The sequence below is a fragment of the Oncorhynchus mykiss genome, chromosome 8, assembly GCF_057628025.1.
Source record: "Oncorhynchus mykiss isolate SJ-2025 chromosome 8, ASM5762802v1, whole genome shotgun sequence".
Taxonomy (NCBI): domain Eukaryota; kingdom Metazoa; phylum Chordata; class Actinopteri; order Salmoniformes; family Salmonidae; genus Oncorhynchus; species Oncorhynchus mykiss.
The window spans coordinates 77,332,113-77,395,000 of record NC_143029.1 but is presented as its reverse complement, the minus strand read 5'-3'; the positions used below and the strand labels follow the sequence as shown (position 1 = coordinate 77,395,000).

The 62,888-nt window shown below is 42.8% G+C and overlaps 3 protein-coding genes across 4 annotated transcripts in view; 1 reads left to right on the top strand and 2 right to left on the bottom strand.

Moving 5' to 3' along the window:
* tgm1l1 (transglutaminase 1 like 1) overlaps nt 1-10,582 on the bottom strand; it is a 21,997-nt gene extending 11,415 nt beyond the window's left edge. Inside the window, exons 1-4 of the mRNA XM_021613836.3 lie at nt 10,171-10,582; nt 5,092-5,369; nt 4,767-4,958; nt 988-1,239 (exon numbers count right to left, since the gene is read on the bottom strand). Of these exons, the coding sequence (XP_021469511.1) occupies nt 988-1,239; nt 4,767-4,958; nt 5,092-5,368 (721 nt within the window). The 5' untranslated portion in view covers nt 5,369; nt 10,171-10,582. The remainder of the gene's footprint in view (nt 1-987; nt 1,240-4,766; nt 4,959-5,091; nt 5,370-10,170) is intronic.
* Nucleotides 10,583-19,810: 9,228 nt separating this feature from the next.
* On the top strand, nt 19,811-24,740 carry LOC118965558 (nucleolar protein 9-like). The gene is made up of 4 exons (XM_036986264.2): nt 19,811-20,276; nt 20,403-20,639; nt 20,757-20,863; nt 21,040-24,740. The coding sequence occupies exons 1-3, from the start codon at nt 20,204-20,206 to the stop codon at nt 20,822-20,824; spliced, it is 378 nt and encodes a 125-aa protein (XP_036842159.1). The 5' UTR covers nt 19,811-20,203; the 3' UTR covers nt 20,825-20,863; nt 21,040-24,740.
* Nucleotides 24,741-31,720: 6,980 nt separating this feature from the next.
* LOC110530623 (GTP-binding protein REM 2) lies at nt 31,721-62,183 on the bottom strand. Of its 2 annotated transcripts, XM_021613835.3 has the most exons (5): nt 61,838-62,183; nt 59,955-60,270; nt 59,133-59,206; nt 49,380-49,557; nt 31,721-32,358 (listed from the first exon to the last, which is right to left on the bottom strand). In XM_021613835.3, exons 1-5 carry the CDS (start codon nt 61,847-61,849, stop codon nt 32,033-32,035), a joined length of 906 nt encoding a protein of 301 aa, XP_021469510.3. In that variant the 5' UTR covers nt 61,850-62,183; the 3' UTR covers nt 31,721-32,032. The 2 variants fall into 2 exon arrangements, with proteins under 2 accessions (XP_021469510.3, XP_090038793.1); XM_090182667.1 differs by lacking the exons at nt 31,721-32,358; nt 49,380-49,557 and adding an exon at nt 55,819-56,334 and having other exon boundaries at nt 61,838-62,107.
* Between the last annotated feature and the right edge of the window lie 705 nt (nt 62,184-62,888).

Genomic DNA, 62,888 nt, shown 5'->3' with positions numbered 1-62,888 from the left:
AGAATGAGAGAGAAAAAATGAGAGAGAGAGAAAATGAGAGAGAGAGAGAGAGAGAGAGAGAGAGAGAGAGAGAGAGAGAGAGAGAGAGAGAGAGAGAGAGAGAGAGATTGCCACCAGCTGTTGTGCTTCCATCATATGGTCCTAAGGCGGTTTGTACAGTAATTGTGGAATGTCAACTTTTATGACAGGAAAGGATGGATTGGGCTACCTGCCAAACAGTACAATTAAAGACAGATAGCGCTATTCAATCAAAACCCTTTCCAGAAGGCAGAACAAACATCTTAATCAGATGAAACAAAGCATATTTAAATCAATATAACCAGTTTCAATTTATTTTCATTTTACCAAGTATGTGCATGTACATCTTTAGTTTTAATGAATCAAAACGCACATCCTGAAAGTGTTTTAATTCCAGAGACCTCAAAATACAGGTTTTGATTGAACAGTTAGAGACAATAACGGTAAAGCAGATCAACATCAATTGGCAAAGACCAGAGTCCCAAGAAAATGGACGTGTGGTCTTGACTCACAGCCAGAGAATGAAACAAGTGTTCTCGGTCAAGCAGTGACTCTTTTTGTGATGGATAGCAACACGTTATTTGGCAGTGAGCTACGTGCCCTGCCTATGTGTACATTTACATTAGTGCTGTTCTGAGAGACCAAGAGGATAAATTGTAGTCCCAGAACCAGCCTCCTCTGTGTCTGCTCTGGGATCTGTCACACTTGGCCCTGGTGTTTGAATTTGGCTGTCCCTATTGCAATGGAATAACCACATTGAAATACTAGACCTATATACAGCATCGAAGCTGAATTGTGAGCACGGGTGGGTGTTGTTTGGACGTCAGTGGCAATGGTCCCGAAACATGCAAACCCCGCCCACCCAGTTTGCTAGGCAACCTAATCAAAGCGCAACTTTTGTCTCTCTATCTACCTCCTCTCTTCTTCTCTCTACCTTCTGCTGTCTCATAACACTCCACTCATCCTTACCTTCACACCATGGGTTGAACAGCATGACGACATCTTTGCTGGGGTCGTGTGTGACGGCCACCTCCTGCTTAGGGCACTTCACCATCACAGTGAGCTTGTACTGGCCAATCACGGCTTTGTGATGCGAGTTTACGGACAGCTTGATCCTGTTGCCGTTCTGCTTCACGATCTTAGCCTCCCAGCTGTTGTCCTCCAGTTCCTCCACCAATTTAATTATGATGTGTGTGCCCTTAGACACCATGGGGACGGGTCCTGTCAGACAAATGAATAAATTATTAGTTTACAATTATCAGGGTAGTAAAACAAAGCTTCAGGGTAATTTAAGCAGTGTCGTAACAGTGCAATATCAGTGTAATATCCATGTAATAACAGTGTAATATTATGTAATAACTCATAATATTGTTGTAATAACAGTGTACTAACAGTGAAATATTGATGTAATAGCATTGTCATAACAGTGTAATATTGGTGTAATAACAGTGTAATATTGGTGTAATAACAGTGTAATATTGGTGTAATAACAGTGTAATATTGGTGTAATAACAGTGTAATATTGGTGTAATAACAGTGTAATATTGGTGTAATAACAGTGTAATATTGGTGTAATAACAGTGTAATATTGGTGTAATAACAGTGTACTAACAGTGAAATATTGATGTAATAGCATTGTCATAACAGTGTAATATTGGTGTAATAACAGTGTAATTCAAATCTAAATCTAACTTTATTTGTCACGTGTGCCGAATTCAACAAGTGTAGACTTTACCGGGAAATGCTTATTTACAAGCCCTTAACTCTTCTTGAACTGCACTGTTGGTTAAGAAAATATTTACCAAGTAGACTAAAATAAAAAGTAATAATAAAAATGAACACAATAAGAATAACAATAACGAGGGTACATACAGGTGGCACCGATACCGAATCAGTGTGTGAGGGTACAGGTTAGTTGAGGTAATCTGTACATGTAGGTGGGGGTGACGTGACTATGCATAGATAATAAACAGAGTAGCAGCAGTGTACAAAAGGGAGGGGAGGTCAATGTAAATTGTCCGGTGGTGATTTGATTAATTGTTCAGCAGTTTTATGGCTTGGGGGTAGAAGCTGTTGAGGAGCCTTTTGGTCCTAGACTTGGCACTCTGGTACCAATTAGTGTAATGTCGGTGTAATAGCAATGTAATAACAGTGTAATATTGGTATAATAACAGTGTAGTGGTGCCTGAAACCCACCTCAACAAACTACGCAATGTACAGGGGTGCGTTTGTAAATTCACTCTGGCTATCTACTTCAATATCAGCGCACTCTCGTCTGAGTGTGCCAGAGCGCAGAATAACTGATGAATTTACGAACGTTCAACACCTGTTGAATATGGCTGGTGTTGGTAAACGTCAGCACAAAAGCATAATTAAATTGTTGCCAGCAGCACAGTTACAGTCACCAATGCTCTGGATAACATGAAAACAGCCTGACCAGCTCTGATAGGACGAGTAAAATGATCAGAGTGAGATGGTCTCTCATTTTTGTCTGGAAGTAGCTAGCAAGCTAGCCAAAGTTAGCCAGATAGCTTGGGTGCTTGACTGCCTTTATGAGGTCAGAACACTTGGATCAACCATAATCCTCGGCCAGAGCGTCCAGTGTGCGCTCTGAACGCTCAGAGAGCGAAACACTGAATTTACAAACCTACAATCTGACAAAGCTCTGAATTTATGAACGCCCAGAGCGCACTCTAGATAGATATGGATTGCTCTCTTATCTCTGATGGAAACTGAGCCAACCCACATTGCATTCCTACCTTTCCTGAACATGTCAAAGGGCTCACTCTTCAGTCACAAAAGGACCACACTAAACCAACATTTAAATGTACATAGATTCAAACACACGCACCCTTAACAGCTGCACATGACTGGCACACACATTCTATTGTAGAGGCAGGAAATCACATTCCTCTCGTAACCATGGAGATGGCCATTCCAATACCATCACACTCTACTTGGCAAATGTCAATGTTGACTATTTATACAGAGTGAATGAGTATGTACATGTGTGCTTGCTTGTCTGTACTTGCATGTGTGAAAGAGCAAGAGAAAGCTCTGCAAACCAGTGAAATGTTTTAATTGAATTTACCTTAAAAGATACGAAATAAGGTAAGATAGACCACTGTCATTCCACTATCTTTAATGGTGATGTGTAGTCTTGTATGCAGAAAAGTGAGAAAAACCACAGTATCCACATCATTGCAATTCATAGTCTGCTGTCCCAGAGAGTGACAGTGCCAAACCAAGTGTAAACCACAAATGTGTCACTGTCATACAGTTCAGTTCAGCTGAGATAAACACAGTGTAGTACTGTGAAAAGTCCACTGAGAGCATAGACACAGAACGTCCTCACAAACATATAGAACCTCATAAAGTATGTGTGCCTGTGTGCGTAGGCCTATCACATCTCTAGGCTGGTGTTTTGCTTTAAGCTAATGGGTTTCTCTCTGTCTCTCTAAGCGCTTGTTGAGAGGTAATCTATCCAAACACTGTCTCTCTACTAGCATTGTTAGTAAGGGCAGCCGCTGAATCCTTATTAGTCTCCATAGTTTGGATTCCTTATGACGGAAAAATGGCAGGTGTCAATTTGCAAATACACATAGTGTGTAGGAGATCTTTTTCTCTTTCAGACCTCCAAGGTTTTGTCAGACTCACTCAGGAAGTCATTCAAGGCAACAACTATAGAGCATCCTTCTTTCATATCATATCATTTCCTCTTCTTAGAATGAATCATAGTTGTGAAAGTGAATTAAAGATGTGTTTTTCCTGCCCATATGACTGACAGGAAACTGGGCTATATATAGAGCCTGAGTAACAAGGGATTTGACCCTTCACCTCTGCAGCAGTTGGTATGAAAGAAGAGGAGTTCTTCCTGGTCAGCTCACAAGATCAGGAAAAACTCCTGGCCACATCAAAACAGCAATATGTGGTGGAGTAAGAGTAATGGCATTATTTGTGAGCTTTAGCCATAATATACTACCAAAGTCATAAATACCAACTAGGGGCTCGGCTAGCGGATAATCCTGAATAAATCGTGAAAAATTATTAGTGAGACAGTTACAGACGCACAAATATCCTACCCCCAAGACATACTAACCGCTCACCACTAAAATAACAGGGGAGGTTAGCATTTGTTGGGGGGGATATGATATTTGTGCGTCTGTAACTCTCTCACTCATCATTATTCATGATTCATTCAGGATTATCTGTAATGGTTAGAAATGGTTAGAAACATATTATATTCTTATTTACAGTAAAGATGAAACACAACCAAAACAAACAGCAAACACATCCAACAAGTTTATAGAGTCACAAGCTTGATGTAGTCATTATGTGCTAGGAATATGGGACCAAATACTTAACTTTTTACTACATTAATACACATAAGGGAATTTGTACCAATACTTTTGGTACGCTAAAATTGGGGGGGGGGGGGCTGACATTTCTAAACGGTTCACCTGATATCACCTGATACGGTTTACCTGATAAGAAACAAATCACACTGCCCCAATACTTTTGGAGTTCACTGTATGTCTTAAGCGGTGTAAATAATGTTCACAATTCTAATTCTAATTCTAATGTAACAGCTGCCTAGCTGCCTTCCTTTCTTGTGTCTGGGGACCCAGGAAACAGCTGGACACATCCTACAACTTGATAGTATATCATGTTTCATGTAAAGGACATACTGTACTGTACCAAGGATAACAAAATAGCCTTTTTGTGAGAGCCCTCAAAGTCAAACTGACCTGTCTTGAGTTCCAGGTGGAGTTTGTCTGTGTTGGAGTTGAAAGGTCGCGACAGGTCCAGTTCCATCTGGAACGTCTGGCCACGTCGGATGATGAGCTCATTGCCATGGTAAAGGTTGGTGTGATGCTCCAGGCGGTTCTGACCCGTCTTAGAGCTCAGTAGATCCACCGAGCGCACCGACAACATCAGTTCTGAGAGAGAGATTTAAAAAAATAATGCAATGGTCAGTGCTTACTGCTTATATATAGGGCCAGGGGTTTGTCCTATGGGGTTACTATTATGAACTAATGAATTTGACTGATTCTGTTGCTTCATGTAACCTACCTTCCAGCTCGTTGTCTCCAGTGTGGGGCTGAGGAGGCTCGGGGAGCGTGGTTGGTTTCACCCCGTCATCCGTGATGACAGTGTCTGTGATGTCATACGAGCTGCTCTGGCGTCGACAGCAGCAGGGGCACATCTTCTGAAACCAACGGCGACAGCCTCCCTGCTTCTTAGAATTAGACTCCGCCTCCTTCTGGTTGGTTATCTGCACTGTGGTCGGGGCGACGCCATGGAAACGGCCCACAACAGAACCACTCACCGTCGACCGGTCTCCTGGCATTCTGAGAGGGGTGATACAGAAGTTAGAGATGAGATGAGACTGTTAGAGGGGTGATACAGAAGTTAGAGATGAGATGAGACTGTTAGAGGGGTGATACAGAAGTTATAGATGAGACTGTTAGAGGGGTGATACAGAAGTTATAGATGAGATGAGACTGTTAGAGGGGTGATACAGAAGTTAGAGATGAGACTGTTAGAGGGGTGATACAGAAGTTAGAGATGAGATGAGACTGTTAGAGGGGTCATACAGAGGTTAGAGATGAGACTGTTAAGAGGGGTGATACAGAAGTTACAGATGAGATGAGACTGTTAGAGGGGTGATACAGAAGTTAGAGACGAGATGAGACTGTTAGAGGGGCGATACAGAAGTTAGAGATGAGATGAGACTGTTAGAGGGGTGATACAGAAGTTAGAGATGAGACTGTTAAGAGGGGTGATACAGAAGTTACAGATGAGATGAGACTGTTAGAGGGGTGATACAGAAGTTATAGATGAGACTGTTAGAGGGGTGATACAGAAGTTAGAGATGAGACTGTTAGAGGGGTGATACAGAAGTTAGAGACGAGATGAGACTGTTAGAGGGGTGATACAGAAGTTAGAGATGAGACTGTTAAGAGGGGTGATACAGAAGTTACAGATGGAATGAGACTGTTAGAGGGGTGATACAGAAGTTAGAGACGTGATGAGACTGTTAGAGGGGTGATACAGAAGTTAGAGACGAGATGAGACTGTTAGAGGGGTGATACAGAAGTTACAGATGAGACTGTTAGAGGGGTGATACAGAAGTTACAGATGGAATGAGACTGTTAGAGGGGTGATACAGAAGTTAGAGACGAGATGAGACTGTTAGAGGGGTGATACAGAAGTTAGAGACGAGATGAGACTGTTAGAGGGGTGATACAGAAGTTACAGATGAGACTGTTAGAGGGGTGATACAGAAGTTACAGATGGAATGAGACTGTTAGAGGGGTGATACAGAAGTTAGAGACGAGATGAGACTGTTAGAGGGGTGATACAGAAGTTACAGATGGAATGAGACTGTTAGAGGGGTGATACAGAAGTTAGAGACGAGATGAGACTGTTAGAGGGGTGATACAGAAGTTAGAGACGAGATGAGACTGTTAGAGGGGTGATACAGAAGTTATAGATGAGACTGTTAGAGGGGTGATACAGAAGTTAGAGACGAGATGAGACTGTTAGAGGGGTGATACAGAAGTTAGAGATGAGACTGTTAAGAGGGGTGATACAGAAGTTACAGATGGAATGAGACTGTTAGAGGGGTGATACAGAAGTTAGAGACGAGATGAGACTGTTAGAGGGGTGATACAGAAGTTAGAGACGAGATGAGACTGTTAGAGGGGTGATACAGAAGTTATAGATGAGACTGTTAGAGGGGTGATACAGAAGTTAGAGACGAGATGAGACTGTTAAGAGGGGTGATACAGAAGTTAGAGACGAGATGAGACTGTTAGAGGGGTGATACAGAAGTTAGAGACGAGATGAGACTGTTAGAGGGGTGATACAGAAGTTAGAGACGAGATGAGACTGTTAGAGGGGTGATACAGAAGTTAGAGACGAGATGAGACTGTTAGAGGGGTGATACAGAAGTTACAGATGAGATGAGACTGTTAGAGTAACATTACTATTCCTATACTTGATCAACTTGTTTTTTATTCTCTCCGCTTACATTTTTTCCTCCCTCCATTCCAGAAACCAGCTGGTTTTCTTTTTAATCTTTTCTCACAATTACCACATTCCTGACTCACACTTTTTTCAACAGTCTGCCTTTCCCAATGCATGCCAGGGTAGTTAGCCGTTTGTCCCAGGTCAGACACTCCCCAAATTCCCCAAACACCCCAGCATAACTCTTGACTCACTGATTGATACCGGACCCTACAGCCCCACCTAGTCACAGATGTATGTGTGTGTAATCTCTAGAAATGATGGGAAACAATAATCATATTTTCATGACAACGCAGAGCACTTAATTAATCCCAGTTACATCTAGTTCATCTTTTTAGACCGCCATTCATCAAACTGAAAGGTTAGGGGAACCACGAGACTATGAATCTGAGTGGATCCAGGCTAGAGTTCAGGCTTCAACTCTAAACATAATGGGAGTTCAATGACAAATGTCAGAGGTCAGGTGAGTTCAAAAACAAGAGGAACATGAAGCATTTAAAGAAAACCACAAGGAGTTTCCAACCATGGTCTCCATCTGTACTTTATCTGCTGTCTAAACATAAAAGACACTTTAATGTGTGTAGAGGCTAGTGAAAAGGTTTCACAACCCTTTTGATAATTAAGACTGCTAAGAGAGCAAAACAGAAAGAACACAGGGAGAAGCTCAGAGGGAGTAGAGTGAACAGCGAGCGGGTGTAGCAGAGGGGTGTGTAGTCATGGTGGGCTTAGTAACTATAGCACTGTGTGTGTGTGTGTGTGTGTTTATAGTTGAATGCATTCATGTGTGAATGACTGATTTCTAAACTCCTCAGTCCACATGCTGGTCCAATAATGTTCCCCTCCCTTACAGTCATCCAAATGTCCTAAGAATTGTCAGAAAGAGACCGTATTGTGTTTTTGAAAAAGAGCAATACATGTCAGAAGCATTACTTATCATGTAACAATGATGACAAATGCAAATGCCAAAGTCAAAATTGCTTGCAACATACAATTGGGACCCCACCCAAAACCACCCTGTTTCTAGCACCACTCTACGATGTTTCCATGGTCCTCTCTTTCACCCGTGCCTGCCCCTGTCCCTCCACCTCTTTCCCTCCCGCACAGTGGGTTTGTTTTTGGCAGTTAGCACCTTGCTAGCATGATTGGAATGCACACGGCCCACTGAGATAAGAGCTTCTAATTCAATGCACTTTTCCAACAATAACACCCAAATACAATGAGTTGAAGCCTGCTTCCCCAACACACAAAACATCCCTCAAAGTGATGCCTGATGTTGATAACACCCACGATCAGCATTAGTTTAAAAAATGAAATGGCATGCAACATATATTCTATCGCCACTTGTTTGAGAACAAAGGTCAATAGACCACATGAGAGGTGAAATGATGGCAGAGGTCATAGGATAAAGTGTAAAAATGGCACATGATATTTCATTGGTTATCGAAGCACACCAGCTAGCACATAATGTTCTGAGAACCATATGTTTCTTAGCGCTTGGTCAGAGTGTGGTTGTCCTATGGTTATTTTGAATACAACCTTCCCACAACTTTCTGGAAATGATGCAGGATAGTTGCTTGGCTTTGGAACATTCTCAGCACATTTAAGGAACTTTCTTTTCTTGGTACTTCATTACTTTAACAGCAGGTTAAAAATTCAAACATTTACATTTTGGTAATGTTCTAGGAACGTTCTCCAACTGGTTTGACATTGGGAATGTTCTCAAATTGTTCAGAGAATGTTACGAAACAACGTTTTTCTGTGGGAATTTCAGTACTTTAGCATAACGTTTCCTATATATTTTCCCATGGTTCTATTGAAAGTAAAGTTCTCAAATTGTTCAGAGAATCTTAAGAGAAACTTTTTTTTTTAAACACAAGAAAACTTTAGTAACGTTCAGAGAATGTTTTAATAATGTTATTTAAAAACATATACAATCCGTTCTCAGCATCAACAAAACTATCTTCTATCTTGTTAAGTGTGTTCAGGTGTGTTGGCCGCACCCACAAATTGGCCACACTTGAGTGCTTGTTTCCTTTGAAATGAGGTCTACTTGAATAGATAAAATGAACAGCTGTGTACGTGTAAAAAACATGGCATGCTAGCTCCATCCTGGTGGCACAGTGGAATAATTACATGGATAGAGAAGAGAAGATTATGTTTGAATCTGATGCCGTGTCACAATAAAAAAAATAACTGCGTTTGCATGATTAATGCCTAAGGAAGTGAATTTCCATGTATCCAATCTGCGCTTGGAGTTCTAAAAAGTTAACCCAAAATAATCTAGCAGTGTTATTAAAAGTCTTATTGAAACATTCAGTGAAAGTTTTAAGGAGTCATTGTTATAAGTATTTATTTTTCTTAATTGACTTGCTTAAATAAAATAAAATAAGAAACTCAAAATAATGTTTATATTCTCAGAGCGTTAATAAAACCTCCCAGGAAAACTTTCAGGGAACCATATTAAAATGTTCTCAGAACCTCCCTGCAACCTAAAAATTAACATTCCCAAAACAGCCAAATGTTCACTTCAGTTCTCAGAACGTTATAGCTTGGTTCCCAGGAAACCTAGAGCTTGGTTCCCAGAACCAATGGGAAATGAGAAACGTAGGTTCCCACAACTTCCAAGGAACCACATGCTAGCTAGGCAACATGATGTGAGGGAACAAGAAAAATGTGTTTTAATATCAGCATGGTATCTGAAATATTTCTGTGGACTTAAGTTTGCAATTGGGAATACTTCATCATTTTATGAGCAGAAGAGCCTTGTGACACTGGAGCCAATAGGCAGAACACCCATCAACCCATGTCAAGTGAAACGTAATATTTCTCAACTGAGCTAATAACTCTGTCTCTATCTACCATTTAATTACTTGGTATTTTGCTTAGGCTACATGATCAATAGGCTACATGAGCACTTTCCTCTGCCTGCCTTTTATGAGATTATCACTCACTGCAGTGAGTGTCTAACGGTTCGCAAATCAGCAAAACGCATCCCGACTGATAAAGTTGTGGAAAACCTCATCACATGAGTATCCTACCACAGTGTAACTATTTGTCAAGAGTTGTAAGCGCATTTTATAAATAGGTCATTTAAATACGAATTAATGAAAAAATCCTTACTTTGTCTTGGGTGATTGCTTCTTGATTCACCAAAAAAAGTTTGAGTGCGTTTGAAAGTTTTCAATGGCTCTCCGTTCTTGTATGATCAGGTTTAAAAGTTTTTCTTACCAGTTCCTATGTCTCTTTCATACGCGTCTTAGATACTGGTTTATACACTCCTAAGGAATGCAAACGGCATTTGATTTGACACACCCTCTGCTTCAAACCTCCCCTCCCCCGCCCCTCCAGTCACCGTTAGCACAGTAGTAGACTATATCAAATGAACCAGTGTAGCCCAGGATGTCCCGTGTGGAGCATCGAGGCACAGCATAGCAAACCCGCAGGTTACGCAATAGCAGGCCGTTTGTTTCCAATGCAGAAAGGGAGGGGAAATACAGGGAAAGGCAGTGGAGGGAATAAAAGAAAGGCATGTGGTAAGAAAAAAACGCGACATAGGGAAGGAAGTGAGTAACAAAGGCTGGTCATCACCCTACCCTACCCTCATCTACAGTGGGTGGACTGTCATCATATCCATCACCTTTGGATACAGTGGCAGCTGAATATAAACTGTCCATTCTAAACTAAGTCAAAGGACATTTTAGCATCTCCAATGTACGAATTTAACCTCTACCTGAGTGGCTGCTTGACATAATAGTAGTAGTAGCCCTTCTCATTCCCTCTCTAAATTTGGATACAACTCATCACTATATCCTAATGCATGTAAAGACAGTGAGTGAGCTAAACAGTAGGCCTACGCGCAACACACACACACATCCCTGAAAAGGTAAGTATAGTCTCATTCCTTGTCAACTTCCCTTAATGACTTTCGGTTCTGTTTTACTTTACACCCCCGCCTCACTTTTTCATAACTCATGACCTGCTAGAATCCTGGCTGCTAGAATCCTGACTAGAACCAAAAAATTTGATCATATTACTCCAGTGCTAGCCTCTCTACACTGGCTTCCTGTCAAAGCAAGGGCTGATTTCAAGGTTTTACTGCTAACCTACAAAGCATTACATGGGCTTGCTCCTACCTATCTCTCTGATTTGGTCCTGCCGTACATACCTACACGTACGCTAAGGTCACAAGACGCAGGCCTCCTAATTGTCCCTAGAATTTCTAAGCAAACAGCTGGAGGCAGGGCTTTCTCCTATAGAGCTCCATTTTTATGGAACGGTCTGCCTACCCATGTCAGAGACGCAAACTCGGTATCAACCTTTAAGTCTCTACTGAAGACTTATCTCTTCAGTGGGTCATATGATTGAGTGTAGTCTGGCCCAGGAGTGGGAGGGTGAACGGAAAGGCTCTGGAGCAACGAACCGCCCTTGCTGTCTCTGCCTGGCCGGTTCCCCTCTTTCCACTGGGATTCTCTGCCTCTAACCCTATTACAGGGGCTGAGTCACTGGCTTACTGGGGCTCTCTCATGCCGTCCCTGGAGGGGGTGTGTCACCTGAGTGGGTTGATTCACTGATGTGGTCATCCTGTCTGGGTTGGCGCCCCCCCCCCCCCCCCCCCCCCGGGTTGTGCCGTGGCGGAGGTCTTTGTGGGCTATACTCAGTCTTGTCTCAGGATGGTAAGTTGGTGGTTGAAGATATCCCTCTAGTGGTGTGGGGGCTGTGCTTTGGCAAAGTGGGTGGGGTTATATCCTGCCTGTTTGGCCCTGCCCGGGGGTGTCCTCGGATGGGGTCACAGTGTCTCCTGACCCCTCCTGTCTCAGCCTCCAGTATTTATGCTGCAGTAGTTTATGTGTCGGGGGGCTAAGGTCAGTTTGTTATATCTGGAGTACTTCTCCTGTCCTATTCGGTGTCCTGTGTGAATCTAAGTGTGCGTTCTCTAATTCTCTCCTTCTCTCTTTCTCTCTCTCGGAGGACCTGAGCCCTAGGACCATGCCCCAGGACTACCTGACATGATGACTCCTTGCTGTCCCCAGTCCACCTGGCCGTGCTGCTGCTCCAGTTTCAACTGTTCTGCCTTATTATTATTCGACCATGCTGGTCATTTATGAACATTTGAACATCTTGGCCATGTTCTGTTATAATCTCCACCCGGCACAGCCAGAAGAGGACTGGCCATCCCACATATGCTCTCTCTAATTCTCTCTTTCTTTCTCTCTCTCGGAGGACCTGAGCCCTAGGACCATGCCCCAGGAATACCTGACATGATGACTCCTTGCTGTCTCCAGTCCACCTGACTGTGCTGCTGCTCCAGTTTCAACTGCTCTGCCTTATTATTATTCGACCATGCTGGTCATTTATGAACATTTGAACATCTTGACCATGTTCTGTTATAATCTCCACCCGGCACAGCCAGAAGAGGACTGGCCACCCCACATAGCCTGGTTCCTCTCTAGGTTTCTTCCTAGGTTTTGGCCTTTCTAGGGAGTTTTTCCTAGCCATCGTGCTTCTACACCTGCATTGCTTGCTGTTTGGGGTTTTAGGCTGGGTTTCTGTACAGCACTTTGAGATATCAGCTGATGTACGAAGGGCTATATAAATAAATTTGATTTGATTTGATTTTGATGACCTCACAAGCTGGACCCCATCTGTGGCAAGAGTTCCTCTGAGTTCCTATCGTAATCTTCTCAGAAAGTCATATCCTGGATCAATATCCTTTTTGGTCATGGGGCTGAAATGTCAAGCTGAGGCAGATCGAGAATTTGAGCAGAATAAAAATAAAAATAAAAATGAATGTTGATCTTTCAGAATTACATTCAGTCAGAAACAATGACACATGATGACATGAGAACATCTAATTTATTAGTCTATACTGTAGGTTTTTGTCAAGACCTGTGTCCAACGTGTGCTCTCAGAAAACTCTTCCCACATTCAACTCATCAGGTAAATGAAAACACCTGTCACCAACACCTGAGTTCCAAGTCTCCCGGTGATGTTCCCACCCACTAGGCATACACTGGTTGAATCAACATAGCTTCCATGTCATTTAAATTAAATTAAGTTTAACCAACGTGGAATAGACGTTGAATTGACATTTGTGCCCAGTGTGTCCTCACAGAGACCTGTCATGTAGCAGTGGAGGGGAAAGTATGACTTCTCTGTGGTTTACTATATCATCACAAACTGCCCTGCCCTGTCCTGTCTAAACTTGCCCTTGCAGAGTGATAAATAATACCTTTAACATCATGTTGACGTGATTGAATGTGATGAAGAAGGTAATAATCAGGATGCACTGAATAGATTCTCTAACAAAACCTTTATCCTACAAAATCTCACAAAACCACCCACTCTTTAAATCTCAGGTTTATACGTATATGTAAAAAAAATGTATGCTTGTCTTACTACAGTGCACCAAACACAGTCTAGAAGTAGACTTCTTGTGATTGAGGCTGAGGGTCAGGGGTCACGATTGGTATGTGCCATATTGACACTTTGTTAAATAATAACGGAGTCACCTCTCCCATTACTACTGCAGCTGACGGTGTAAGGAAAGTTTTTTTTTAATTCAGTGGCCAACGGCAGCTCAAACATCTTTGGAATCCGTTTGTGACTAAGACCTGAAAGATGAAAGCTGACTGCTACCTCAAGTCTACTGCATAGAATCTGAATAATCCCTGCAAATGTTGGCAAGTAGTGAAAGGTTTGGAGTGCAAAAAAAATGCACAACTTCCTAAACAACTGCTGGTAGACACATAAGCGGTAAGTGAGAAAACCTCTATTTTGAATCAGCATTTCCTTGACGCAGGCTAATTAATTGAAAGTGTTAAATGTCAAAATGAGCACCCTGTGTAATTACCTGATACCCCTGTCTATTCCTTCTCCAGGTTCTCCTTCTCACCCTTCTCAGTCTCAGAGGTGTCTAGAGACCTGATGGCAAATTGATGTCAAAATCATCCCCTGCCCCTGATGATCTAGACCCCCGCCTTCTACAATTGGCTGCTGACATCATTGCTATGCCTTTAACATGCATCTGCAACCTCACCTTAGAAAGTAATGAAATCCCTAAACTATGGAAATCAGCATATTTGTCCTACCTTTTTTGGAAGGAGGAGATCCCACTCAACTGAACAACTATCGGCCCATATCTAAATAGTCTGTTTTGGCAAAAGTAGTCCCTAGTCAATATACAGTTTATGGTCTACCGTCAGGAAAACAACATTCTGAGTGGCATGCAATCAGGTTTCAGGTCAAGCCACAGCACTGCGACAGCAACCTTGAATGTTTTGAATGATATCCACTGTGCCCTGGATGACAAGTTGCATTGTGTATCTTGTGTTCATAGACTTTTCGAAAGATTTTGACATTGTCGACCATACTGTCTTTGTGCAGAGTTTAAAGTGTATCGGGATTACTGGTCATGCTGTGGAGTGGTTTGTGAACTACCTGTCAAATCGAACCCAGCGTGTTAAGGCAGATGGTTGTACCATAGATCTGTGCTCAGGTGTGCCTGAAGGATGCATTTGAGGCCTCCTATTGTTTATTATCTATCCATTGTTAGTTTTTTTACCAGATAAGTTGAATAAGAACACATTCTCAACAACAACCTAGGGAATAGTTACATGGGAAAGGAATGAGCGAATTGGAAGCTGGGGATGATTGTTTGACCAATGGAAAGAGTGCCTCCTACTGGCCCTCCAGCCCCACTTACAGCAGCATCTGGTCTCCCATCCACAAAACAGCCAGACCAACACTTCTTTGCTTCAGAGGCAAGCCAGCAGTGAAATGCAGAGCGGTATGCTGCTGACATGTTGAGTCAGCTGTTGTACATTTTTAGCTGAAACCGTTATTCTCTACTCTAGTGGCAGCAGTTCGACTTTTGAAAAGGCTCAAACAGCTCCTACTCGTACATATTCTGTTGAATGGTTTTAAAAGATCTTTGAGCTTTTTAAGCAAAAGCTCAAACAGTTTTTAACACCATTTAACAGAATCTGTACGAGTTGGAGCTTGTTCTAAATTCCTCAAAATCAAAATGCATGGTATTTTTCCAATAGTAAACACTGATAACCATGTCATTACTACATTGGAAGGACATTCCATAGAGTTTGGAGAAGATGACAAATTGAGCTTCACTAACCATGTAGAACCCTGTCAGGAAACTCAAGTTGCGTATTGAGTTTTATTAACGGCACAAGGCTTTATTTGTCTTTGCCAACAAAGGGGGTTGATTCTTTGTACTTTTCTTTCTGTGTTGGACTATGGTGATAATATTTATGTGCAAGCCTCAAGCTCTACACTGAAGGCTCTTGACTGTCTATCATGCATCCTTCGTTTTGTCACTAACCAGAGATGTCTAACTCACCGTTGTAAACTTTACAATGCCGGGTGGACATCGCAAGCAACACGCAGACTCAAACACGGGTACATTCTTATTTATAATGCCATTTTAGTAAAACTGCCATTTTATCTGTCATCTCTTCTAGCTTGAAACGAAAACACATACATGTACAAGCTCAGATCCTAATCTTGTTTTATGCTGACAGTTCCAAACATGAAAAAAAAAAAAAAGTATTTTCATTACCAAGCCCCTGGGTCTTGGAATTCCCTCCAAGCCAACCTATCCTTCCTGTTTGGCCCTGTCCGGGGGTGTCCTCAGATGGGGCCACAGTGTCTCCTGACCCCTCCTGTCTCAGCCTCCAGTATTTATGCTGCAGTAGTTTATGTGTCGGGGGGCTAGGGTCAGTTTGTTATATCTGGAGTACTTCTCCTGTCCTATTCGGTGTCCTGTGTGAATTTAAGTGTGCTCTCTCTAATTCTCTCTTTCTCTCTTTCTTTCTCTCTCTCGGAGGACCTGAGCCCTAGGACCATGCCTCAGGACTACCTGATATAATGACTCCTTGCTGTCCCCAGTCCACATGGCCGTGCTGCTGCTCCAGTTTCAACTGTTCTGCCTTATTATTATTGGACCATGCTGATCTTTTATGAACATTTGAACATCTTGGCCATGTTCTGTTATAATCTCCACCCGGCACAGCCAGAAGAGGACTGGCCACCCCACATAGCCTGGTTCCTCTCTAGGTTTCTTCCTAGGTGTTGGCCTTTCTAGGGAGTTTTTCCCAGCCACCGTGCTTCTACACCTGCATTGCTTGCTGTTTGGGGTTTTAGGCTGGGTTTCTGTACAGCACTTTGAGATATCAGCTGATGTACGAAGGGCTATATAAATAAATTTGATTTGATTTGGATTTGAAAGCCACAGGACCTGGTGTCCCTAGAGGAGTTCAAAGGTCAAATAGATGAACGGGTTGGTGAGTCATGTAGCTGTTTCTAGTTGTCACCCAATATCACTAGTCAGCATTGCCTTATGTAGACTTGTGTTGTCTACATGTTCTTCACTGGCGTGTTGCTTTTTATACTGATGTATCTTCGTCTGGTTGATGTTATGTGCCTGTTTGTCTGAAACGGTTGTGTTGATGCTGCTGCCTTGGTCCAGGTCTCTATTGAAAAATAGATTTGTATCTCAATGAGACTAACCTGTTTAAATAAAGGTTAAATAAAACAAGCATTGGGGAAAGGCCAAGCCAGGGTCAGAGCAGGTCTTTCAGGTATTGATTCTATATCATCACTGGACTATAATACTATCAATGTTTCTCTAACAGGATACAGGGCTGGTATTTACAGTGCCTTGCAAAAGTTTTTCCTATTTTGTTGCATTACAACCTGTAATTTAAATTGATTTTTATTTGGATTACATGCAATGGACATACACAAAATAGTCCAAATTGGTGAAATGACATGAAAAAATTACTTATTTAAAAACATTTTTTTAAATGAATAATTGAAAAGGGGTTGGTGCATACAGTTGAAGTCGGAAGTTTACATACACCTTAGCCAAATACATTTAAACTCAGTGTTTCACAATTCCTGACTTTTAATCCTAGTAAAAATTATCTGTCTTAGGTCAGTTATGATCACCACTTTATTTTAAGAATATGAAATGTCATAATAATAGTAGAGAGAATGAATTATTTCAGCTTTTATTTCTTTCATCATATTCCCAGTGGGTCAGCAGTTTACATACACTCAATTAGTATTTGGTAGCATTGCCTTTAAATTGTTTAACTTGGGTCAAACGTTTCGGGTAGCCTTCCACAAGCTTCCCATAATAAGTTGAGTGAATTTTGGCCCATTCCTCCTGACAGAGCTGGTGTAACCGAGTCAGGTTTTGTAGGCCTCCTTGCTCGCACACGCTTTTTCAGTTCTGCCCCCAAATTTTCTAGAGGATTTTCTAGAGGTCAGGGCTTTGTGATGGCCACTCCAATACCTTAATTTTGTTGTCCTTAAGCCATTTTGCCACAACTTTGGAAGTGTGCTTGGGGTCATAGTCCATTTGGAAGACCCATTTGCAACCAAGCTTTAACTTCCTGGCTGATGTGTTGATATGTTGCTTCAATATATCCACGTTTCCTTATGCCATCTATTCTGTGAAGTGCACCAGTCCCTCCTGCAGCAAAGTACCCCCACAACATGATGCTGCCACCCCTCTGCTTCACGGTTGGGATGGTGTTCTTCGACTTGCAGGCCTCCCCCTTTTTCCTCCAAACATGGATGGTCATTATGGCCAAACAGTTCTATTTTTGTTTCATTAGACCAGAGAACATTTCTCCAAAAAGTATGATCTTTGTCCCCATGTGCAGTTGCAAACCGTAGTCTGGCTTTTTCAAGGTGCTTTTGGGGCAGTGGCTTCTTCCTTGCTGAACGGCCTTTCAGGTTATGTCGATTTAGGACTTGTTTTATCATGGATATAGATACTTTTGTACCTGTTTCCTCCAGCATCTTCACAAGGTCCTTTGCTGTTGTTCTGAGATTGATTTGCACTTTTCGCACCAAAGTGCGTTCATCTCTAGGAGACTCCTTCCTGAGTGGTATGAGGACTGCGTGGTATAGTTATGCACGCTCAAGTGTTCTATTTTTTTGTCTTATTTCTTGTTTGTTTTACAATAAAATACATTTTGCATCTTCAAAGTGGTAGGCATGTTGTGTAAATCAAATGATTACAACCCCCCCAAAATCAATTTTAATTCCAGGTTGTAAGGCAACAAAATAGGAAATATGCCAAGTGGGGTGAATACTTTTGCAAGCCACTGTACTGTAAAACATTGGCCATAGCCCATTACAGTCTTTAACGAGCTGAAATATTTGAATAGAGCATATTGAAGAGCATGGGTATTTACCTCGACTAACCTGTACCCCTGCACATTGACCCGGTACCGGTAACCCCTGTATATAGCCTCATGATTGTTATTTTATTGTGTTACCTTTTTAGCATATTTTTTCATGTTTTACTTTAGTTTATTTAGTAAATATGAACTCTACTTTCTTAAAACTGCACTGTTGGTTAAGGGCTTGAAGGGTAAAGCATTTCATGGTAAGGTATACACTTGTTGTATTCTGTACATGTGACCAATCAAATTTGATTGGATTTTGATTTGACTTTGTATCTTTGGAGCCCTGAAATTCATTAAACGGAAATAGGCAAACAATGAATTGTTTAATGTAGTGACTTATGTTTTGTTGGGCTGGGTTTTAAGAAGGCAAACCAACACAATGAAGAACATTCAACAGGTGATGGCTTTGGGGACAATTTTGACAGACAACCAAGAGGAGAGGGCCACATTGGAAATGTATGGAATATAAATATATTGTAGATTAAGGTAAACACATTTTGGACATTTAAATTAGGGAAATGTTTCATACGTTGTAGATTACACAGAGAGAGAGAGAGAGAGAGAGAGAACCTATAGATGAAGAGAACTCAGCAACATTATTAAGGTCAGGAAGGGAGTGAGGGAATTATTAAATAAATTAGTAAAACCGATGATCTATGTGCATGTTTTATCGTGCTTTATTGTGTCATGTCTTTGCTGTGTCTAAGGGTTTACGTCAGGGAGTGGAGGGATTTTGCAATCAAGAGTTCTAGCTACTACCCTGGTGACATCATACGGGTGATGTCCACACTGTGAGTCTTACATTAATGTGATGAAATGTATGCATTTGTGTGTGAGTCAAGGGATGCCGAGACAATGTGATGACGATTATTATTTTTTCTTTTTATCAACCCATTCATAAAACACACATACTGTATTTGCCAACCAGCAACCACTATTCATGATTCACTAAATTGCCCTGGGGATAAAACAATGACACAAAGCCAAGAGCACCCTGACAGTTTACTTTAAAAAACAAGACTTTTGCATATTGACGTCATCATCACGCCCCAAAAACACAGCATTGCCAGACAAGTCACAGGAGCTACAATGCTGAAGCATGCGAATTAACGTTTTCTCACCACCAAATATGGTAGCGAGAGGCAGTCGCGGGTAGTGGAAGAGTGTGGAACTAGGGCCGATTTTCTGCAAATTTTCTTATCGACGAAACATATGGTCTCAATAAATGTTTATGTTCCCAAAACTACAATCTGTTATGGACACAGTTCACAAAGTTTTATAGACTTGACGCTTTGCCAAAGTTTTAAAAAATGGCTTTGTTTAGAAACAGAGCAAAGTCGAATTGAATTTGGCCACACGCGAACTTCAGAGGAGGCGTTCCCTACCGGAAATATGCAAATACACGCTACAACGCGCCAATAGGATCTCGCTAGCTCGTGCTTGGCTTTGCCCATCTCCTTGCTTGTTCTGTCCACTATGTTTCATTTGCTCCCACTGTAAACGACACAGATGAACTATCTTGGGTTGGTTATAAATAGGTAGGTAGAGAGGGGTTGTAGCTGGCTTCCACGACCATGGTTTCTTGTTAGCTACTATAACGTTAGCTAGCTTCAACAGAAGCAGATTCAGATCATACATATTCTTCATTTGTTGACCGCTCCTTAAACGAAATTGGTCAAAATGAGATGTTTCACTTGACAAAAAATGATCTTGGCTTGTCAGTTAATTCGTAGCTTCCTAGGGAGAGATGAAGGAGGAGGAGCTAAAGAGATGTGGTGGAAGAGGAGGAGCAGAAGGAAGAAGAAGGGATGACGAGAGAAGGATAGGAGAAGCTGGTGAATGAGGAGAAGATGGAGCGAGAAAGAGAGGAGTGGGTGGAATAGGAGGTAGGGGTGGAAGAGGAGGAGTTGAAGAAGGAGGTGTCAGGAAGCGTCTGGATGCCTCTCCCACTCTGGGCTACTTCAGAGTGGGAGAGAGACTCAGTGAAGGCTTCAGAGGATGAGGAGAGAGGTGAAATGAATGACCTTGGGCAGGGGGAGGAGATTGGGTTAGAAATTGTGTGTGTGTGTAAATGGACATTTCTGTGGTCTATACAGCATGGCTTCATATCTTAATTTCTTCCTCCTTTCCTTGTAGTTCTCTTTGTGGACGAAGTGCTGACGGAGATCAAAGGGCAGGCCGCCCTGGTTGCCATGGATGTGACTGGAAGTGTCATCCGCCAGCAGCTGCTCCCGTTGACTAGCCCTGGCCTGGTGGGGGAGGTGCTGGCCGAGCTCGGCGGAGAATCCGGGTTGGAGTTCAAGACAATGTCATGTGAAAAATGTGGGGGTCACGTCGTGGAGAGGGCCCTCAGACAGATGCCCAGATGGAGAGGTGAATCTGATGGTTACCAATCTGAAAACAACATCTAGGCCCTGAAATGTCTTGTGTTAGGTAACTTCGTTAAGGTCATAACACATATAATGAATCTTACTTGTTTATTTCTCTTAGAAAAGAGCTCATCGGAGGAGAAGTCAGCCACCACAGAAGGAGATACAGCGACAGAAGGGGAGGATTAGGGAATACTGGAGGCCCAGGTTCTGTCACTGTGTCACGTGGTGAGGGAGCACTGTGCAGAGTTCATCAGACACACACGTGGCTCCCACGTAGCTCGCACGCTCATACATGTACTGGCATGCTGCCTCGGTCCAGCCCACCCAGGTACACACACACACAAAATTATCCAAACACACTCATACACACTAACTTATCTTGTCTGTGTATTTTGTTTCAGGTGTAAAGGACAGGAATGTCACCACTCAGCTGACATATGTCATTTTGGTGGGAACTGAAAACCCTATCTACCTCTTTGATGAACAATGGCAAGTATTCTGTCATCAAGCTACAATATATTGAACTAAGCTCCACATTGCACTTCATAGTACATCTTCATAGTAGATATTCATAGTACATACTATTGGAGACATTTTGTCACAGTGGCATTACATGACCTATCTCTCTGTCAGTGTGTGTGACCGATGCTGTGGCTAGTACAGTGCTCCTGCCCATGTTGACGGTGTGCAACAGAAACCGGCCCAAGCTCTGCAAACCTCTCACCAAAGGCATTGTGAAGTACCTGACATCACTCAGCTTTGCTCCTGGAGTTAGGTGATTAGAGGAAGTCTACATGCTGGACAAAGACCATTTCCCTGTTCGTTCAAAGTCTGGCAAGGACTTCACAAGAAAATATGAGCTTGTTGCACATTAAACAATATACATTGAAGACAGACCGTTTCAGTGCTGTAAATGAGAGAAAACTTTCTGTCGCATCTGACGTGATGACGAGAACTTGCCACGGAGAGAAGCCACACAAATGTACCCTATGTGAGAAGATGTTCAGCTGCCTCAATATTCTGAAAAACCACCACAGAGCTCATATAGGTGAGCAACCTTACCCTTGTGTCCAGTGTGAGAAGAGGTTAAGCTGCTCTGGCGAGCTGTCAAAACACCTCCGTATCCACACCGAGGAGAAATACAAGTGTTCCATATACGAGAAGAATTTACGACACTCGACCACTCTGAAAGGCCATCAGAAAACCCACTCCGAGGACAGATCCTTCTCTTGTGTACAGTGTAGAAAGACCTTCAGCAGGTTTGAAAGCCCCAAATGTCATGAGAAAATTCATACTAACGAGAGATTACAGCTTTGGTCACTGTAGGATGGGTGTTAAAACTCCTAGTAATATGAAATCACATCATTCACCACGAGGGACCATTTCACTGTGGTGAGTGTCGCAAGACCTTCACTAGAAATGACACTTTCAAGAAATACCTCTACTCTGGTGCTGAAGAGTACAAATGCTCATATTGCGTGAAAACACTAAGCTCTTCCAGGAAATTCATAATGGTATTGCAACTAGAAGCACTTGTCATAATGGTATTGCAACTAGAAGCACTTGTCATAATGGTATTGCAACTAGAAGCACGTGTCATAATGGTATTGCAACTAGAAGCACTTGTCATAATGGTATTGCAACTAGAAGCACTTGTCATAATGGTATTGCAAGTAGAAGCACTTGTCATAATGGTATTGCAACTAGAAGCACGTGTCATAATGGTATTGCAACTAGAAGTACTTGTTATAATGGTATTGCAACTAGAAGTACTTGTCATAATGGTATTGCAACTAGAAGCACGTGTCATAATGGTATTGCAATTAGAAGCACTTGTCATAATGGTATTGCAACTAGAAGCACTTGTCATAATGGTATTGCAACTAGAAGCACGTGTCATAATGGTATTGCAATTAGAAGCACTTGTCATAATGGTATTGCAACTAGAAGCACTTGTCATAATGGTATTGCAACTAGAAGTACTTGTCATAATGGTATTGCAACTAGAAGCACTTGTTATAATGGTATTGCAACTAGAAGCACGTGTCATAATGGTATTGCAATTAGAAGCACGTGTCATAATGGTATTGCAACTAGAAGCACGTGTCATAATGGTATTGCAATTAGAAGCACGTGTCATAATGGTATTGCAACTAGAAGCACGTGTCATAATGGTATTGCAACTAGAAGCACGTGTCATAATGGTATTGCAATTAGAAGCACGTGTCATAATGGTATTGCAACTAGAAGTACTTGTCATAATGGTATTGCAACTAGAAGCACTTGTCATAATGGTATTGCAACTAGAAGCACGTGTCATAATGGTATTGCAACTAGAAGCACGTGTCATAATGGTATTGCAACTAGAAGCACTTGTTATAATGGTATTGCAACTAGAAGTACTTGTCATAATGGTATTGCAACTAGAAGCACGTGTCATAATGGTATTGCAACTAGAAGTACTTGTTATAATGGTATTGCAACTAGAAGTACTTGTCATAATGGTATTGCAACTAGAAGCACGTGTCATAATGGTATTGCAACTAGAAGCACGTGTCATAATGGTATTGCAACTAGAAGCACGTGTCATAATGGTATTGCAACTGGAACTGGAAGCACTTACCTGATTTGTTTAATGAAGGTCTGGTTAAAAAGGCCTCTTTCCAGCTCAGCATGAAGAATAAACCCATAGGGCCACACAATGCTCTACACTTCCCACTAGATGGCAGTGTGATTGCAAAGAATCACATGCAACTTCACCATTAATCAGCTCTTAAAGCACATGTCTGTATGGATACCACTGTATCTACTGGATACTTCTGTATCCATACAGAGAGAGCTTATAGGCTGATAGCATTGGAGGTAAAATAAATGATATGTTATTGAGTAAGTTCAGTTTATCCTCTTCACGCAATCTATTGTGTATAATTGTTTTCAACAATAGGCCTATGTCCAAACATTCAAATCGATACTAATGTCATAAACCCATTATGTCATCTCTAGCCAAGAAGAGCTTAAGAACCACATGTCATTTTCCTTCCCCACCTTGACTTGCTGTTAATCCACATTAGGGGGGTTTAGTGGGATTTCAGACCATATTGGTGTTGATTTGCCACTTTTCCTCTGACAATGCAATCGCTTAGCATGATGCGTTGTCTCTACTGTATTCTGTGGGGCAACAAAATCTTCATGAATAAGAAGCCACACTGTACTCCATTTAGTGGTGTGTTTCTCTCCTTGGAATCTCTGTGGTTGTTTATTAGTGTGCATGTATAATCTGATGTATATGCACAGGGGAAGCTGGCAGAACACTGACCTTTAGGGTACAATGAGGCAGTGCTCCATGAAAATAAATCAACCATTCCCCTGGGATTCAGAGCAGCTTCCCTCAATGCCATTCAACGTCTTAGTTACTTAGGTACATGGCAGCTATCAGTACATGAGCACAGCTGCCTTCATCTGCATTCTGCTCCATCCCCCTCCTGCTGAATTGCCTCTAACATAACATACCGCCACACGTATGCACTCACACACACATACACAGAAACAAAGATATGCATATTAATATCATTGTGTGTTTAGAGATGTAGCCTATACTCCAATTTACTAAGAAATAGTTTACTTATTTTTAGGTGATATTTTAAAGATTAGTCAGGATATAAATGCTATCTGGCATAGATATTAGTACACCTCTTTCACTTCTTTACCTCTCTCCCCATCCCTCTTCTTCATCTACCCAGCCTGTCTCTGTCTTTGCCCAGAGAATGAGTCAGCATAGGAGTGATAGAAGGCATCTGGCATCTGTCACGATTTGGGAGACTGATCAGGTTCCAGTGAAGAATCATGTCTCATTTTCTATAATTTTACACTTTGCTTTACCTCTGTACTCTCCAATTTGAGCTTCTCATTATGTGGTGCATGTTCAAATGTGATTTCAGTGTGACAGTGAGTCTACAGCTATTTTTGAGTGTGTTACTGTGATTTTGATAATATGTTAATGCATATGTGATGTTCCTCAAGTGTACAGTATATTTGTCAGTTTGTGCAGGCCTGTGTTAGAGAGAGGTGTGTATTAAAATGCGCTGACTAGTCCTAGGCTGAATATCATATTATTTTCCTCTACTTTCTCTTGAACACAGACAGCACCTCACTGCTTATTTCTGTCCCTCTCTCTTCTGGGAAAAAAAACAAAACAACCTACTCCAAAAGATTGAAAAAAAGAAAGATAAAAAGACAGATGCCAAAGGACTCTGGGACTCTGTGTCTCCTTGACAACAGTCTCCAAGCAACCATCACTCTTCAACCCCCATCTCCCCCTACTCCTCTGTCTGTCCCTTCCCCTATCTTCCCTCTCCATCTCAAGAGTTCACCTGGATTCACTTCAGCTAGCCCCCGTGAACATCAGTAGTTCTGAGTCTGTAGCTTTGGCTGTGTATTCCCCTCTGAAGGGGAACAGAGTGTGTGATGTTATTTATGCCCACATACTAGGGGAAAGTAGAAAGAACTGTGCAATACTGGGACACAATACTTGAACGGTGGTAAATGCCAGAAGACTTGTCCTTGATGAAGATTTCTAATGTTTTCTTTCTGGAGGAGTACAATAACATGTTGACTTTGAAGTTATTTTTTTATCCCCTGAAGTGTTGCCGTTGTACTTTTACTTGAAGAACTGACACAGCAGAAAAAAATGTTTATCCCCAGAAGTGTTGAGGTTGTACTTTTACTTGAAGAACTGACACAACAGAAATGTAAACAATAGCACATATACCTGCCCTCAATAGCCTTTGTATAATTTTTTTGTAGTAAACCCTTTAGGATGACTTGTGTCTGTATGTGTCTTGCTCAAGGGCACAACAGGAGGCAATGACATCTAGGATTTGATGCCAGCTACCCTCCGGATGCCAGCTCACTTCCCGCCAGATTTTTCCCGTCGGTCCCGGGACTCGACCTGCCAAACTTCTGGCTGCTGGCTTGCCTCTCTAACTGCTAGGCTTCCTTACAACGCTACTACGCTATTGTCAAGTTCACACAAATGAGACAAGAGCATAACACTCATCAAGGACGTCAAACAAAATTAATTTATTCTCTTTCGAAAGACAAGAGTGCAAAATAATAGACCGTGACAAATAAGTGAGCATGTGTAGCTAAATGTATATCAATGATGTTGCCACCCGCTGTCAACACATCCCAGCAACGTTTCCAGATCGCGTATTATTGTGTTTGCCTGTGTGGCCAGCCCCCACGGTGCTCTGTTCTATGGTAGTGAATGTTTATGTACATGTTCCGTATGTACTTACTGTATGTACACAATTTCAGCAGGTAAAAAAACGATCTAACATGAAACAACCACAGGTAGGCTAGTTGAGTCTTTCTCGTCATCTCTTATACAGTGCCTTCAGAAAGTATTCAAACCCCTTGACTTTTTCCACATTTTGCTACGTTACAGCCTTGTTCTAAAATGGATTAAATAAAAACAATTCCTCAGCAATCTACACACAATGCCCCATAATGAAAAAGTGAAAACACGCTTTTAGAGATTTTTGCAAATGTATTAAAAATAATAAACATAAATACCTTATTCACATAAGTATTCAGACCGTTTGCTATGAGACTCGAAATTGAGCTCAGGTGCATCCTGTTTCCATTGATCCTCCTTGAGATATTAATACAACTTGATTGGAGTCCACCTGTGTTATATTCAATTGATTGGATATGATTTGGAAAGGCACACACCTGTCTATATAACGTCCCACAGTTGACAGTGCATGTCAGAGCAAAAACCAAGCCATGAGGTCAAAGGAATTGTCCGTAGAGCTCTGAGACAAGATTGTGTCGAGGCATAGATCTGGGGAAGGGTACCAAACAATGTCTGCAGCATTGAAGTTTCCAAAGAACACAGTGGCCTCCATCATTCTTAAATGGACTCTTCCTAGAGCTGGCCGCCCGGCCAAACTGAGCAATCAGGGGAGAAGGGCCTTGGTCAGGGAGGTGGCCAAGAACCCGATGGTCATTGACAGAGCTCTAGAGTTCCTCTGTGAAGATGGGAGAAACTTCCAGAAGACAACCATCTCTGCAGCACTCCACCAATCAGGCCTGTATGGTAGAGTGGCCAGACGGAAGCCACTCCTCAGTAAACGGCATATGACAGCCCACTTGTAGTTTGCCAAAAGGCACCTAAAGACACTCAGACCATTGAGAAACAAGATTCTCTGGTCTGATGAAACCAAGATTGAACTCTTTGGCCTGAATGCCAAGCTTCACGTCTGGAGGAAACGTGGCACCATCCCTATGGTGAAGCACGGTGGTGGCAGCATCATGCTTTGGGGATGCTTTTCAGTGGCAGGGACTGGGAGACTAGTCAGGATCGAGGAAAACATGAACGGAGCAAAGTACAGAGAGATCCTTGATGTAAACCTGCTCCAGAGCACTCAGTATCTCAGACTGGGGCGAAGATTCACCTTCCAACAGGACAACGACCCTAAGCACACAGCCAAGACAACGCAGGAGTGGCTTCGGGACAAGTCTCTGTCCTTTAGTGGCCCAGCCAGAGCCCAGACTTAAACCCGATCAAATCAAATCAAATTTGATTGGTTACATACACATGGTTAGCAGATGTTAATGTGAGTGTAGCGAAATGCTTGTGCTTCTAGTTCCGACCATGCAGTAATATCTAACAAGTAATCTAACTATTTCACAACAACTACCTTATGCACACAAGTGTAAAGGAATGAATAAGAATATGTACATATAAATATATGGAGGAGCGATGGCCGAAGGGCATAGGCATGCAGTAGATGGTATAGAGTAGAGTATATACATATGAGATGAGTAATGTGGGGTATGAAAGCATTATATAAAGTGGCATTGTTTAAGTGGCATTGTTTAAAGTGGCCAGTGATACATTTATTACATCCAATGTTTTATTATTAAAGTGGCTAGAGATTTGAGTCAGTATGTTGGCAGCAGCCACTCAATGTTAGTGACAGCTGTTTAACAGTCTGATGGCCTTGAGATAAAAGCTGTTTTTCAGTCTCTCTGTCCCAGCTTTGATGCACCTGTACTGACCTCGTCTTCTGGATGGTAGCGGGGTGAACAGGCAGGGGCTCGGGTGGTTGTTGTCCTTGATTTTCCTTTTGGCCTTCCTGTTACATTGGGTGGTGTAGGTGTCCTGGAGGGCAGGTAGTTTGCCCCCGGTGATGCGTTGTGCAGACCTCACTACCCTCTGGAGAGCCTTGCGGTTGTGGGCGATGCAGCCGGACAGGATGCTCTCGATTGTGCATCTGTAAAAGTTTGTGAGTGTTTTTGGTGACAAGCCAAATTTCTTCAGGCTCCTGAGGTTGAAGAGACGCTGTTGAGCCTTCTTCACTAAGCTGTCTGTGATGTGTACGCAGAGGAACTTAAAACTTTCCACCTTCTCCACTACTGTCCCGTCGATGTGGAAAGGGGGGTGCTCCCTCTGCTGTTTCCTGAAGTCCACGATCATCTCCTTTGTTTTGTTGACATTGAGAGTGAGGTTATTTTCCTGACACCACACTCCGAGGGCCCTCACCTCCTCCCTGTAGGCTGTCTCGTCATTGTTGGTAATCAAGCCTACCACTGTTGTGTCGTCTGCAAACTTGATGATTGAGTTGGAGGCGTGCATGGCCACGCAGTCATGGGTGAACAGCGAGTACAGGAGAGGGCTGAGAACTCACCCTTGTGGGGCCCCAGTGTTGAGGATAAGCTGGGTGGAGATATTGTTTCCTACCCTCACCACCTGGGTGCGGCCCATCAGAAAGTCCAGGACCCAGTTGCACAGGGCGGGTTCGAGACCCAGGATCTTGAGCTTAAAGAGGAGTTTGGAGGGTTCTATGGTGTTAAATGCTGAGCTGTAGTCGATGAACAGCATTCTTACATAGGTATTCCTCTTGTCCAGTATTCCTCTTATCGATCTAACTTCTCTGGAGAGACCTGAAAATGGCTGTGCAGCAACACTCCCCATCCAACCTGACAAAGCTTGAGAGGATCTACTGAGAAGAATGGGAGAAACTCCCCAAATACAGGTGTGCCAAGCTTGTAGCGTCATACAAAAGACTCAATGCTGTAATCGCTGCCAAAGGTGCTTCAACAAAGTACTGAGTAAATTATCTAAATACTTATGTAAATGTGATATTTCAGTTTTTTATTTTTAACACATTTGTAAAAATAAATTACAAATGTTTTAGCTTCGTCATTATGGGGTATTGTGTGTAGATTTATGAGGGAAAAAAACGATTTAATCAATTTTAGAATAAGACTGTAACGTAAGAAAATGTGAAAAATGTCAAGGGTTCTTAATACTTTCCGAAAGTCACTGTATAATCTATATTCCTGTGTTCCTCTAGCAAGCCAATGTGGTCTGACTCAGCCTCAGTCAGCAGTTATTGGAGTGGGTACTACCAGTCTGTGGATTCTGCCAGTCTGGGGTTCTTGCCAGTCTGTGGCTTCTCTCAGTCTGTGGGTTCTGTCAGTCTGTAGGTTCTGCCAGTCTGTGGGTTCTGCCAGTCTGTGGGTTCTGCCAGAGTTTTCCCTGTTAGGTCTGGGCCCTAGTTACAAGTATTCCTTACTTCTATTAATTTAGAGCGATTTACTTATCGCTAGGCTCTGCAGTAGCTGCATATATATAAGTAGAGCCTGTAGATTTCCTGGTGAGGAAAATCTCCTTGCCCAATTAAATAGGATCATGATTGAGTGCAGGGATGTTTAGCATTGAGTCAGTGTAAAGGAGTGTGTAGTGGGATAAGTGGCCAGATTCCATATAACCGCAAGACTTGAGTTTACATTCACTTTCAAAAAAGCTCCTGTAATATATGACCTGCTCCAACCAAGTTCTCTCATCTATGGGATTATTGAGCACTACCTGCTCTACAGAAAAAAATAATCTCCAAAAGCAATACCTGATATAAAGGGATTATGCAGCAGCGACATTAAATCTGATCGGTATAAAAAGTGCAAGATGAGGCTTTTGAAAAGGGCATTGCATTGGAGATCACAGGGGAGGGATAGTATACCATAGCTTCCGGCCAATAAGAAGTAAATCCAGGACGTTGTTATTATAATTACATGAGCCTACTGGGCAAGTCTTATCACTGCAAATCTATTCACTGTGTAACATCATGCTTTTAAACAGGGACTTGGGTCTACATTAGATCTCTATCAGTCTCTACATAATCATTAGGTCTACATTAGATCTCTATCAGTCTCTACATAATCATTAGGTCTACATTAGATCTCTATCAGTCTCTACATAATAATTAGGTCTACATTAGATCTCTATCAGTCTCTACATAATCCTTAGGTCTACATTAGATCTCCATCAGTCTCTACATAATCATTAGGTCTACATTAGATCTTCATCAGTCTCTACATAATAATTAGATCTACATTAGATCTCCATCAGTCTCTACATAATCATTAGGTCTACATTAGATCTTCATCAGTCTCTACATAATAATTAGATCTACATTAGATCTCTATCAGTCTCTACATAATCATTAGGTCTACATTAGATCTCCATCAGTCTCTACATAATCATTAGGTCTACATTAGATCTCCATCAGTCTACATAATCATTAGGTCTACATTAGATCTCCATCAGTCTCTACATAATCATTAGATCTACATTAGATCTCCATCAGTCTCTACATATAGTAATTAGGTCTACATTAGATCTCTATCAGTCTCTACATAATCATTAGGTCTACATTAGATCTCTATCAGTCTCTACATAATCATTAGGTCTACATTAGATCTCTATCAGTCTCTACATAATCATTAGGTCTACATTAGATCTCCATCAGTTTCTACATCATCCTTAGGTCTACATTAGATCTCCAACAGTCTCTACATAATCATTAGGTCTACATTAGATCTCCATCAGTCTCTACATAATCATTAGGTGTACAATAGATCTCTATCAGTCTCTACATAATCATTAGGTCTATATTAGATCTCTATCAGTCTCTACATAATCATTAGGTCTACATTAGATCTCCATCAGTCTCTACATAATAATTAGATCTACATTAGATCTCCATCAGTCTCTACATAATCATTAGGTCTACATTAGATCTCCATCAGTCTCTACATAATCATTAGGTCTACATTAGATCTCCATCAGTCTACATAATCATTAGGTCTACATTAGATCTCCATCAGTCTCTACATAATCATTAGATCTACATTAGATCTCCATCAGTCTCTACATATAGTAATTAGGTCTACATTAGATCATCAGTCTCTACATAATCATTAGGTCTACATTAGATCTCTATCAGTCTCTACATAATCATTAGGTCTACATTAGATCTCTATCAGTCTCTACATAATCATTAGGTCTACATTAGATCTCCATCAGTTTCTACATAATCCTTAGGTCTACATTAGATCTCCAACAGTTTCTACATAATCCTTAGGTCTACATTAGATCTCCAACAGTCTCTACATAATCATTAGGTCTACATTAGATCTCTATCAGTCTCTACATAATCATTAGGTCTATATTAGATCTCCATCAGTCTCTACATAATCATTAGGTCTACATTAGATCTCCATCAGTCTACATAATCATTAGGTCTACATTAGATCTCCATCAGTCTCTACATAATCATTAGATCTACATTAGATCTCCATCAGTCTCTACATATAGTAATTAGGTCTACATTAGATCATCAGTCTCTACATAATCATTAGGTCTACATTAGATCTCCATCAGTTTCTACATAATCCTTAGGTCTACATTAGATCTCCAACAGTTTCTACATAATCCTTAGGTCTACATTAGATCTCCAACAGTCTCTACATAATCATTAGGTCTACATTAGATCTCTATCAGTCTCTACATAATCATTAGGTCTATATTAGATCTCTATCAGTCTCTACATAATCATTAGGTCTACATTAGATCTCTATCAATCTCTACATAATCATTAGGTCTATATTAGATCTATATCAGTCTCTACATAATCAGACACTACATGCCTCTTGGGTGTATTAATTTGTGAGCAATTCTTTTCCACCTTGCACATTTTCCAATCACCGTTTTTCCTTCTTGATTCATTAATCTTTCTCCAATATCACTCTTCATTGTTTTTTTTCTCTCTCATTGCGTAATGAATCGTCTCGTATCCATCTCATCTCGCAATTCTGATGACTTCACCTCTCTTTCATTCTCCTGCCCTCAGGTACTGCCTCATTTCTAACCAGGTTGGTTGGTTGGTTGTTTGCTCTCTCTCTCTCTCTCTCTCTCTCTCTCTCCCCTCCTATTCATTTTCCCCTTCCATAACTTATCTCCCATCCCCTGTTGTCCTCCTTCATTCTTTCCCCGTTTCACACACCTCCCATCCCCTCTCTCTGTCTGTCTGTCTGTCTGATGTGTCACATTGCACTGAGGTCATGGCAGGAGCGTGATTTCTGTCGGAGGATCTTGCTCCCCCGGTGCCTGCTCATCTCCCTGTATTGGCCTCGATCTCTGTCTCCTCGGCCGTAGGAGCGTGGCACCAGGCCAGTCAGGAAGCGCTTGGCCTTGCTGGTCAGGCTCTCCCTGCGCCCTGCCCCGGGGTCCCCCTCCGTCCAGCCTGGCCCCACGCAGTCACCCCTGGCAGCCTTCACTGCTCCCTCCAGCAACTCGGTGGTGCCGTGGTCCAGGGAGGCAGACAGCTCCAGATATTGGCAGTCATACATCATGGCACTGGAGTGGGCCTCTGGAACACAGAGAGAGGGGCGAGGGATGTAGCAATAGAGAGATACCATGACAGCCATGTTTAGTGGAAAGGTCAGTTGGGCTTATCCTAATATCTACTACATATAACAGCTGATTGAATGGAGTCTTAACCTGTTAAGAGCGGAATGAAAATTAATATTTTTTTTTATGGAGCTGAGCCGTTCTCAGCTGAGCCGAAGTAGGGAGGAGCCACAATAAGATGAGACCACCGTGAGATTATAGTGTTGTGGTGGCAGTGGCTGAGGTGGGAAGAGGATAGAGGAGGGGAGTAGAGAGGAGAGTGAGCGAGAGAGAGAGCAAGAGGGAGAGAGAGAGCAAGGACAAAGAAGGAGAGAGGGAGGAGGGGAGGAGAGAGGGAGGAGGGGGTGTCAGAGGGAGGAGGTGTAGGGAGAAGGCAGACTAAGCATTAGAGAGAGCAGTAGATATTAAACAACAGCATTGTGTTATTAACGATGGTTAGAGCTCAGTGAAAGCTGCTGTGGGGAGGATGGCTCATAATAATGGCTGGAACAAAGCGAAAGGAATGGCATCAAACTAAGTGTTGGATGTATTTGATACCATTCCACCTATTTCGCATTTGCCAAAAGGCACCTAAAGACTCTCAGACCATGAGAAACAAGATTATCTAGGTCTGAGATTGATCCGAGATTGATTAGTTGCTCAGCCCCCACCCTGTTTCTGCGCCCTCAACTTCCGGACCTGTCTCAGTGCTGTTGTGCTGTTTGTTGCTACTTGGCTATTTGTTTTTTGTTTTTTACTTTTAATACATTTACCAACATCTTAGTTTTTTCCTCACTCAAGTTTTTCACTCCGGACGCTTTATCTGCACATGGTTCTAGGACCTCCATCAGCCGAAGCTAAGTGGTAACATGAACACTATGCCATCTAATTGCAGTCGCTGCATTCATAATATACAGGAGAACTATCGCCTTATGGTGAGAATAGCCATGTTGCTAACACAGCTTCAGATGCAATCGTTAGGCAAGGGTAATTTATGTGTAGGAAAGGATGAAATAGCGTCTGTGCCACCAGTAAGTACAGATAGTATATAAATCCCCTAGCACAGTCCCCGCAGCCGGACAATTTTCTCAAAGCTTCTGGAATGAAATGGTGTCGGCATAACCAGTATCGTTCATTCAGCCGACAGAAACTTTCAACCGGTTCTCCCCATTAAGCAACAAGGCGGAGTCAGGAGCCTTCTCAGGTCTCTCAACCACCCGTTACTGAGTCTGAGCTGCCGAAGCCTCCCACCATTAGCTCTGACAAATTGAAAACCCTAGTCATTAGCGACTCTTTTACCCATAATATTAGACTTAAAAAGAATACACTGTGTACCAGGGGGCAGGGCTACCGGCGTAAAGGCTAATCTAAAGATGGTGCTGGCTAAGGCTAAGGCTAAGGCTAGTGTAGAAATGTAGGTTTGGCAAAACAAAACATTTTATGTTATTTAACTAGGCAAGTCAGTTAAGAACAAATTCTTATTTTCAATGACAGCCTAGGAACAAATCAAATCAAATTTATTTATATAGCCCTTCGTACATCAGCTGATATCTCAAAGTGCTGTACAGAAACCCAGCCTAAACCCCCAAACAGCAAGCAATGCAGGTGTAGAAGCACGGTGGCTAGGAAAAACTCCCTAGAAAGGCCAAAACCTAGGAAGAAACCTAGAGAGGAACCAGGCTATGTGGGGTGGCCAGTCCTCTTCTGGCTGTGCCGGGTGGAGATTATAACAGAACATGGCCAAGATGTTCAAATGTTCATAAATGACCAGCATGGTCGAATAATAATAAGGCAGAACAGTTGAAACTGGAGCAGCAGCACGGTCAGGTGGACTGGGGACAGCAAGGAGTCATCATGTCAGGTAGTCCTGGGGCATGGTCCTAGGGCTCAGGTCAGTTGAAAACTGGAGCAGCAGCACGGCCAGGTGGACTGGGGACAGCAAGGAGTCATCATGTCAGGTAGTCCTGGGGCATGGTCCTAGGGCTCAGGTCCTCCAAGAGAGAGAAAGAAAGAGAGAAGGAGAGAATTAGAGAACGCACACTTAGATTCACACAGGACACCGAATAGGACAGGACAGGTACTCCAGATATAACAAACTGACCCTAGCCCCCCGACACATAAACTACTGCAGCATAAATACTGGAGGCTGAGACAGGAGGGGTCAGGAGACACTGTGGCACCATCTGAGGACACCCCCGGACAGGGCCAAACAGGAAGGATATAACCCCACCCACTTTGCCAAAGCACAGCCCCCACACCACTAGAGGGATATCTTCAACAACCAACTTACCATCCTGAGACAAGGCTGAGTATAGCCCACAAAGACCTCCGCCACGGCACAACCCAAGGGGGGGGGGGGGGGGGGGGGCGCCAACCCAGACAGGATGACCACATCAGTGAATCAACCCACTCAGGTGACGCACCCCCTCCAGGGACGGCATGAGAGAGCCCCAGTAAGCCAGTGACTCAGCCCCTGTAATAGGGTTAGAGGCAGAGAATCCCAGTGGAAAGAGGGGAACCGGTCAGGCAGAGACAGCAAGGGCGGTTCGTTGCTCCAGAGCCTTTCCGTTCACCTTCCCACTCCTGGGCCAGACTACACTCAATCATATGACCCACTGAAGAGATGAGTTTTCAGTACAGATTTAAAGGTTGAGACCGAGTTTGCGTCTCTGACATGGGTAGGCAGACCGTTCCATAAAAATGGAGCTCTATAGGAGAAAGCCCTGCCTCCAGCTGTTTGCTTAGAAATTCTAGGGACAATTAGGAGGCCTGCGTCTTGTGACAGTAGCGTACGTGTAGGTATGTACGGCAGGACCAAATCAGAGAGATAGGTAGGAGCAAGCCCATGTAATGCTTTGTAGGTTAGCAGTAAAACCTTGAAATGAGCCCTTGCTGAGACAGGAAGCCAGTGTAGAGAGGCTAGCACTGGAGTAATATGATCAAATGGGTTAACTGCCTGTTCAGGGGCAGAACGACAGATTTGGGATTTGAACTTGCAACCTTCCGGTTGCTAGTCCACCGCTCTAATCACTAGGCTACCCTGTCGCCCCACATGGTGGTGTTCGCCTTAGCAATCTCACTGGAATAAAGAATTCCATATTGAAAGAGATTGTGATAGCTCACATCTCAAAATAGGGTTGTTAGATCCCTCACTTCCAAGGCAGTCATAGTCAAAGAACTAATCACTGATCATAATCTTGATGTGATTGGCCTGACTGAAACATGGCTCAAACCTGATGAATTTATTGTGTTAAATGAGGACTCTCCTCTTGGTTACACTAGTGACCACATACCCCACACAGCCCGGTGTTGCTAACATTTATGACAGCAATTTCATTTTACAACCCAATTTACAGCCTACTCGGTCATTTTTATAGCTACTGTTTACAGGCCTCGTGGGCAGTATACAGCGTTCTTCACCGAGTTCCCTTAATTCATATCGGACCTTGTATTCATGGCAGATAATATTCACAGTTTCGGTGACTTTAATATTCACATGGCTTTCGGTGCCATTATCGACTCAGTGGGTTTTGCCCAATATGTCTCTGGACCTACTCATTGCCACAGTCATACTCTGGATCTAGTTTTGTCCCGTGGAATACATATTGTGGATCTTAATGTTTTTTCTCATAATCCTGGACTATCGGACCACCATTTGATTATGTTTGCAATCACAACAAATAATCTGCTCAGACCCCAACCAAGGATCATCAAATGACGTGCTATAAATTCTCAAACAACCCAAAGATTCCTAGATGCCCTTCCAGACTCCCTCCACTTACCCATGGACGTTGGAGTACAAAAATGGGTTAACCTAACTGAGGAACTTAACCTTGCGTAATACCCTAGATGCAGTCGTACCCCTAAAAACAAGAAACATTTGTCACAAGAAATTTGCTCCCTGGTATACAGAAAATACCCAAGCCTTAAAACAAGCTGCCAATAAATTGGAACGGAAATGGTGCTCCACCAAACTGGAAGTCTTCCGACTAGCTTGGAAAGACGGTACTGTGCAGTATCGAAGAGCCCTCACTGCTGCTTGATCATCCTATTTTTCCAACCTAATTGAGGAGAATTATGATACTGTCGCAAAGCTAACTAAAAAGCAGCATTAAACAAGAGAGGATAGCTTTCATTTCAGCAGTGATAAATTCATGAACTTCTTTGATGAAAATATCATGATTATTAGAAAGCAAATTACAGACTCCAATTTGAATCTTTGTATTTCTCCAAAGCTCAGTATTCCTGAGTTTGCGCAGAACTGCCAGGACCTAGGATCAATGGAGACACTCAATTTAAAAAAATCCTGTATCTCTTGTCAAATTCATGAAAATAGTAATGGCCTCTAAACCGTCAAGCTGCATACTGGACGCTATTCCAACTAAACTACTGAAAGAGCTACTTCCTGTGTTTGGCCCTCCTATGTTGACCATAATAAATGATTCCCTATCCACTGGATGTGTACCAGTCATAAAGCCTCTCTTGAAAACCTTGACCAGGAAAATGTAAAAAACTATCGGACTATATTGAATCTCCCATTCCTCAATTTTTGTTGTTGTTGAAAAAGCTGTTTCGCAGCAACTCACTGCCTTCCTGGAGACAAAATAATGTATACGAAATGCTTCAGTCTGGTTTTAGACCCCATCATAGCACCGAGACTGCACTTGTGAAGGTGGTAAATTACCTTTTAATGGTGTCAAACCAAGGCTCTGCATCTGTCCTTGTGCTCCTAGACCTTAGTGTTGCTTTTGACACCATCCATCACCACATTCTTTTGGAGAGATTAGAAACCCTAATTGGTCTACAAAGACAAGTTCTTGCCTGGTTTAGATCTTATCTGTCAGAAAGATATCAGTCTCTGTGGATGGTTTGTCCTCTGACAAATCAATTGTAAGTTCTCTCAAGGTTCCGTTTTAGGACCACTATTGTTTCCACTATATATATTCTACCTCTTCGTGATGTCGTTCGTATACGCAATGTCAACTTTCACTGCTATGCGGACAACACTTGGCTGTACAATTCGAAGCCCCAAAATTGCCTACCCTGGAAGCCTGTGTTCCAGACATAAGGAAGTGGATGTCGGCAAATGTTTTACTTTTAAACTCGGACAAAACAGAGATGCTAGTTCTAGGTCCCAAGAATCAAAGAGATCTGCTGTTGGATCTGACAATTATTTAGATTTTTTTTAACCTTTATTTAAATAGGCAAGTCATTTAATAACAAATTCTTATTTACAATGACGACCTACACCAGCCAAACCCGGACAATGCTGGGCCAAATGTGCACCGCCCTATGGGACTCCGAATTACGGCCAGTTGTGATACAGCCTAGATTCAAACCAGGGTGTCTGTAGTGACACCTCAAGCACTGAGATGCACTGCCTTAGACCGCCGCGCCACTTGATAGTTGTACAGTCGTCTCAAATAAAACTGAAGGACCTCGGCGTTACTCTGGACACTGATCTCTCTTTTGATGAACATATCAAGAATATCTCTAGGACAGCGTTTTCCATATTCGTAACATTGCAAAAATCTGAAACATTTTGTCCAAAAATTATGCAGAAAAGCTAATACATGCTTTTGTCACTTCTAGATTAGACTACTGCAATGCTCAACTCTCTGGCTACCCAGATAAAGCACTACATAAACTTCTGATAGTGCTAAACATGGCTGCTAGAATCCTGACTAGAACCCACATTTTTTTTAATCATATTACTCCAATGTTAGCTTCTCTACATTGGCTTCCTGTTAAGGCTAGGGTTAATTTAAAACTTGTTAGGGCTAGGGTCCTTTTTTCTCAATTTCCGACTGACTGACGTGCCCAAAGAAAACTGCCTGTTGCTCAGGCCCTGAAGCCAGGATATGCATATAATTGGTACTATTGGAAAGAAGACACTTTAAGTTTGTAGAAATGTTAAAATAATGTAGGAGATTATAACACAATAGATATGGTAGGAGAAAATCCAAAGAAAAACCAACATATTTTATTTTTTGAGAGCCCATGCTCTTCCAATAGAATGTATAGGTAAAAGATGAAATCTAGCTCCCAGTATGCAATTCCTATGGCTTCCACTGGGTGTCAGTAGTCTTCATTCAAGGTTTCAGGCTTGTTTCATTCAAAACGAGGAAGAATTATGAGTTTTACCACAGGGATACAGACTTGGAAACTCATGTATGCGCCGTGACGAGGAGGAGACGCACCTGCTAATATCATTTTTCCTATTAAACATACTTCTTTCCGTATGAAATATTATAGTTTAGTTACATTTTAGGGTATCTGAGGATTGCATAGAAACATATTTTGACTTGTTTCAACAAAGTTTAGCGTTAGATTTTTGGATTCCTTTCTCTGCATGTTGAACGGGTGGATTACTCAAATCGATGGCACCAACTAAAGAGACTTTTTGGGATATAAATTATTTTATCTAACAAAACGACACTACATGTTGTAGCTGGGACCCTTTGGATGACAAATCAGAGGAAGATTTTCAAGATATTCAAGTTAATATTTAATTGCTATTTGTGAATTTATGAAACCTGTGCCGGTGGAAAAATATTTTGATGTAGGGCTCCGTCCTCAAACAATCTCATGGCATGCTTTCGCTGTAAAGCCTACTGTAAATCGGACAGTGCAGAATTTACATTTTTAACCGATATAAGACACTTGTATGTACCTAAATGTTTACTATCCATATTTCTTTTCACCGGGAAGTTGTCCCGCTGGTGGGACGCCTAGCCATATTAATTAAAGGTCTTACTGCTAACCTACAAATCATTACATGGGCCTTGCTACCTATATTTCCGATTTGGTCCTGCCGTACATGTCTAAACGTATGCTACGGTCACAAGATGCAGGCCTCCTTATTGTCCCTAGAATTTCTAAGCAAACGGCTGGAGGCAGGGCTTTCTCCTATAGACCTCAATTTCTATGGAATTATCTGATTATCCATGTGAGAGATGCAGACTCAGTCTTGACCTTTAAGTCTTTACTGAAGACTCTTCTCTTCAGTAGGTCCTATGATTGAGTGTAGTCTGGCCCAGAGGTGCGAAGGTGAACGGCAAGGCACTGGAGCGACGAACTGCCCTTGCTGTCACTGCCTGGTCGGCAGAGACAGCAAGGGCTTTCCACTGGGATTCTTCCATGCGCTCCCTAGGAGGGGTGCGTCACTTGAGTAGGTTGAGTCACAGACGTGATCTTCCTGCCCGGTTTTGCGCCCCCTCGGGCTTGTGCTGTGGGGGAGATCTTCGTGGGCTATACTCAGCCTTGTCTCAGGGATGTAAGTTGGTGATCTGTTGATATCCCTCTAGTGGTGAGGGGGCTGTGCTTTGACAAAGTGGGTGGGGTTATATCCTGCCTGGTTGGCCCTGTCCCAGGGTATCGTCGGACAGGGACACAGTGTCCCCGGACCCACCCGTCTCAGTATCAAGTATCTACAGTGGGGAGAACAAGTATTTGATACACTGCCGATTTTGCAGGTTTCCCTACTTACAAAGCATGTAGAGGTCTGTAATTTTTATCATAGGTACACTTCAACTGTGAGAGACGGAATCTAAAACAAAAATCCAGAAAATCACATTGTATGATTTTTAAGTAATTCATTTGCATTTTATTGCATGACATAAGTATTTGATACATCAGAAAATCAGAACTTAATATTTGGTACAGAAACGTTTGTTTGCAATTACAGAGATCATACGTTTCCTGTAGTTCTTGACCAGGTTTACACACACTGCAGCAGGGATTTTGGCCCACTCCTCCATACAGACTTTCAACCAGATCCTTCAGGTTTCGGGGCTGTCGCTGGGCAATACGGACTTTCAGCTCCCTCCAAAGATTTTCTATTGGGTTCAGGCCACTCCAGGACCTTGAGATGCTTCTTACGGAGCCACTCCTTAGTTGCCCTGGCTGTGTGTTTCGGGTCATTGTCATGCTGGAAGACCCAGCCACGACCCATCTTCAATGCTCTTATTGTGGGAAGGAGGTTGTTGGGAAAGATCTCGCATACATGGCCCCATCCATCCTCCCCTCAATACGGTGCAGTCGTCCTGTCCCCTTTGCAGAAAAGCATCCCCAAAGAATGATGTTTCCACCTCCATGCTTCATGGTTGGGATGGTGTTCTTGGAGTTGTACTCATCCTTCTTCTTCCTCCAAACACGGCGAGTGGAGTTTAGACCAAAAAGCTCTATTTTTGTCTCATCAGACCACATGACCTTCTCCCATTCCTCCTCTGGATCATCCAGATGGTCATTGGCAAACTTCAGACGGGCCTGGACATGCGCTGGCTTGAGCAGGGGGACCTTACGAGCGCTGCAGGATTTTAATCCATGACGGCGTAGTGTGTTACTAATGGTTTTCTTTGAGACTGTGGTCCCAACTCTCTTCAGGTCATTGACCAGGTTCTGCCGTGTAGTTCTGGACTGATCCCTCACCTTCTTCATGATCATTGATGCCCCATGAGGTGAGATCTTGCATGGAGCCCTAGACCGAGGGTGATTGACCGTCATCTTGAACTTCTTCCATTTTCTAATAATTGCTCCAACAGTTGTTGCCTTCTCACCAAGCTGCTTGCCTATTGTCATGTAGCCCATCCCAGCCTTGTGCAGGTCTACAATTTTATCCCTGATGTCCTAACACAGCTCTATGGTCTTGGCCATTGTGGAGAGGTTGGAGTCTGTTTGATTGAGTGTGTGGACAGGTGTCTTTTATACAGGTAACAAGTTCAAACAGGTGCAGTTAATAGAGGTAATGAGTGGCGAACAGGAGGGCTTCTTTAAAAAAAAAAACAGGTCTGTGAGAACCAGAATTTTTACTGGTTGGTAGGTGATCAAATACTTATGTCATGCAATAAAATGCAAATTAATTACTTAAAAATCATACAATGTGATTTTCTGGATTTTTGTTTTAGATTCCGTCTCTCAAAGTTGAACCTATGATACAAATTACAGACCTCTACATGCTTTGTAAGTAAGTGGGGCGGCAGGGTAGCCTAGTGGTTAGAGCGTTGGACTAGTAACCGGAAGGTTGTGAGTTCAAACCCCCGAGCTGACAAGGTACAAATCTGTCGTTCTGTCCCTGAACAGGCAGTTCCTAGTTCCTAGGCCGTCATTGAAAATAAGAATTTGTTCTTAACTGACTTGCCTAGTTTAATAAAGGTAAAATAAATAAAAAAATAAAGGAAACACTGCTGATTTTGCAGGTTATCAAATACTTGTTCTCCCCACTGTATGCTGCAATAGTCTATGTTCCGGGGGGCTAGAGTCAGTCTGTTATATCTGGTGAAATTTTCCTGTCTTATCTGGTGTCCTGTGAATTTAAGTATGCTCCCTCTAATTCTCCCTCTCTCCCTCCCGGAGGACCGGAGCTCTTGGATCATGCCTCAGGACTACCTAGCCTGATACAGTGACACATTTCAGGCTTCAAACATAAAGATATAAAACTGTATTTTTTTGTGAAGAATCAACAACAAGTGGGACACAATCATGAAGTGGAACGACATTTATTGGATATTTCAAACTTTTTTAACAAATCAAAAACTGAAAAATTGGGCGTGCAAAATTATTCAGCCCCTTTACTTTCAGTGCAGCAAACTCTCTCCAGAAGTTCAGTGAGGATCTCTGAATGATCCAATGTTGACCTAAATGAATAATGATGATAAATACAATCCACCTGTGTGTAATCAAGTCTCCGTATAAATGCACCTGCACTGTGATAGTCTCAGAGGTCTGTTAAAAGCGCAGAGAGCATCATGAAGAACAAGGAACACACCAGGCAGTTCTGAGATACTGTTGTGAAGAAGTTTAAAGCTGGATTTGGATACAAAAAGATTTCCCAAGCTTTAAACATCCCAAGGAGCACTGTGCAAGAGATAATATTGAAATGGAAGGAGTATCAGACCACTGCAAATCTACCAAAACCTGGCCGTCCCTCTAAACTTTCAGCTCATACAAGGAGAAGACTGATCAGAGATGCAGCCAAGAGGCAGGCCCATGATCACTCTGGATGAACTGCAGAGATCTACAGCTGAGGTGGGAGACTCTGTCCATAGGACAACAATCAGTCGTATATTGCACAAATCTGGCCTTTATGGAAGAGTGGCAAGAAGTAAGCCATTTCTTAAAGATATCCATAAAAAGTGTTGTTTAAGGTTTGCCACAAGCCACCTGGGAGACACACCAAACATGTGGAAGAAGGTGCTCTGGTCAGATGAAACCAAAATTGAACTTTTTGGCAACATGGCAAAACGTTATGTTTGGCGTAAAAGTAACACAGCTGAACACACCATCCCCACTGTCAAACATGGTGGTGGCAGCATCATGGTTTGGGCCTGCTTTTCTTCAGCAGGGACAGGGAAGATGGTTAAAATTGATGGGAAGATGGATGGAGCCAAATACAGGACCATTCTGGAAGAAAACCTGATGGAGTCTGCAAAAGACCTGAGACTGGGACGGAGATTTGTCTTCCAACAAGACAATGATCCAAAACATAAAGCAAAATCTACAATGGAATGGTTCAAAAATAAACATATCCAGGTGTTAGAATGGCCAAGTCAAAGTCCAGACCTGAATCCAATCGAGAATCTGTGGAAAGAACTGAAAACTGCTGTTCACAAATGCTCTCCATCCAACCTCACTGAGCTCGAGCTGTTTTGCAAGGAGGAATGGGAAAAAATTTCAGTCTCTCGATGTGCAAAACTGATAGAGACATACCCCAAGCGACTTACAGCTGTAATCGCAGCAAAAGGTGGCGCTACAAAGTATTAACTTAAGGGGGCTGAATAATTTTGCACGCCCAATTTTTCAATTTTTGATTTGTTAAAAAAGTTAGAAATATCCAATAAATGTCGTTCCACTTCATGATTGTGTCCCACTTGTTGTTGATTCTTCACAAAAAAATACAGTTTTATATCTTTATGTTTGAAGCCTGAAATGTGGCAAAAGGTCGCAAAGTTCAAGGGGGCCGAATACTTTCGCAAGGCACTGTAACTCCCCAGTCCACCTGGTCATGCTGCTGCTCCAGTTTCAACTGTTCTGTCTGTGGCTAGGGAACCCTGACCTGTTTACCGGACATGCTACCTTGTCACGGACCTGCTGTTTTCGAATCTCTCTCTCTACCTCACCTGCTGTCTCGACCTCTGAATGCTCGGCTATGAAAAGCCAACTGACATTCACTCCTGAGGTATTGACCTGTTGCACCCTCTACAACCACTGGGATTATTATTTGACACTGCTGGTCATCTATGAACGTTTGAACATCTTTAAGAACAATCTAGCCTTAAATGACCATGTACTCTTATAATCTCCACCCGGCACAGCCAGAAGAAGACTGGCCACCCCTCAGAGCCTGGTTCCTCTCTAGGTTTCTTGCTAGGGTCCTGCCTTTCTATGAAGTTTTTCCTAGCCACCGTGCTTCTACATCTGCATTGCTTGCTGTTTGGAGTTTTAGGCTGGGTTTCTGTATAGACCTTTGTGACATCTATTGATGTAAAAAGGGCTTTACAAATACATTTGATTGATTGAACTCTTTGGCCTGAATGCCAAGGATCGCGTCTGGAGGAAACCTGGCACCATCCTTACAGTGAAACATGGTGGTGGCAGCATCATGCTGAGGGGATGTTTTTCTGCGGCAGGGACTGGGAGACTAGTCAGGATTGAGGGAATAATGAACGGAGCAAAGTACAGAGAAATCCTTGATGAAAACCTGCTCCAGAGCACTCAGGACCTCAGACTGGGGTGAAGGTTCACCTTACAACAGGACAATGACTCTAAGTACACAGCCAAGACAACGCAGGAGTGGCTTCGGAACAAGTCTCTGAATGTCCTTTAGTGGCCCAGCCAGAGCTCGGACTTGAACCCGATCGAACATCTCTGGAAAGATCTGAAAATAGCTGTGCAGTGATGCTTCCCATCCAACCTGACAGAGTTTGAGAGGATCTGCAGAGAAGAATGGGAGAAACTCCCCAAATACAGATGTGCCAAGCTTGTAGCGTCATACCCAAGAAGAATCGAGGCTGTATTCACTGCCGAAGGTGATTCAACAAAGTACTGAATACTTATGTAAATGTGATATTTCCGTTTATTGGTTTTTATACATTTGCAAAAATTTCTAAAAACCTATTTTTGCTTTGACATTATGGGGTATTGTGTGGAGATTGATGAGGGGAAAAAAACGATTTAATCGATTTTAGAATAAGGCTGTAACGTAACAAACTGTGCAAAAAGTCAAGGGGTCTGAATACTTTCCGAATGCACTGTTAATATATACATAGTAAGAGAAAGAGAAGGGAGAGAGAAATAAATGTGCCACAGCAATACCATAAATACATTTTATGACCTAAACCCATATCTCAACCACAGGCACCAAACAATACAGTCAATGTTAAATAGTCCTCCAGCCATGCAAGTTTTCTTCCTTATTCAGGCTCAAATATCGGACAGGGAGTCAGGCCTCAGAATACCATAGATCGATGGATACAAAAGACAGATGTAGCATTTCCAAATCGATGACCACATCATTACTGTGGTTCTCTCTGTCTCTCTCTCTCTCACACACACACACACTTCCATTATCTTCTGGACAACCTATACGAAACAAAAAAATGTTTCATCCAAAACAAAAGGTCTCACACCCACACTGTACACAAATACCAACTCACAACTGTCCGATTTAATCACTTTTATTCACACACCCCTGCAGCAGCCCCTTGTAGCATAGACACCCCAGTCATTTCTCCTCTCTCTTCTCTGATGCTCCTTATCACAGCCTTCCACACATGGCACAGGCAGTGTCACCACCCCCCACCCACACTGAGAGGGGAGAGAGAGGTGTGAGAGTGTGTGCATGTGATTGCCGGCTGGTGTTTGTAAGTTTGTGTGGGTGCGTGTGTGTGTGTGTGCTTACATGAGTATAAAGATAGTGACACCAGTCCTCTGTGCTAGAGAGATACTCCAAATAACAACAGAATACATGAGGCATACAGCTGAATTCCCCCAGCAGGGGATGAGGAGGGAGGGAGAGCTACGTGTCCATAAACACCTCTACAAGTACGTAGAGGTCACTGCTTTCATTGATAGAACACTAATAGAAGGGTTTTCTGTTGCTTACTGTAGGCTATGTGACTGAGTTTTGCTATGAGTTTTGCATTGTAATCACGGAAATGTATACAGAGACAGTTTCCATAACAGTTGCCATACCAGGCGGTGATGCAACCGGTAAGGATGCTCTCGATGGTGCAGCTGTAGATCTTTTTGAGGATCTAGGGATCCATGACAAATCCTGTGGGGGAAATGGTGTTGCCGTGCCTTGTTCACGACTGTCTTGGTGTGTTTGGACCATGATAGTTTGTTGGTGATGTGGACACCAAGGAACTTGAAACTCTCGACCCACTCCATTACAGCCCCATTGATGTTAATGGGGGCCTGTTCGACACTCCTTTTCTTGTAGTCCACGATCAGCTCCTTTGTCTTGCTCACATTGAGGGAGACATTGTTGTCCTCGCACCACACTGCCAGGTCTCTGACCTCCTCCCTATAGAATGTCTCATTGTCTGTGATGAGGCCTACCACTGTTGTGTTGTCAGTAAATTTAATGATGGTGTTGGAGTCGTTCTTGGCCATGTAGTCATGGGTGAACAGGGAGTACAGGAGGGGACTAAGCACACACCTCTGAGGGACCCCAGTGTTAAGGATCAGCATGGCAGATGTGTTGTTGCTTATCCTTACCACCTGGGGGAAGCTAGTCAGGAAGTCCAGGATCTAGTTGCAGAGGGAAGTGTTTAGTCCCAGGGTCCTTAGCTTAGTGATGAGATTTGTAGGTACTATGGTGTTGAACGCTGAGCTGTAGTCAACGAACAGCATTCTCACATAGGTGTTCCTTTTTCCAGGTGGGAAAGGGCAGTGTGGAGTGCGAATGAGATTGTGTCATCTGTGGATCTTTTGGGGCAGTATGCAAATTGGAGTAGGTGTAGGGTTTCCAGGATGATGGTGTTGATGCGAGTCATGACCAGCCTCGATGTGAGTCATGACCAGCCACGTAGACTTGTGTCACTGGGCAGCTCGAGGCTCCGTTTCCCTTTGAAGTCTGGAATAGTTTGCAAGCCCTGCCACATCCGACGAGCATCAGAGCCAGTGTAGTAGGATTCAATCTTAGTCCTGTACTGATGGTTTGTCTGAGGGCATTGAGCGAGTCACTGTTACTTTCCTGCTTTAGTTTTTGCTTGTAAGCAGGAATCAGGAAAATAGAATTATGGTCAGATTTGCCAAATGGAGGGCGAGGGAGAGCTTTGTATGCGTCTCCGTGTGTGGAATAAATTTGGTCTAGAGTTTTTTTCCCTCCTGTTGCACTGGTAAAAATGAGGTAAAACGTATGTAAGTTTTACTGCATTAAAGTCCCCGGCCACTAGGAGTGGCTTTTCTGGATGAGCATTTTCTTGTTTGCTTATGGCCTTATACAACTCGCTTAGTGCGGTCTTAGTGCCAGCATCGGTTTGTGGTGATAAATAGATGGCTACGAATAATATAGATGAAAACTCTCTTGGTAGATAGTGTGGTCTACAGCTTACCATGAGGTACTCTTCCTAAGGCGAGCAATACCTTCAGACTTCTTTAATAATAGACATTGCGCACCAGCCGTTATTGACAAATAGACACACACCCCCACCCCTCTTCTAACCAGACATAGCTGTTCTGTCCTTCCGATGCATGGAAAACCCAGCCAGCTCTATATTATCCACCTACGACTCGTGAAACATAAGATATTACAGTTTTGAATGTCCCGTTGGTAGGATAATCTCGAACGGAGTGATTGCATTTTGGCCAACGGATGGTAGAGGCGGGATACCCACTCTCCGACAAATTCTCACAATTCACCCCGATCTCCGTCCCCTGTATTTCCGTCTTTCCTTCACGCGAATGACAGGGATTAGGGCCTGGTCTCGGGGAAGCAGTATATCCTTCGTGTCGGACTCATTAAAGAAAATATCTTCATCCAGTTCGAGATGAGTAGTCGCTGTTCTGATATCCAGAAGCTCTTTTCAGTCATAAGAGATGACAGCAACAACATTATGTACAAAATAAGTTACAAACAATGAGAAAAAATGAACAAAATAGCACAGTTGGTTAGGAGCCCGTAAAACGGCAGCTATCCCCTTCGGCACCATTATCCAAAGGTAGTCAACATAATTTCCCGGCCCTCGCGAATGTTTGCTCTTAAACCCACTGGAAGACATTTCACAGTAAGGGCTCTTTTCAATCGGTATCTGTTTCAGATTGTGCAATATACATTTAAAGGTCATTTAAGATTGAGCCAACATATTCAGCATTTACCGTGAATGTAGTCTCCACCAACGCAGGAACATTGCCTTTAAATTACTCTGAACTTCCATAATATGGATTGAATAGAGCTTAACATCACCAAGCCAAAATTATATTTATGGGTTCTTGAGGGAACAATAACACAGTTCAATTTTTTCTCCCAAACAGTTTATCTGTGAAATACAGATATGAGAGATAATTGGCGTAATACAGAGGCCCAGAATAGATTAACCACGACGATGGCCAGCATCCCGGAGTCACCTCTTCACTGTTGACGTTGAGACTGCTGTTTTGCTGGTACTATTTAATGAAGCTGCCAGTTGAGGCGTCTGTTTCTCAAACTAGACACTCTAATGTACTTGTTGTCTTTCTCAGTTCTGCACCGGGGCCTCTCACTCCTATTTCTATTCTGGTTAGAACCAGTTTGCGCTGTTCTGTGAAGGGAGTAGTACACAGCGTTGTACAAGATCTTCAGTTTCTTGGCAATTTCTCGCATGGAATATCCTTCATTTCTCAGAACAAGAATAGACTGAAAGTTTCTGTACATTTTGAGCCTGTAATCGAACCCACAAATGCTGATGCTCCAGATACTCAACTAGTCTAAAGAAGGCCAGTTTTATTGCTTCTTTAATCAGTACAACAGATTTCAGCTGTGCTAACATAATTGCAAAGAGCTTTCTAATGATCAATTAGTCTTTTAAAATAATAAACTTGGATTACCTAACACAACGTGCCATTGGAACACAGGAGTGATGGTTGCTGATAATGGGCCTCTGTACGCCAATGTAGATAGTCCATTAAAAATCTGCCGTTTCCAGCTACAATAGTCATTTACAACATTACAATGTCTACACTGTATTTCTGATCAAAGTGATGTTATTTTGAATGGACAATTTTTAAAATTTTCTTTCAAAAACAAGGATATTTCTAAGTGACCCCAAATGTTTGAACGGTAGTGTAGTTTACATAATCAAAACCTATAAAAAATGTATTGTCATTTCGCTGCAGTTGTAGCCATGGCTACTACTTTACCTCAGATGCCAACGTTTGTCAGTGAATGATGAAGCCTTTAAGAGAGGAATTGAGTTATTCCGACTAAGTAGTGAGGCTGCCTTCATCGTAAAAATCTCATAATGTGGTTGTTATCGGCTGTGTGTGCAGGGCGTGAGCGCTAAGTGGCAGCCAAAATGGAGCAGTTGCTATGGCTACTCACATGCAGAGATGATATCTGCAGAGCCGATTTCTGCGTGTAAAATTGAGCACGGGATGGAATAGCAGTGATTTTTATTGGGCGGGACAGGGAAGTTCCTGCGTTATAAAACTGTTGCAGGATCAAGACAGTACGGTAAAAAAATTGACAGGACAAGAAGGGACAGGAATGGATTTTCACTCCTGTGCCAATCTCAACCATAATGTACTGAGACATTGCTGGTGTTATGATGAGAATGGTTGGGAAAAGTGGTGGGGGTTATATGGTATCGACTGTAAGTATGTATTTTATACATTTGCATGCAATACTGTATTATATCTGTACACTGCACTGTAGGTGATTACATGAGAATGGTGGCACAAGGTGGAAAGGAGAGACCCTTAGATTGATTGACAGGAGGCACGTTAAAAATATATGCCTTGGGCACTCATGTGATAACGGTGTGTATGTGTGTTACAGCATAGCGAGGATGTCCTCCCTACCCTCTGTGCTGATCTCTCGACAACGGACAAGGTCACTCTTGTTGCCCACGAGGATGATGGGAGTGTGGGGCAGTGACTCCCTGAGGATGAGGCGGAGCTGTGCAGTGCGCTGGAAACTCCTCCTGTCAGTCACCGAGAACACCAGAACAACCACCTCACACTGCAGCGTGGACAGGTCCTGCATCACACACACACACACACACACACACACACACACACACACACACACACACACACACATATTAATGATACTGATACACACTTGTTCTCTTCTCAACAACCTATATTATGTTTATATAAATATATACACAATCAGTACTATTGTGCCAGTTCTTATCCCTCACCACCTGGCATAACCCTTATTTTAATCCTACTTTACGTTCTCTGCTGAGTGGACTCACAGGGGCTTTGTCCTAAATCCAACACAACACATTGTGCCCTTGTGAACTTCCTGCTTCAGTTTGAGGCTTCTGACCCTTTTAGTGGTGGCCACTCCCCACTGAAGCACTGGGCTTAAATGATGTCTCCCTCCCTCTAGTCCTGGCCTGTATAGTAAACTGTGGCTCTGGAGGACAGGCCTCTCTGATTCACTCACTCACTCAGGCACACAGAAGGAGAAGAGCTGCCAGCACCCTTTCTTAACCCACCATAGCCAGCCCTGTCTGCCTGTGTCTGACTGTGTCTGTTTCGGTCTGTGTGCCCTACATCCACATGGATCTGAAGGTACATTTCAGCCCTCTGGAGAGCCTCCGCCTGAAAAATTCCCAGCTCCTACAAGCCAAAGAGGATTGTACCCCGCAGCAGGGAATCCATGGTCTCCGGAACCCACTCCATCTCCCTCTGGAGGAGGGAGGGGAGTTAGCGGCGCAGAAGTGAGCCTGGCCACCTGTCACCGTCTGGGCTTGGTGCAGGGGGAGGAGAGGGGAGGGATGAGAGATGGGAGGAGGATGTGAGGAGGGAGGAGATGGGGTAGTGGAGTGGGACTAGCAGGCTTTGTGGAGCAGGGAGAGACAGCCACTAATCTTTGTAAGCAGCCAAGAGAAACACGGCCACGCCGGAGAAGGATGGGCAGTGTCATGACAGAGAGCTCTCCAGGGTAACTGTGACAAAATAAAACGGCTTTTCATCAGTGGGATGCTTGATAACTCAACACTGTGTTTGTCTTCTAGTCAGTCAGCTCCTCTCTGTTCTGTTCCACTCAGACCATCTGTCATGGTATACTGCCCTCCACACACACACACACAAAATTATTTACAGCTTGCATACGTGTACTACACTCTCACATGCCCACACTAATGCACACATACCGGACTCTCACAAGCTCACTTTGAGTGTAACTTGTCACTTAGCGTATGTCCCCATATAATCACCAAAGATTATTGATGCACCAGGGCCTCCTGAGTAAAAGCCATAAACAGAAACAACTGAAACCTGATGTTTTCACCATGAATCTCATTCAGGATAATGTGTAAATGCAATACAGGAAAACGGTGAATATACATGACATTAGACATCATTTTGTCAAATATGTTTTGAAGTTAAAAGTACAGTATATTTTATTTTACAAAGAAATCTGAATGATTTCCAATGCATTTCTAGACATACAGTTGACTTGTATGCTTAGCCTCTCTGATGAAAGATTCCAAAATAAAATAAAATAAATTCTCTTACTGTATATTAGTCTCTCCAAGACAGTCTGCATTCTCCTCCTGTGGTCCATTGTTCTTATTTTAAATGTGTGTAGTTCTGTTCTTGTCCATTAGTGTTCTGTATGATGTAATGTTTCATGTTGACCCCAGGAAGAGTAGCTGCTTCTTCAGCAATAGCTGAATGAACTACTAAATACTGTGTCCCATGTTAAACTCTGAACTCTTTAAAAACCACTCAAATCTAATTGTTCTAGATACTGATCGCTCTATACAGACAGACACACACAACAATAGATACTGACCCCTCTATTCAGACACACACAATACTGCTCTACATATAAACTCAGCAAAAAAAGAAACGTCCCTTTTTCAGGACCCTGTCTTTCAAAGATAATTCGTAAAAATTGAAATAACTTCACAGATCTTCATTGAAAAAGGGTTTAAATTGTTTCCCAACTGTTAATGAACATGCACCTGTGGAACGGTTGTTAACCTCTGCGCACCGAACCCGTTAGCGGGATTAAATTCCACAACATACGGTGATCGCTACATAAATAGTAATATTAAACATTCATAAAAATACAAGTGTCTCACGTGTTTCGAAAGCCTAGAATCTTGCTAATCCAACTGCGTTGTCAGATTAAAAAAATGATTTACTGCGAAAGAATACGATGCTATTATCTGAGGATGGAGCCCCATAAAAAACAACTATTTCAACCAGCACAGGCGTAACAAAATCATAAACTGCAATAAAATAAATTGTTTACCTTTGACGATCTTCCTCTGTTTGCAATCCCAATGCTCATTGTTACTCAATGATTGGTCTTTTGTTTGATAAAATTCATTTTTACAGTCTAACACGAAACATTTTGTGAACCGCTTGTGTCGTGAATTCCGTCTCATTCCATTTGACGACACATTCGATGTAAATACACACACAAAACGTGACTTTTCCAGTCATGTTTGGTTTCATTGCAATCAACTGGTTGTTTGTAACAGAACCAAATGCGATGGGTCATTTCGCGGGACGTATTGACTGAAAGAAACCGATTTGAAAACAACAAGTAATGACATCATTGTGCACCAATGATATGACCGCTGTTTCGTTGATTGACTCTATTTTAACCCAATGAACACTGATCGTCTTGAAATCTAGCTGGGTAGATAGCCAATGAGCTGAGGTAAACAGCAATATGTAATGTTTATGTGTTGGAAGACCAACTCATGTAGTAAACTCCGGCGTAAACAGGGTCATTCGCCATTGAAGTTTCATACCGGAAGGAGCAACGCATGTTACGTTGTGGTAAAGCGCATCTTCAGCTGTTTATATATCAATCAGTATGGCGACTAAGTCAGGGAAAGCTAAATCTAAGTCTAGGATATACAGATGTACACACAATTTTAGAATAAATTGATCGGGAAAGTGAGACAGAGATTGTTGGAGGACGATTCATTTAGCGATTCCCAAATGGAGGACTATTTTTTGAACGGAGAGGACATCGTTTTGCTAATGTCGTTGTTAGAAATTATCACCAGGGTAGCCTAGTGTTTAGTGGTTAGTGGTAGCCTAGGGTAGTCTAGTGGTTAGAGCCGGAAGGTTGCAAGTTCAAACCCCCGAGCTGACAAGGTACAAATCTGTCGTTCTGCCCCTGAACAGGCAGTTAACCCACTGTTCCTAGGCCGTCATTGAAAATAAGAATTTGTTCTTACTGAATTGCCTGGTTAAATAAAAAATAAAAAATGTGTTTTCTTAAAATTTTAGTAGCAATATATAAAAATGTAATGTAATGAAATGTGAGATGCGTGTGTCTGCCAACCCACCCCCACATGAAATAGCCTATTTGAGGCTGTTGAGCGGAGGGCAGGCCCACAACAATGGCCAAAGTGAAATGGAGACAGTAGATACAGCTGGTCTGTTCTAATATAATAAAGACAGTAGATCTAGCAGGTCTGTCATAATATAAATGAGACAGTAGATCTAGCAGGTCTATAATAATATATTCAACCTTATGTTCCCTGTACTCTATATATATATATATATATATCTGTTTATTATACCTGTTGATACAGGGCTCATATGTGAAACTAAACATGAACATTTTCTTTCACAGTGACACTGACTCCGAATGGGAGCCCCCAGTGGCAAGGTGTCCATCCCCCACTGAAGCTGGTTCATCCCAGCTCCTGCCACAAGTGGTGTTCATCTGCCCAAATGTATTTCTGCATGCATGGATGTGCCTCAGGGCCAAAAAGGGACAGCATGGAGGCGTCGCTGTGTTCTTTGCAAAATGAAGTTCCCCATCACCTGCACAACATGCTTGGTGACCCTCTGTTTTACAGCAGAAAGAGACTGCTATGGTACCTGGCATCAGCAGCACACTATTGTGTAGAGGACTGAGGGTCTTCCAAATACTGAAAGTGTTATTTTATGAATGTATTTTTTTTCATGTTTTTTCTCCATTTTTTTGGGGGGGGAGGGGGTGTTAGAATACCATTTTGGTATTTTGTATATAGTTATTCCATTCAAAATGTATAACTTCACCAATTTGGCCACTTGGGTACATTTGGGCTACTTGTGTGGGATACCTGGGTGACTTCATGATAAATGTCATGTAGCACACTCATTTTGGAAGTTATCATTCTGAAACTTTGCGCAAGTACTGTTGCCCTCTTATGTTTTTCACTGAAATTGTCCACATCATCCTATCTGAACATTTGTTTTGGCTTGTTCATTTTAAAGATGATACAACAATAAAAATGAAAAACATATGTTTTTTTTCATTGTATTATCTAAACCAGATCTATTGTGAAATATTCTCCTACAATCAATTCACATTTACACAAACTTCAGAGTGTTTTCTTTCAAATGAAATCCAGAATATGCATATCCTTGGTTCTGAGCCTGAGCTACAGGCAGTTAGATTTGGGTATGTCTTCAGGTGGAAATTTTAAAAAGTAGGGGGGTAGCTGTAAGAGGTTTAAGACACTAACAGCTTGCAGATGGTAGGCAATTGAGGTCACAGTTATGAAAACTTAAGACACTAATGAGGCCTTACTACTGACTCTGGAAAAACACCAAAAGAAAGATGCCCAGGGTCCCTGCAGATGTGGCAGATGTGGCCACGGCAATAAATTGCAAATGCAGATGTTGTTACACGTGGTCTGCCACTGCGAGGACGATCAGCTGCCCATCCTGTCTCCCTGTAGCGCTGTCTTAGGCATCTCACAGTACATGAGATGCCTAAGACAGCGCTACAGGGAGACAGGATGGGCAGCTGATCGTCCTCGCAGTGGCAGACCACGTGTAACAACATCTGCACAGGATCGGTATATCCAAACATCACACCTGCAGGACAGGTACAGGATGGCAACAACAACTGCCCGAGTTACACCAGGAACGCACAATCCCTCCATCAGTGCTCAGACTGTCCACAATAGGCTGAGAGAGGCTGGACTGAGGGCTTGTAGGCCTGTTGTAAGGCAGGTCCTCACAGACATTACCAGCAACAACATATCCTATGGGCAAAAACCCACTGTTGCTGGACCAGACAGGACTGGCAAAAAGTGCTCTTCACTGACGAGTCGCGGTTTTGTCTCACCAGGGGTGAATGTCGGATTTGCGTTTATCGTCGAAGGAATGAGAGTTACACCGAGGCCTGTACTCTGGAGCGGGATGGAGGTGGAGGGTCCGTCATGGTCTGGGGCGGTGTGTCACAGCATCATCGGACTGAGCTTGTTGTCATTGCAGGCAATTACAACGCTGTGCGTTACAGGGAAGACATTCTCATCCCTCATGTGGTACCCATCCTGACATGACCCTCCAGCATAACAATGCCACCAGCCATACTGCTCGTTCTGTGCGTGATTTCCTGCAAGACAGGAATGTCAGTGTTCTGCCATGGCCAGCGAAAAGCCCGGATCTCAATCCAAATTTTATACAAATTGTATTTGTATTGTTGTCGATCACTTGTTTTCTTTGGTGAAAATAAATTTAACTAAAATTAAACTAAACGAGCTCCAGCAGTAGAAAATATGAGGTACCGGTACTCGGCTCCCGTGAGCTCCTGCCCAAGTCAAGCAGTGAACACCACCAAATCACACACATCCTTGTCTCCTTTCAAGATAGCTACTGTGTACTGGCCTACTTCTATTGGCCTCGGAGTGCTTCCAAGGTTTTCTACCATAAATGTTGCACTTTACAGTTGTCAAATAATTATAGACACTTGCAGCAGACATAGTGTGTTTCGATAGGTTTGCCGGTGCAGTAATGAATGGCTCTACACTTAGATCCATTCGCTCACAGCTGGCTCAGACCTCCAGCATCGAAAAAGCCTGGTGGTGCAGAGTGTGGTCAGCCTGTTAATAGAAAGAGGAAGTGCTAGAGAACCAACTCACAACCATCAAAACACATCCCACTCTGCCCTGAAAGATGGTGGCTGATTGTCTGCATGAGTGATCTACACAGAAGATGGCAAATAGTACAGTAGAGGACATCCAGGTCCCGGCCATGCATGTGCCGGCTATTTTAGGAAGCTGGATGACTTATTTAAGCCTGACGTCAAGACTCCCAGTCCCAGGGCTAGCTGAAGAGAAGCTCAGAGCGCCACTGTGGGTGTGTAGACTCTCTGAGCGCTTTGTGTGTGTGAGTGTACTCTGTGAAATGTTCTGTGATGATGTGGCTGTATGGCTGCTGATAGTGTAGGACTCAGGTGCTTTGACATGGAAGAAGGTACAACTAGCAGCAGGTGTGAATCAGCTGGGAACCAAGGAACCACTCTAAAATCACAATCTAGTTATTATAAATGTTTTATTATCCTATAAAATACTCCAGATGATTGGTTGGGTTATGATGAGGCACATGCAGCTACAGTAAAACCAGTGGTTCCCACCGACTCTGGGAGCCAGAAGCTTTGTAGCCCACTGCTTCTACAACTACATGATGTAATCCATGTTGGAGATTTGTTCAGTCCACTGGTCACCATGGTAACCTGGGGAGGGTGGAGCACAGATGGAATAGGGGACCAGCTAGAGTTAGGCAAAATCCTCTGGGGTCAGTGCACACTGCACGCATACAAGTACGCACACGCACCCAGAATTCATTGCAGTGATGCTGCTATCAGGGTCAACGTGGCATCAGCAGTGAAAGAAGGGTGTTGGTGAGTGTGTTTGAATGACTGTATGTGTGTATGTGTGTGTGTGTGTTGGGGCGAGCGGGAGCTGGTCCAGTCTGCTCTCTCTCCTTACTGCTGCTGGGCTGGAGCCGCTCCAAACCCCACTGGCCTGCTCATGTTGCCATGGCGTAACACCTGCACTTGTATAAACATGCAGAGAATAACACATGTAACTGACTTTCAGAGAGATTTAACTACACTAAAAAAGGGTCAGTTCTGAGTAAGAAAGGGAGCACACGAACGAGAGGGGCAAGAGAGAAGGAGAGAGAGAGGAGATTAATTTTAAGATGAAAACGGCATTGTTGGTTAAGGGCTTGTAAATCAGCATTTCACTCTAAGGTCTACACATGTTGTATTTGGCGCATGTGACAAATACAATTTGATTAGATTTTTTCTGTAGAAAAGAGGTAAATCAGGGAAAAGATGGGAGGAGAAAGAGACATCTTTACTGAAAAAAGCAAGACCAGAGAGATAAAATGAGGTGAAAGCTTGAAAGTTTATTCCCTTTTAGAGAAATGCCTTAAAATGGAGTTCCCCTGAGCGAGACGACACTACAGATGTAAAAAAAAAAAACATTTAATGTTACAGCCTTATTATAAAATGGATTATATTGTGTTTTTCCCCCATCATCAATCTACACACAATACCCCACAATGACAAAGCAAAAACAGGTTTAGATATTTCTGCAAATTGCTTGGCACACCTGTTTTTGGGGAGTTTCTCCCATTCTTCTCTGCAGATCCTCTCAAGCTCTGTCAGGTTGGATGGGGAGTGTCGCTGCACAGCTATTTTCAAGTCTCTCCAGAGACGTTCGATTGGGTTCAATTCCAGGCTCTAGCTGGGCCTCTCAAGGACATTCAGAGACAACTCCTGCGTTGTCTTGACTGTGACTTTGGGTTGTTGTTCTGTTGGAAGGTGAGGTCCTGAGCACTTTTTCATCAAGGATCTCTCTGTACTTTGCTCTGTTCATCTTTCCCTCAATCCTGAATAGACTCCCAGTTCCTGCCACTGAAAAACATCCCCACAGTATGATGCTGCCACCACCATGCTTCACCGTAGGGATGGTGACAGGTTTCCTCCAGACGTGATGCTTGGCATTTAGGCCAGAGTTCAATCTTGGTTTCATCAGACCACATAATCTTGTTTCCCATGGACTGAGTCCTTTAGGTGCCTTTTAGCAACTCCAAGTGGGCTGTCATGTGCCTTTTACTGAGGAGTGGCTTCCGTCTGGCCACTCTACCATAAAGGCCTGATTGGTGGAGTGCTGCAGAGATGGTTGTCCTTCTGGAAGGTTCTCCTATCTTCACAGAGGAACTCTGGACCTCTGTCAGAGTGACCATCAAGTTCTTGATCACTTCCCTTAACCAAGGCCCTTTCCCCCTGATTTCTCAGTTTGGTCGGGCAGCCAGCTCTAGGAAGAGTCTTGGTGCTTCCAAACTTCTTCCATTTAAGAATGATGAAGGCCACTTTGTTCTTGGGGACTTTCAATGTTGCAGACATTTTTTGGTACCCTTCTCCAGATCTGTGCCTCAACATAATCCTGTCTCGGAGCTCTACGGACAATTCCTTCGACCCCATGGCTCGGGTTTTGTGAAGAGTGAAGAGGCGACTCCGGGATGCTGGCCTTCTTAGGCAGAGTTCCTCTGTCCAGTGTCTGTGTTCTTTAGTCCATCTTAATCTTTTCATTTTATTGGCCAGTCTGAGATATGGCTTTTTTTTCCCAACTCTGCCTAGAAGGCCAGCATCCCGAAGTTGCCTCTTCACTGTTGATGTTGAGACTTGTATTTTGCGGGTACTATTTAATGAAGCTGCCAGTTGAGGACTTGTGAGGCGTCTGTTTCTCAAACTAGACACTAATGTACTTGTCCTCTTGTTCAGTTGTGCACCGGGGCCTCCCACTCCTCTTTCTATTCTGGTTTGCGCTGTTCTGTGAAGGGAGTAGTACACAGCGTTGTACGAGATCTTCAGTTTCTTGGCAATTTCTCGCATGGAATAGCCTTCATTTCTCACAACAAGAATAGACTGATGAGTTTCAGAAGAAAGTTTTGTTTCTGGACATTTTGAGCCTGTAATCTAACCCACAAATGCTGATGCTCCAGATACTCAACTAGTCTAAAGAAGGCCAGTTTTATTGCTTCTTTAAATCAGTACAACAGATTTCAGCTGTGCTAACATAATTGCAAAGAGCTTTCTAATGATCAATTAGCCTTTTAAAATAATAAACTTGGATTAGTTAACACAACGTGCCATTGGAACACAGGAGTGATGGTTGATGATAATGGGCCTCTGTACCCCTATGTAGATATTCTACTATAGCCCCCCCCCCCCACACACAAAATCACCTTAGACCAGCTGTGCTCCTCTAGCCTCTTTATAACTCAAATATTTGAATAGAACAAAACAATCTCATTCTAAGACCATTCAAAATCCCTTCCAAATTCTGCCAGAAAAGAGAGGACTGTACACATTCAGGCTATTTATCAAAACATGTAATGAAGCAAATCATCTGCATTACCACCCACCACATATCTGTACTCAGACAGAAACTTGAGCAAATCATCTGCATTACGACCCACCACATATCTGTACTCAGACAGAAATTTGAGCAAATCACATGAATGTGAAAGTAATTAGTAAAAGCAATTAGTAGAAAGCAATTAGTGGAATGACAGTGTAGAAAGCAAGTAGGAGAATGACAGTGTAGAGCAGTGGTGTCAAACTCATTCCATGAAGGGCTGAATGTCTGCTGGTTTTTGTTATTTCCATTCAATTTGGCTCCAGTTAAGGCCTAGACAACCAGGTGAGGGGAGTTTGTAACTAATTAGGGACCTTAGTTGATCAATCAAGTACAAGGGAGGAACGAAAACCCGCAGACACTTGTCCCTCCGTGGAATGAGTTTTGACACCTGTGCTGTAGAGAATGCCTTAAATACCTGTTTCCAGTTGTCATAAATGATGACTGAACTCTCCTCATCGTCAACTGACACTGTGCGCTCGTAGCCTTCTCCTGTAACCAAACATGACACATGAACATACACAACAATGCAACAATAAAGTGATACACAAACACATGATAACACACACTCACAAATGGTTTGAGGTGGATATGCAAGAAAACATTCAGCCTATTGATTAGGTCGCAGTTGTCAATGAGAACTTGTTCTCAACTAGCCTACCTGGTTAAATAAAGGTGAAATAAAAAAAAAGTTAACCGAGGCCCATGTCTGGTATTACACAATGATAGGCTGAGGAGTTGGAAGCACACACAGATATTGGACAAGGTTATGGTAGCCTACAGTACGGTGGCCCACATAGAGCATTAAGGTTCCAGAAATAGCTATGTTGCAAATACCTTGACTCTCCAGGATTCTAGGAACCATAATGAATACTTTGTGGTCTGACTCTTCATGACATGTCTCTTGCAGCACCTCTTACAGAGCAGTGTGCCCATCACTCCGCTGGAGCATTGATTGGTTGAGTGATTGGCCCAAGACTGCTGTTATTATCACCCTGACTTTTCAGACAGCCTAGTGACACAGAGTGCTTTTTTGGTTTATCTTGTAATTTCTCTGCCTTTAGAGTGCACTCAGAAAATGGGAAAAGTAACTCTCAACCTCACGAATCAGAATGATGTTGGTCTTTTGTGGTGGATGATGTAATGTGATTGACACAAAGTAGATACCACGTGCACACTGCACACACGCTACAATCCACACACGCACACACACAAATATAAACACATTGAAGAACTTTACCACAGGCTGTTTCAGAGTCCACCGAAAGAGATCTGTCTGACAGTCCAGCCAGGGACAGAGCCAGCGATGATTTTCCAACCCCATTCTGCCCAAGTAGTACGATCCTTATAGCACTCCCATGATATCCCTCCGCCGCCTGACCAAATGATTCATCCTGGCAAAGAGTGTCACTGATTGGCAGTGTGGATGGTTTGTCAATCCCTGGTATCCAATCACGGTCCTCTGATACGGCCTCCTCCCGCTTCAGCTGGTGCTTGATTGGTAGAGGTGTGCTTCCTCTTCTCAGAGGGGGAGCGGTGGTAAGAAACATACTGTACTGAGAGAGACAAAAAATAGGTAGTGAGTACAAGCCCCAAAGGACATGACCCTTATGAGCATGGAACTGAGTGAATGTTAATGCAGGAGAAGAAGAGTTACATTTGACACAAATAGCTGACACAGTAGGCCTATTACTATGGAAGCAAAATGCTGCGTTTAAACACTAATCTGTCTTCTGACCAATCAGATCAGCTCCAAGGCTTTCGTGGAGTGAAATGTAATGATGCTTCGTGGGGGGCGGTTGTTGATGTGTTCAGAGGGTCCCTGGTTCAAGCTCAGGTTGGGGCGAGGACAGGGATGGAAGCAAGACTGTTACAATGGGACGCATTAGCAGAAAATAGGTCCAGAACATAAATGTTCATGAGCCCTCCTCCTGCATATCACACACAAAGGCAGATAAACATGTCTACAGTAAGCTATAGGCTCTATGCACGCAAAACGTAAACACATATACCTACGTATAGGCCTACATAAACCTGTGTGTGTGTGTGTGTGTGTGCATATGCAAACACGCACAACACACACACACACACACACACACACAGACTTCAATGTTCTCAGAACAACAACCAAAGCCATCAGTTTTCAACAACAACCAAAGCCATCAGTTTTCAACAACAACCAAAGCCATCAGTTTGTGTTGCTGGGAGCATTCAGCGTGTGTACTGCAGCAGATCAGTCAGATGACCTCCATCAATATTAATACAGCAATTCATATAGCTGGAGCACTCACCCTGGGAGCCAGCAAACAGCCAGCACAGAGCCAGGAGCAGGTGTGCCTGTGGCTGAGCTCCACTCAGTAACACACAGGGATAGAGTGTATTGCTGGACTCAGGCACAGTACCAATAAGAGTAATTGAAAGGGTGCAATTAATTAATCAAGGTCTTTGTTGTCAAGGAGATGCAGGAGAGCAATAAAGAAAGACACCGAGAAGGATCGACTGACAGGTGAGAAACTAGGGCAAACCGTAACACACAACATTGGGCAATAACAAAATACTACAGTACAATACTGTAGGCCTACAGGCAATGCTTTGTTTCTATACTTCTGTTTGCTCATTGTATTACCACTGTAGAACATAAATTGCTCTGGCTGCTAGGCTACTGTTGGTGGTGTTGCCACTATAGTGTAACTATTAGACCCGCTATTATTTCGCCCACTGATGATCACATTTTAGTTTCGAATTCAACATGTCGAGTAATTATACTGTAAAAATATAATAATGATCCTAATTTATTATAGAAGAGAGATGAGCCTGCTTATGAAACAAATACTAATTGATGTGTCCGCATCTTTCGGGAGATGACAGACAACGCTGATTGAGAGTGGGAGTTGTGCGCGTAAACATAGTGACAGCTTTGTCAGCGTGCACGTGCTACTAGAATTCCACATATCCCGAAGCTCCCAAGCCAGCTCCGTAGTCTTTCTGCTAAAGACGTTATGTAGCATACAGCGCACCGGTATGTAGTTTAAAGATGCAATTTGTTATAGTCTACTGAACTCAAAGAAAACGTTTGGCACATAAAAACAGTGAGGTCAGAGCTGATTTTTTTTGTCACCTTACCTGGTCAGTCATCGTGTTAAATTCTTCCTCTATTTTTCACAAATAAAGTCCCTAACAGCGACAACAATCCATGTCAAGTCATTTGCGCTCGGGAAGTATGGATGAGAGAGAACAAAATAACCGCACCAAATATCAATTAACATTGCGAAACCATTCTCCGGCTGGTAATTCCTCCCGAAGTTCCTTGGTCTCGATGTGTAGGTATTGATCGAAGAAAAGTGCAGAGCATATGAATAGGTAGCCTGGTCTACACCTGCGTCTGGGAGTGTTATGAATAAGCGGCCCTTCTTGTGCACAGAAAAAAACGTTAGCACGCCCCCTTCTCAAAATCTCCTCTTGTCCCAACGCCAAAGAATGCCCTTAGTGTATACATGAGCTACACAGCTCATCTCTCTCTCCCACTCTTTCTCTCTCGCTCTCTTTCAATTCAATTACATTCAAGGACTTTATTGGCATGGGAAACATATGTTAACATTGCCAAACAGTGATGTAGATAATAAACAAAAGTGAACTAAACAATAAAAATGAACAGTAAACATTACGGTCACGGAAGTTGAAAAATAATAAATACATTTTAAATGTCATATGCCTATATGCAGTGTTGTAATGATGAGCAAATAGTAAAAGTACAAAAGGGAAAATAAATAAACATAAATGTGTGTGGTATTTACAATGGTGTTCATTCTTCACTGGTTGCCCTTTTCTTGTGGCAACAGGTTACACATAATGCTGCTGTGATGGCACACTGTGGTATTTCACCCAGTAGATATGGGCGTTTATCAAAATTGGGTTTGTTTTCGAATTCTTTGTGGATCTGTATAATCTGAGGGAAATATGTGTCTCTAATATGGTCATACATTTGGCAGGAGGTTAGGAAGTGCAGCTCAGGTTCCACCTCATTTTGTGGGCAGTGTGCACATAGCCTGTCTTCTCTTGAGAGCCAGGTCTGCCTACGGTGGCCTTTCTCAATAGCAAGGCTATGCTCACTGAGCCTGTACATAGTCAAAGCTTTCCTTAAGTTTGGGTCAGTCACAGTGTTTGTGAACAGAGC

Excerpts from the sequence above, each read along its gene's own strand:
- LOC118965558 (XM_036986264.2), top strand. The coding sequence starts at position 20,204 with ATGCCTCTCCCACTCTGGGCTACTTCAGAGTGGGAGAGAGACTCAGTG. Across the intron at positions 20,277-20,402 it reads TTCAGAGGATGAGGAGAGAG|TTCTCTTTGTGGACGAAGTG; the intron begins GTGAAATGAATG and ends CTTTCCTTGTAG. Across the intron at positions 20,640-20,756 it reads ACAGATGCCCAGATGGAGAG|AAAAGAGCTCATCGGAGGAG; the intron begins GTGAATCTGATG and ends TATTTCTCTTAG.
- LOC110530623 (XM_021613835.3), bottom strand. Across the intron at positions 59,207-59,954 it reads GGACTCTGAAACAGCCTGTG|GAGAAGGCTACGAGCGCACA; the intron begins GTAAAGTTCTTC and ends GTTTGGTTACAG. Across the intron at positions 32,359-49,379 it reads TCGAGAGATCAGCACAGAGG|AGGCCCACTCCAGTGCCATG; the intron begins GTAGGGAGGACA and ends TCTGTGTTCCAG.